General features: G+C 40.6%; 1 pseudogene; it reads left to right on the forward strand.

Moving 5' to 3' along the window:
* Window positions 1-13,782: 13,782 nt before the first annotated feature.
* Window positions 13,783-42,415, forward strand: LOC148039548 (heme oxygenase 1, chloroplastic pseudogene; annotated as a pseudogene).
* The last annotated feature ends 29,674 nt before the right edge of the window (window positions 42,416-72,089 follow it).

Genomic DNA, 72,089 nt, shown 5'->3' on the forward strand with positions numbered 1-72,089 from the left:
CCAAACTAAGTTTCTGTCCGTAGACTAGTATGTAGGCCTCGAGATCCAATCTTGAGTCATGTTAGCCTCTTATGCAGGGCCCGAAAGGAAAGGGATTTATGGCCAGAGTCCCCTCTGGCACCCAAGCATCCTCTTGCTCCAAGTAGCGCTCAACGGAGAGACATCTCACGGTGGGTTTGGTCCAGTTGCCCGGCGCGGTCAATAACCCCCTTGGTTAGGGTCAGGCAGGCAGTCGGGGGTAACTGAAGCTGTCTCTCCCTTCAGGCCTTCAACCTGAAGTATAGATATCTTCGCACTTATTGCGCAAGTGTCGCATCGAACTACGAGACAATTGAGTCACGAAACAATCTGTTTCAGGTTACTAGGTTGACATCGTTAGACCTAGGATTTTCAAGTTTCATCTTGTAAGATTCTTAGGGATAAACCCTAGCTCACTTTCCAATTTCATTTCACTGTTCCCTACATTTAGCGAATGTGGGCAAGTATTTAAGGTATAGGAGTTTCAGTTTTAGCGATACGTAATGATTAGGTCACGTGTTAATTTCTTAGTGAATTTCTTAGAATCCAACTCTTTCTAAAGGAGTACTCCGCGGTTTAGGTGTTTTAGGTTCATACCAATTTGGTTAACCCTAGAAAATAAATACACGATCATTTTCACATGACTCGTTGTCTATGCCTAAAATAAATTTTCAACCTTAACTTATCGATTAAGGCCAGCCATAGGTTATGTTAATTCCAACTAATCTTCCTATAACTTTGCAAACAAAATTCATGCTAAACAAGAAACATTTTCCTTGATAATTTATGCAGTTGACAAACGATAATTTCCTAGATTTATGCATTGTAAGAATCATTTCATGCTTTGTACTTTCCATGATGATTCATTGCGAAGAGGATATGGGTTAAGAGTGCGATATACAATTTATGTATCTAGGCTTAAACGAAGTATACTATTTTAATGGACAATAATCTAGTTTATAAATCATTTCAATGCATAAAGCTATTTGCTAGAAATGCATTTATGCTTTCTTTAATTTGCATGTTTCATTTAAAAGTATTGATGACTAAGTTCCTTTGTCGTGAGCATTTAAGACAAAAGATATATCCTATTTTTAACAATTAACCTTGCGCGATTGAATTACAACAATACCAAATAAAAATTAGGAAGGAAAACTTGGGCCTGGGGTGAGATATCCATGTGGATGCTGGGAGATGACCCTTCTGTGGCTGCGCCTTGGGACTTTTTTAGGAGGCATCGCAATTGTAGTCTTTCGAACGTGGAAGTAGCTTTACAACTCCTCTTTGGAATTCCACAGTCGCTCCCTTACACCGTTCGTCGAAAGTAGTTCTAGAATGATCTCTCCTTGAAGTAGGGATTTCGAAAGAAGGGGTGTTTCAAAATCTTTTGTAGATAAGACCCACTAAAGCCATGGGAGGGGCTTAATGGCCTTAGAATGACTCACACAAACGGAGAATAAGTAAAGTGTGGAATCCCTTACAAGGGTTTTTGAGTGGGAAAGGGAGGTGTTAAAAGCCCTCAACACTCTCTTCTCTTTTACGAGTGGGGAAAAAGAACAAAGCTCCAAGGGTATTTTGCATGGGTTTCAAGAGCACAAAGGTAGGGCTTAAGGGGGTTTTTACGATAGGGGGTTTCAATATGCTACAAGGGAAGGGAGATAAGGAAATTGAAAAAAAAACTGAGGAGATAAGACCTTAAAGGTCAAAACCCTTTTATGGGGGGGAAAACCCTAAGGGGGAAACTCCAAGGGAAATAGTAACCTTAAAGGTTATAAGTAAGGGTCTAAGGACCCTCACGCAAGTTTGAAGGAAAGGGCTTCAAGAGGCCACGGGAAGGGGTTTCAAGATGCCTCAAGAGAAGGGAGGCTAGAAGAAAATTTTAAACGCGGGGGCCAAAGGAAAGGTTTCCAACATCCATGGGAAGGGGGCTAAGGCATTAAAACACAGGGGAAAAGGGTTATAAAGCCTAAGGGAAAGGCTTAAGGGATAAAACACGGGGGGTGGGAAGGGGGAAGCTTCAACGACGACGTTGTCGATGAATGAAGGTGGCAGATGGCCTGGTTGTGGCGGCATATCCTCATTTAGCAGCTTCGCGGCCGTCCTCTCCTCTCTCAAGGCCTTCCCCTCTCACACTCATAATGGTGTCATGGTGGCTTTTCTTCCTTTGTCCTCTGTGTTTCTCACGGCAACAGCCCCCCTTTGTTTAAATAGGGGAGGGGAGGGGGATCCTCCCTCTCCTAACGTGTCGACGGGCATGGGTGTAAGTGTGAGCAAGCTCCAGCAAGGAGCTTGTTGGACATTCTATTCCCCTCCCCCCCTCCAACACGACCGTCGGCTAGGGGGGATAAGGGAATTTTTTTTTCCATTATCCTTAGTAATTTTTGAAAAATTGCTATATCATTATCCTCATTTCCTATAAGAGGTAGTTCACGCGAAGAAAAATTAGAATGTTACATTCTCTCCCCCTTAGAGGAATCGATATGTCCTATTCTCGAGATAAACTGGGGATATTGATGGTTGAGAGTGCCTTCATCTATCCAAGTGGCATCCTCTTCGGGATAATCTTTCCACTAGACGAGGCATTATTTCAAGGTTCTGGATCTCAATTGTCTCTCCCTAACATCTAAGATCCTATCAGGTGTTAGTTCAAGGAATCCTTGACTAGGCATTACAACTTGTTGGTCATCAAGTACATGGTTAGGATTAGGTACATACTTTTTCAATAGGCTGGTGTGGAATACATTATGAACCTTTAGGTTCTCAGGGAGTTGCAGTTTATAAGCATTAGGTCCTAGGCACTTGAGGATCTTGTACAGTCCACAGTACCTTGGACTTAGCTTCTTGCAATCTCTTAAAGATAGGGAACTCTTTTTAGGGCGTACGCGAATGAAGACCATGTCTCCTTCTTCGAAGACTCTATCTTGACGTTTCAAATCTGCGTATGCCTTCTGTCTATCCTAGGCAGCTTGGATGTCTTGTCTTATTGACTTTATTTGGTCATCCATCTCTTCTAACATCTGCCTTGAAGCTTCAACCCTTAAGGTTGGATCTGAGAAGTTTAGGGGACTTCGATAATCATGACCATACAATGCTTAGAAAGGGGTTATCTGAATGCTTTGTTGGTAAGAAGCATTGTAGGCAAATTGAACCAAAGGTAAGTACTGAATCCACCTCTTCGGCTCATGATAGCAGTATACCCTAAGCATATCCTCGATGGCTTGATTTACCCGCTCTGTTTGGCCATCCGTTTGGGGGTGTTAAGCGGTGCTAAAGCAGAGTTGAGTCCCAATGGCTTCAAAGATAGCTCTTTAGAAGTGTGATGTGGAAAGAGAATCACGATAACTAATGATTCTTCTAGGTAACCCATGTAGCTTGAATATTTCCTTGATAAATAGTCTTGCAATGTCTGAGGCTTTATAGTTTGTCTTTACTGGAATAAGGTGTGCAACCTTAGTAAGCATGTCAACCATAACCATGATGGAGTTGTATCCTCCCTGGACTTCGGGTAGACCTATAACAAAGTCCATACTAATAAATTCCTATTTCATTTGGGGGATGTCAAGCGGTTGCAGCTTTTCTGGCATCTTGACATGTTCAGCTTTGATACGTTGATAAGACAAACACTCGGTGACATATTTGAGAACGTCACCTTTAAGCCTCTCCCAATGGTAGCTCTTTCTAATTGCATTGAGAGTCTTGGCATAGCCAGGATGTCCTGAGAAAGGGGAATCATGAGCTTTCCACAATATATTCTGCTTAAGTGATTGACTTGCTGGTACACACAACCTTGGTCTATAGTAGACAAGTCTACTATTGATAGAAAATTCATGATACTTAGCTTGCAACTTTTGGTTCCGATCCTTAATAGAGATCTCCCTTAGCATTGTTTGGTAGACCGGGTCATGGCATGCATATTCTCTAGCTAACTCAAGTATAGGGTTGTTTGGCATAGATACTTTTGTAGCTAGAGATCTGGCTGTTGATGGATTTTGCAAGATTAGAGAATTAAGGAATGCCTTTTGACTGAGTGCATCGGCAACTACATTATCTTTTCCTGGTCGGTACTTGATTTCAAAGTCATACTCCTCCAACACTTCAATCCACCGACGTTGCCTCATGTTGAGCTCATTTTGGGTAAAGATCCATTTGAGACTCTTATGGTCAGTTACTAGAGTAAACTTGTTACCCAACACGTAGTGTCTCCAAAGCTTTAGAGCATGGATGACAGCTAGTAATTCCAGATTATGCGTAGCATAATTCTTTTCATGACTCTTCAATTTCCTTGAAGAGTATGCTACTGGATGACCTTCCTACATAAGTACATAACCCAAGGCAAGTATGCTAGCATCACTTAATACCTTGAACTCTTTATTGAGGTTTGGAAGTTTTAGAATAGGCGATGATACCAAACTTTGCTTCAATCTGTCGAAGCTATTTTGTTCGGGAGTTGACCATGCAATGGCTGTTTGCTTCTTTAGTAAGTTCGTCAGAGGTGCTGCAATCAAAGCATAGTTTTTAATGAAGACCCTATACCATCCTATCAATCCAAGAAAGCTGTGTGTCTCTTTGACAGATGTTGGTAATGGTCATTCTAGCACATCTCTGACCTTGGATGGGTCCACTGAGATTCCTTCTGTTGATACTATAAATCCCAGATATTCAATCTGGTGTTTGAAGAATGCACACTTCTTCATCTTAGCATACAGCTTATGTGCCCTCATTGTCTTAAGGACAATCCGAAGTTGGGGTTCGTGATCTTCTTCATGTTTAGAATAGACTAAAGTGTCATCGAAGAACACAAGCACGAAGTCATCAAGATATGGTCTAAAGATATCCTGCATTAACCTGTTGAAAGTGACAGATGCATTCGTAAGTCCGAATGATATAACTAGGAACTCAAAGTGTCCATATCTTGTATTAAAGGCTGTCTTTGGGATATCTTCTTCCTTGATCCTTATCTGATAGTAACTTGACCTGAGATCAATCTTGGAGAAGATCTTTGCACCTTGAAGACGATCAAGAAGCTCATCTATTCTAGGAATAGGATACTTGTTCTTGATCGTTGATTGATTCAATCCTCGGTAATCAATACATAGTCGAAGTGTCCCATCTTTCTTTTTCCGGAATAGTATTGGAGCTTCCCATGGTGAACTACTAGGCCGGATGTAGCCCTGATCTAGTAATTGGTTGAGTTGTTCTTTCAGCACAATTGCTTTTGGTATGGACATTCTATAAGGTCTCTTTGCATGCAATTCATTCACCCAAATGAGATAGGATTTAGTATTCTTGCATAGTGTACGTTTTGCTTGAGTATGCGAAAGCAGTGGAAAAATATGAGATGCATGCATACCATATAATGTAATAGATTTTCCTTGAAAATTAATATTCATTATGTGTGTGGAATAATCTATATTTGGATTATGCTGGTGTCTCCATGGCATTCCTAAAATAATGTCACTTGACTGTAATGGGACAACTAAGAAATTTCTTCTTTCAATATATGGATCAATTTGATTTTCTAAATCTTGTACTTCTTGTGTGCCATTGTACCTAGTGCCTAAAAATGTAGCTTTTATGCGATAATGCGTAGGTACAGTATGCAATTTTAATTCCTTTACCAATTTTGCTGAAATAAAGTCATGGGTACTACCGTCATCATGTAATATAGTTCTTTCTTTTCCATGCACCATACATTTCATAGTCAACAATGAATGTGGAGTAGGCATACCTGGTATAGTGTCGGAAGTAGTAGTAGGATCATCCTCATCTTCAGTGAAATCCGGCATATCCTCATGCTCGTCTTCGTCCATTGCTCCAAGGTAGTTGATATGTGCTGATGGCTTCTTTGAATGACAATTTGCTGCGAGATGCCATGGCTGGTGACACTTGTAGCATACTATTGGCTTAGCTTTGGTTACATTATTTGCAATGGCTGGAAGTCTGGGTACATTTGGATTTGCTTGTGAAATAGGCTTAGGATTTGGATTGACAGTGGATGGTAATGCAGATGGTTTAGGCCAATTCTTGCGGAAAAATGGTGATGAGAAACGACCTGGATTAAACCTTCTAAAATTGGAATTGAGTTGTTTAGATCCATAATTACCGTTGGCTTGGAATTGCTGTGGTTGTCTGTCTCTTCCGCGTAACTTATCTTCAGTGTCATGAGCTAAGGAGATGGCGTCTTCAAGGGTAGCAGGCTTGAACATGTTCACTTCAGCGTAGTAATGTCCAAGAAGTCCAGACATATACTTCCGCTTATGTGTCGTCTCTGGTACGTCTTTAAGCATGCGTAGCTGTAGGAGTGCATTTCAAAAACGCTCTGTATATTGTGGAATAGGCTCACGATCTCGCTGTTGAAGTAAATCCCATTGCTTGATAGCCTTCTCATGAAATTGCGGTGGAAGGAAATTCTGCATGAACTTCTTCTTGAAATCTTCCCATGTAGCAGGACATTCTATGCTCTTGCGGACTACAGTCCACCAAAGTGATGCTCTGTCTATCAGATGATTAGTAACATACTTGATTTTATCTTTTTCGGGATAAGTTTCCTAATGGAAATAGTCATCAAACTGGCTAATGAAAGATAAAACAGTCTTTCCTTCTCGTATGCCATTGAAAGTGCGAAACTTGAAACTTCGTTTACTTATCTTGGATTCCTTGCGAATGGTTTGTGCTTCAAGAGTAGCGTCGATGGTACGTCGAATCAAATCTTCAGCTTGAGGTTCTTCTTTATCAGTGGACACTCTTTGAAGTTTTGTCAATTGCGCTTGCAATGCTTGCCTAGCCCTTTGCTCTTCTTCCAATTGCAGCATGATTAGATCCAGCTTTTGTTCCATGGTAGGCTCAGGTAAGTCGTCTTCAGTCATAGGATCATCCATATGTGGGGTAGTCATCATGTAAAACTCAACAAACCTTTCTCTCTCAAAATCAGGTTAGCGGGATGAGCGTAGCTCAAATTTGGGGTTACAAGGCTATGTATTTGTGGGTATTTCTTCAATTTTCAGAAATTTTGCAATATTTCTGTTTCCGTTTGCTGAAAGTACTTCAACGAACTTGTAGATAGGTAGAACAGCTTGCTGCGAACAACTTTCCAGTTCAGAGTTTTTGCATACGAACAAGTCTTCTAGGAGTTTTAAGCACTAGTCAGTTCTGATTTAGTCTGACTTGCAAAGTTGCAGATTTAGCAGACTTGCAGAGTTGTTGACTTGTTGAACTTAGGTCGACTTGCAGAACTTGACTTCAGAAGTGCGAGACCTGGAGTTTGCCGACTTGTCTGACCTGTGTAACTTGCAGAAAACCTTAAGCTTTAGTGATTAAGCTTAAGCTTTAATAGCTTAATGGAGGACTTAGTAGGCGGCGAAATTTTTCGGGGGGGGGGGGGGGGGGGAGGGGCGCATTTTTTTGGCCGCGCGGAACATTTCGGAAGGATCTTTTGATACGCCGTGGTGAGATTTGAGAAGTCTTAAGCTTATAAAACTTTATAATTAAGCTTTTGATTAAAAAGATTAGGAATTTTTCTCACTGTTTTCAACGACTAGATGAAGGGGATAAATACGTGGTCCTCCGCCTGCAGAGCCTGGTCCTTCGCGATCCGACAGTGGAAACAGGGGTTCTTGATCGGCAGAAGTCTGCCTGTATCGACGGTTCGCGATGAGATTGACTGTAGAACCCGTTTGTTCCTGGAGCTCCGCCTTCGCCCGAGATTGGTAGCGATTGGAAGCTCTTGATCTCTGCTCCGCTCTGATACCACTGGTGCGCAGATCGGTCGTAGATAGCTCACGTAGTGAATCCCTGAAGGTCCCCAAGAACAATGAACTCTACCTTTTTGCACAAAAAACAATGTAAAAGCATGCACGATAAGAGGCAAGAGACAAATTGGGTTCAATCTCCCCCATGCCTTGTGTGAGCGCTTCACAACGCATGTATTTTATGTATATTTCAATTTTCATGCTCAATAATAGCCCAATTACAAAAATATGACAAGCTTTTAGCTTTTGAGTTTGCTTTCTACAAAAACAGGAAAATAAAGCTAATGGACGGTGCCCATAGAGTCTGGCACGCCCAATCTCAACGTCCAAATAGAAATAACATATCCGGGCGCATAAGCGCATACAAAATAATAATCAATAATCAATGTCTCAATAGACATAACAAAATATAGGCGTGGCGCCTATCAAAATATAGTTCAAAGGTCGAATACTCGCTAGACTCCAATGCTTTCCTCCGCCACTACTGCTATCTCTACACATCAACTGAAGCATTCACAATCGTTAGTAAAATAATACAATTAAATCGACAAAAGTGAATACCTAGCAGTCTTCAGCTACATAAATAAATCAACTGGTTAGAAATAAATCCTAACCTTAATTTATTACGAGTGCGCACTCTAAACTCATAAACGTTTATTAATTTAATATGCATTTTGCGGAATCACCCGCTATGGAATCACCCATGTACACACTGAATTAATGAAACGCCCGAAAAGGACAGGCGTTCCCATCAACTTCTCGCACAAAGAATCCTCTTTGTGTATGAGCCTCGGTCATCTAAGTTTATGGAATCCACCGTAAAACCTCACGGAATCCACCGTGGCACGGAATCCACCATTGAATATGCCTCCTGGCATCATAAGGACATGCCAACTTCATTACGAGAACTTGGCCATTCCCGTGTGATCCAATCACAAGATCATATGACTGCACTTGTTGCGCAAGTGTCGCATCGAACTATGAGACAATGGAGTCACAAAACAATCTGTTTCAGGTTACTAGGCTGGCGTCGTTAGACCTACGATTTCCAAGTTTCATCTTGTAAGATTCTTAGGGACAAACCCTAGCTCACTTTCCAATTTCATTTCACTCTCCCCTACATTTAGTGAATGTGGGCAAGTATTTAAGGTATAGGAGTTTCAGTTTTAGCGATACGTAACGATTAGGTCACGTGTTAATTTCCTAGTGAATTTCTTAGAATTCAACTCTTTCTAAATGAGTACTCTGCAGTTTAGGTGTTTTAGGTTCATACCAATTTGGTTAACCCTAGAAAATAATTACGTGATCATTTCCACATGACTCGTCTATGCGTAAATTAATTTTTCAACCTTAACTTATCGATTAAGGCCAGGCATAGGTTAGGTTAATTCCAACTAATCTTCCTATAACTTTGCAAACAAAATTCATGCTAAACAAGAAACCTTTTCCTTGATAATTTATGCAGTTAACAAACGATAATTTCCTAGATTTATGCATTGTAAGAATCATTCATGCTTTGCACTTTCCATGATGATTCATTGCGAAGAGGATATGGATTAAGAGTGCGATATACAGTTTATACATCTAGGCTTAAACGAAGTATACTATTTTAATGGACAATAATCTAGTTTATAATTCATTTCAATACATAAAGCTATTTGCTAGAAATGCATTTATGCTTTCTTTAATTTGCACGTTTCATTTAAAAGTATTGATGACTAAGTTCCTTTGTCGTGAGCATTTAGGACAAAAGATATATCCTATTTCTAACAATTAACCTTGCATGATTGAATTACAACAGTACCAAATAGAAATTAGGAAGGAAAACCTGAGCTTGGGGTGAGATATCCACGTGGATGCTAGGAGACGAACCTCCCGCGGTTCCCCCCCAGGAAGCTTATCTAGTCCTTTAGAAGCTTCCCCCCCAGGAAGCTTCTAAAGCTTTCGCCAGTGGGAGGGGGAAGCTTCAACGGCGAGGTCGTTGGCGAATGAAGATGGCAGATGGCTTGGTTGTGGCGGCGTATCCTCCTTTAGCAGCTTCGCGACCGTCCTACCCTCTCTCAAGGCCTTCCCCTCTCACACTCAAAACGGTGTCATGGTGGTGTTTTTCTCACGGAAGCAGCCCCCCTTTGTTTAAATAGGGGAGAGGAGGGGGATTCTCCCTCTTCTAACGTGTCGACGGGCATGGGCGTAAGTGTGAGCAAGCTCCAGCAAGGAACTTGTTGGACATTCTATTCCCCTCCCCCCCTCTAGCACGACCGTTGACTGGGGGGGATAAGGGATTTTTTTTTCCCATTATCCTTAGTAATTTTTGAAAAATTGCTATATCATTATCCTCATTTCCTATAAGAGGTAGTTCACGCGAAGAAAAATTAGAACATTACAGTTCTCTTGAAAGCAAAGTGTCGGGTAGGTATCAAAATACAGGCTAATTGTCTAGTGAGTTTCTTATGAGTATTGAATTATTTGTTCACAGGAATTGACAAGGAACCTACTTCAGTGTTTTCCTTGCTTTTCGTCTTATTTTTCATCGATACCAGCTTTTGCCTTGCTATGCTTGTTTCACAAGAACCCGTGTCTTTCCGACCATCGCGCGCATAATGTCTCAACATCTTTGGTAAACTTGATGTGAAAGGTTGGGGTAAGGATTCATGTATGACAGGTTCTAGGGATGCAAATATGCTTTCTACGCGAGATGTGCAACATGTGTTGGATTCTGGTATACAGATGCTTGAGATTGGATATGCAGATTATGAATTTGGGAGGGACTTTCGGATTTATGTTAGAGGCTCGTTGCCGCAGGTAAACAACAATTGGAGAAACAAGAAGAGGAAGCACAAAGGATATGGAAAGAGGAGCAAATAAGGATGCGGATGCAGCTAGAGGATGATGAACTTATAGAATGTTGAGATGTCGAGCTCTACATGAGCTAGCATCCACTATGTACCTTGATGATGTGGCATGGTATTATTTACTAGTGTGTTAGGTGATTGACATGAGGATACACTAGTGATTCAACAACTAGACCACACCCATGTAATCCATTCTTGTTTATGGCACATTTATTATGCCACCTCTTCTTTCCTAGTGAGTTCACACTTAGTGACCATGTGTACAATACATTGCGGTACTTTTCATATTAGTCTTTTATCATGTTGTAGACTAAGTTCCTTTGTATGAAGAAAAAGAAGAAATAAGAAGAAGAAGAAGATTTGAGCCCTATCTCTCTATGTTCTCAAGTCCTTATTGCTTTTATGTGTGTGTTGTTGAGTGCTTTTCCTCTCTTGTCTCTTGTTTATGTTTATGGTATCAGCATAACTCAATTGAAGGTTGAGTTGAAGGCATTGGTGCATGAAAGAAAGTAAGCAAGCAATGAGTAAGCTCTTTCGGCTTGCTCAATTCGCCCTTGGTTATAGTTGCAGGAGGCTTCTGAGGCTACTAGGGCTGCAGTTTTCGTTGTAGTGAAACTTGGTAAGTAGAAATGACGATGTATATATTATAGATAATGCCCTTTTGGACTTGCTAGCTGTGATTTTTGCATCTGAGGTCATTTCAACCTCAATTCTGAACCTATTAAGTAGTCTACACAATAGTTTTTGGGTGTACCGCAGCAGTTTCGGATGTGCCTATCGTTTACAGATGCATATCTTATAGATTTTAAGTTTGTAAGATTTTGGGTGTTTACTGGGTTGCAAACACAAAAGGTATTCGATACAAATTGTAGATTGTAGTTATCATTGTGTAGTCAGTGAAAAAGACTAAGTGTTTAGCTATGCATCTAGTAATAGATTGCTCACAAATTGTAGGTTTTTCAAGGTTTTGCGGCTTTGTCAAAATATGTGACAACTTCAACAAGATTTTTAGCAAGAAGCTTGATAATAACAATTATCCTAACATGGAAGTTCAGGATGATAAATTTATTGAAGGACAAAGGTGTTTGGAATTATATTGAAGGAGACATGGTAGTAGCACCTAAAGTTCTTGCACAAAATGCTAATGCGGAACAATTAAAGGCTAACAAAGTCTAGGAGCAGGCACAAAGCAAAGTCATGTATCGTCTATTAGTATCACAGATAGCATAATGGGCTATTTGCAGGAATCTAAAATTCCTGCTATTGCATGGAAGAATTTGGCAAGGCTATTCAAAGTAGATACAAAGGCTAGAAAGCTGCAGTACAAGAGCTTTAGGTTATCTATGAATGTGAGGGATGATATCCGTGATTTTGCAGACTTGATTTCTATGCTAATACTTGAGGAGAAGAATCTTGGCTTGGATTTCTCCTCTTAAAGCAATAACAAGTATAAACATGTGTTTTACTTCACTAGAAGAGGTAGAGATCATGGAAGAGACAAGGTGGTGTTGTGGTCAAGGTTATGATGTACAACAAAATAGAGGAGGACAGTCCTTAGGAAGGGGGAGTCAAAGAGGGCATGTTACAGACTCTAACAAGCAGTAGAATTTTCCTGATAGCAGAGAGTATTAGCATTGTGAACAGAAAGGTCATATTTTTAAAAATTGCTTAAAAAAGAAGTCTGAAATGAGAAATGGAAAAAAGCAATAAGATAACTATGCATCTAGTAGTAGAAACTATGATGATAGAAGTCAACAATTATTTGTCATGCATCACTTTATGAACACTATGACGGTTGATGGTTCATCGAAGAATGATCTATGGAATGTAGGTTCAAATGCCTCTAGCCAGATGACTTCTCATGGAGAGTGATTTAGAAAGATGCACAGTCTAGAGTCTTCCGGCTATGTGTAGAGACAAGGGATGGTAGAGTTTAGTCCAAAAACATGTTGAAAATATTCATTTGAGTATGCAAGATGGCAAAACAAAGTATTAGTTGATGTGCTATATGTATCAAATATTACAAAAAATTTGATTTTTGTTGGTTAAATGGTAGAGCAAGGATTGCAATGAAGGGACCCACTCCTGTGTCGGCTCTTATACATGGGGCTACTATGGTAGTTGTTGGAATCTTTTTCGTAGTGCAAATGAATAGGTTTTTTGACAATCTATCTTTAAGCTCAAATGTCATTTGTTGGGTGGGTGGAATAACAGTTCTGCCGGGAGCTATTATAGCCATTGCTCATAATGATATTAAAAAATATTTAGCCTATTGTACTATCTTTTAGTTAGGATATATGATGCTTACTGTAGGTATTAGTGCTTATTGACTTGCTTTGTTTTATCTTATAACCCATGCCTATTTAAAAGCTTTACTATTTTTTGGATCTAGTTCAGTAATTCATTTGATGGAAAAACTTGTTGGGTATTCACCCAGTTTGATTCACATCTAATGGTTGTTATATGTAGAAGATCTAAGAAATGATTGAGGTTGATTGCAAAAGAAAAACATGTTGACAGATTGTTTAATCTTGACGTAAGTTTGCTTGAAATGGATGCTATCATGTTTGCACAAGGTTTAGGTATTGTGGCTGATATTGAAATTTGACATAAGAGAATTGATTATGTGAATGAGCAGTGATTGAAAGATATGTTGTCAAAACAGATTGTAGATAGCTTACCCAAGTTTAGGGTTGATAGGGTGTACAAAGAATGTGAAGCATGTCAACTTGGAAAGCAAGGCACACATTTTCACATGAAAAATATGTATGCAAGAAGCTACCTAAATTGAAACATTCTAATGTGGATCTTTCAAAGACTGTAACTTTGAGTGGTTGTAGGTATTATGTTTTCTTCATTGATAGTTATACTTGCTAAGTATGGGTTTACTCACTTTAAAAGCTTTAAGGCTTTGGTTGAGAGGGTTGTATATTAAATGCTTAAGATCGGATGTAGGTTGAGAATCGCTCTCCAATGAGTTTTTTGATTATTTATAAATAAATGGTATACAAAGGTAGTATACATGTAGATATACTCTGCAATAAAATCGAGTTGAGCAAAAAAATAGGTATATTGTAGAGATGACTTGTACATTGATGTAAAAAAAAGACTTGTCTCATTACCATTAGGCTAAAGTAGTTACTACTAATGTCTACATTATGAACATGACACCCATTGCTGATGTACATGGTATCACACCTGAAGAAAAGTTTCCAGGTAAAAAGTTATATCTGTCCCATTTGAAAGCATTTGGATGTATTGCTTATGTGGATATTCATGAGTTGCACAGCAAATTGGATCCCAAAGCAAAAAAATGTGTATCTATTGTATATTCTTTTGAGTAAAAGGAATATAGATATTATAACCTTGTTATGCATAACTTGAAGTTAGCAGGGGTTGATGAAATGAGTAGTTAGTATAGTAATATGTAGAATGCAATTGGGGTTGATGAGCATGAGAGTTTGGTTGTGAAGAAAATAGGTTAGCAATCATAGACATTTAGTGGATCATGAGTCTCCTAGTCACGATTCTATTGATAGACCTTGGAGTGGTAGATTGAGGTCACAAGTTACACCACCAAGTATATCATAGATGTCAAGAAAAGGTAAAGAGAAAGTTGGAGACTATTATGGGAGCACTAGATTGTGCTCGAGAGACTAGACTAGATTCAAGATTTATTATAAGAATTTTGATTACAAGATAATCCCATGTAGAGTCACAATGTACAATGATAACTTAACAAGATATGGAAAATCCCACAACCTAGAACCGTAGGTATAGACAATAAGACTCGATAGGATATGAAGGATCCCACAACCCAGAACTGTAGGTATGGATAATAATGCCGAAATTACAAGATCTTTCTCGACGAGGATAAATAAGATACCTATCATGATCATTATCATCATCTAATATATAACGAGCAGATGCATACCAACTACTCATCTCATAAATAAATAATGTCCTTGCTCACTCTAAACTCACATGTGATAGGGTTATAAGAACAATACCCTTTCTACTCGAAAGAGTATCCAATAAAAATACATTTTTTAGCCTTCAAATCAAGATTCTTTTGCAACTCATCCGAAACATGAGAATATGCAATATAGCTAAACACTTTCAAGTGTGACACATCAGGCTTCTTACCTATAAAGCATTCTTCGAAGGTCATTCCATGAACTGTAGTTGTTGTGGGAGTTCTATTCATAATATAGATAGTAGTATAAACAACTTCAAACCAAAAATGTTTTGGCATATTCTTTTCAGCTATCATCGATGCCCATGCAACTTCTATACTATGCCTATTTTTTCTTAAACAATCCCATTTTGTTGTGGGGTATACCTGTAAGTAAATTGTCTCTTTATTCTATGAGACCTCAAGAAGCCACTAAACTCATTAGAGAGATATTCTCCCCCTCCATTTGACCTCAAGTAATTAACTTTCAAGCATGTTTCTACTTCAATAGTTGCCTTGAAATATTTGAAGTGCTCAAATACATCACTCTTTTCCTTCATAAAGTATATCCATAGCTTCCTTGAACAATCATCAATAAACATAGCAAAGTATTTGTTGCCACTAGGAGATACATTCTACATAGGCCCTAAACATCTGTATGCACAACATCAAGCACATTTTTGCTCACATCTCTATAATGCAAAAAGGGTTATCTTGTATGCTTACCATATTGGCATACTTCACACTTTATGAAATTCTACAACTCTAAAAGCAGGCAACCCTGTAATCAATCCTTTGGACTACATTAATTTTAGCATTTGCACATTTTCATGTCCAATATATTTATGCCATATTTCAATGTCTACAAAACCACTTCTTTTCCTTTAGCATGCATAGTAATGTTCATTACAAGAATTCCAACATCATCCAAAGTGAACATGCAGCCAACTCTACTTTCTTTTGCAATCAACCTACACTTATCATTAAAGTCCTCCACAAAACAATCTTTTTATTAAATCAAACTTGCAACTCTTGCCCTATCATTTGGCCAACAAACACTAAATTTTTTGTGATTGATGATACATGTAATACATCTAATAAACTCTTTACTTAGACATCATGCAAGGACAAGAGAACCTTTCCAATGTGTGAAATTGGGTGGCATAAATCACCACCCGTCTGTACATAACTTAGATTTTCCAAGTCTTGTATCTCTCCCAATGATTCAACATGACTGGTCATATGATTAGATACATCTAAATCAACATATTATACATCATCATGTGTCCCTTTTCTTGTAACAACATTCATCATATACTACATAACAAATATACTGTTGGGACCTGACACGGGCCCGACACTGGCTCTTTAAGCACTAGTCGGGGGCCTTTGACATACACTAGACAACCCCTCACAGCCTCGCGGCCATGAGCGTTTAAAGCGTACACTCTTCCCTAACCTCTAATCTAGATTTTGCGTTTGTAATAGGACACAATCCAACGGCACCCTTCCCTACTCTTGAGAGGGAGGTCCCATAATATATAGGTATAATACCTTGTAGCACACACATAGGGAGGCACCTCTCAGCTAATCGCCGCGGCCCCATTGCAACTCTCCTACATTAAGGGGATTGGTTCCAAGATGCGCTATCTTAACACATAAAACAAATGTAGATTCTCCGCTCTTTCATATCATAGACGATCTAGGAGATTTGATTTTCTTACCAAGCTTACCCCAAGATATCATTCGTCTAACCTACAACAAAAGGGCTTCCTCATGCTCTTAACGTTGGTCAATGTTTGGTATACATGTGTTGTGCATCCAGATTTTGATACCATGCTATGATTAATGCAAATGTCGATGCCTATTGTGCATAAATATTTTTATTCTAAAAATCAGTAGTGGAGTGTAAAATTAGCCCTTTAATGATTTTCAATCTATGCATTGTTGTTGCGTTGCTATAGACTAGCACTGAAGTTAATCATGCTACTAGTCTCTTTAACTTAAGTAATCAATCGTCCTATATGGCATGCGCAAAAAAAAAGATCAGACTTTGCATCATTTTCAGCACGTAAATGCTTCCACAAACCCTCTTTTTCCCCTACCATTTATGTGTTGCATCGTTGCATAGGTGTAGGGTTTTTTTTGTCATTTTCAATCTATAAAGCAATAAAAATACACTGTAACATAAAGAAAAGGGCTGAACTGAGGCTATACTTCGTGCTTTAGTCTTGCCACACATACACACATTAACCATATTTTTCTCGCATTTTTCTATCTCAAAAAACCTAAATTTCTCCATTTTTTACTATTTATTTGCTCAAAAATTATGGAAATTCAGAATTCTCAGCTTCTACTGAGCAAAACTATGTAGCTCCACTTCCATACCAAATTTTATTTAATACAAACTCAAAACACCCAATGAAACCCTAAATTTCACCATTTTTCATGAAAACCGCAATTTGCGGGTTTTGTATGTTTTGCGAGAAATTTATATATCATTAAATTTATTTATTTACATTATGATTTTACAAAATATGTAGCATGAGAAACCAAGAACAAACATTATCAAGCATTTTACTTAAGCATTTTTCATAAAAACGATGAAAATGCATACCTATGCATAAAAACCCTCTGGATTTAGATCGTAAGCCGTGCTCATGAGGCCACTGATGCTTGTCGTTTGCCACTGACGCATTCCCTTGCTCCGATCTACAACCTCTACCACTCGATTAGCATCATTACATCCAAATTCATCATCAAACCCCACCCCCCTTCTCTCTTGAATTCATACACATGAACAAGCATTAAGAGGAGAGAGGAGAGAGAAAGACTAGTTTTCATTTTCTTGCATAGTACATCATTCTTTGATCGGATTTCGGTGATGGAGAGCGAAGATCAAATGCATCTCAAGGCTCTCTCCATGTTTTGTATCTCTCCCGACTAAAAAATGCCAATATCTCCCAAAAAATGGCCGCACGAAAAAATGCACCCCTCCCCTTCATGATGCTTCATTTCTTGTTGATTAGCACTTTGCTAATTAAGCTTTAAGCTTTAAAAAAAAAAAAACTAATTCATGACTTCATGTTCACAGTGCATGTAAGTGGACATTTTGATTTTGAGGGCCCAAAGGAACTCGAAATTGAAATCCGTTTGGCTAGGTGACTTTCTGGCATCGAACTCCATCATCTTGGCCTTCCCCGCGTACTTTTGAGCTCCCGAGAATCCAGCAGTTGCTTTATAACACCAAACCTTGCGGGGATTAAATGGAGGGTCAAACGACCTCCGATCGACGAACCAAGACTTGCGTTGGATTCCTGACGTCGAAATGCATCTGGGAAAACTCTAGCTCAACCATCCGTTGCCATTTCATTTTTCATGAAAATTGGCTCTTTGACATGTCCTACCATATTTCTGCTTCAAAACAAGCTCGAACATTCCAAATCGGCTCAAATTCGACTCCTAAAATGCAACTCCCATTGGCGAACACGGGGTAGGGCGACTTAGCCCGTCGAACCCACGAATGGATATACACAAACGACAATCATAGAGAGTATCAAACTGATACACAAAACACATAATAAAACACATCAGCTCTCACCTTACCCCCCGACTAAAGCATGAAGTCCACAAGGAGTAGGCCTAGCATAACCTGATGAAAGACCACAGCTAGTTGCTAATTCACTACTCCAACATGGCCAGACTGCAAAGAACTATCCAAGAGGTTGCCCTAAATGGTGGTCTGAACTACCTTCCTAACTAAGGACAACTGGATCAGGAGCTCCTCCTAGGTGAGAACTCCTATAGCCTGAGCAATAGATATGTTCTTTTCATCAGATTTGACTTATCATTTGTAGGCGTGTAAAAAGGAGGTAGTTGAGTGTAGTGACCCAAGGAGAATAGCGCATCGGTCTTAGGTCCTGACTTGGCATGCAAGAACCTACCAAATCCTCGCAAGCGACGCTAAATTTTTCTTTTATCTTCCTCTCACTTTTATTTTTGCTCCAACCTTCTAATTCATTCTTTGTCCAGCTAGATGCCACCCAAAGGAAGACAAGGCATCAGCCCCGGGTCATGACTTCTCCCCATGAACCTACCAGGCCTTTGTAAGGTGACGATCAATTGTTTCTAATATATATATATATTCTTTTGATAAGGATTATAACCCCTTTTCACACACCTTTGTATTTTTTATATTTCATATAGATTGAAAATTTTCTTCTTTTGATTTAAGTAAGATTCTCTAATAACCTCACACCTACCAAAACCTCCTAGAATAGCCACTTACCAGGCTAGCAGAACAATGTCACTAGGATTCCTGAGAGCAGAGTTTTGAGCTCGGGATGTGCCTAAAATTTGATAAAAAATCCAGAATTTAGGGAAAAAATATTTAACATCGAAGGCGGTGGCTCCAGCTAGGACGATTTTAAGCACAAAGTGAAATACGACTTTTAAAAGACGCCCGAGCGACACTTGTGGATTTTTGATAATTTTTCACACTGCCGTGTGGGTTTTCAGGAGTTACTAGTTAATGTGGATGTAAAGCCAAACGCACAGAAATTTATATCACTCGAGTCGGAGCCAGGACAGGGAAATGGCCACAAAAGGGGCAAGATATGAAAAGGTGGACATTTGAGAGAGCCAAAAGGGGTGCCCTTTGGGGGAATTTTAACCCCCCTTCAATTTTTGAGTTTGGGGGCCATAAAAAAACGTGGAGAGAGAATGGAGGAAGAAGGCGCCATCTTCACGGCAAAAAATGCACCATGTGGAGATGGAGATCATGATTGCAGCTTGCAAATAACCCACCTAATCGATCATACCCCCGATCTTCTCCCTCTTTGCCGGTCTTATCGCCTGTCTTCGCCCGTGAAATGGTTGTGGGAATGAAGAGAACCAGATCTAGTCTTTCTCTCTCCTCCCTCTCTCTCCCTTAAGAGGCTGTTCTTGTGTGTAAGAGGAAAATGAAGAATGGTGAAAGAAAGCTTGTCCGGATGAGATCGGATTGCTTCCGGATCAATGAAGACATGAAGATTGCTGATTTTGAAGGTGCTGGACATTAAATGAGGGCTGTCCCGTAGTCCCGTAGCAAAATCGAGATCCCGAGACACAAAGCCTAAGCGGTAATTCAAATTTTATGAAGAAAAAATGAGTTTTTATGCTATTTGGTTGATGAAATATTGTTCCCATGGGATGATTATGCATCATGATGTTGTTTGCTATGAGTTTGATCAATTTATTCTCAGAAAATAAAAAAATCATAAGTGATATGGCTGAAACTAATGGTATAAAACCCGTAAAACACGCGTTTAAGGGGTAAAAATGGGTTTTTTTGCAAAATAAAAGAGAAATATGAGACATAACATCAACAAAACCTGGAATTTTGTTGTCAAGGAACCTAAGGGCCACAGCCCATAATCAATATCAGTTTTTAGTCGTTTTTTATTGAAGAAAATAGAGGAAAAATACCAAAAAATTGGTGAAAAATGGATTTTAAATGGGAGAAAATTAAGAAACGATAAAAGGTAAATTCTAAAAAATTACATAAGTATTTGTGCAATGTATAATGAAGGTAGAGCACGAGGTTAGCCTCGGTTTACCCTTATTTCTATGTTTCCGTTCGTGTTTATTACTTTCTCTATAAAGAAATACATATAAAAGAACTCTTACACCTATCAACGAATGCAAAACATTAAACGGTAGGGTGAGGGGGGAGGTTAAGCGTCAAAGTACAATCTTAAACCTGATTTATGTGTTGCATCATGCCTATAGGATGTTGTTTTAAAATAAAGGAAAAGGCAGCATGAGTGTAAGGCTCGGTGTATTTTCTCTTTGCAATACATAAACGTTAGTATGGAAATCATGGAAAGATTGGTTTCGCATGATGCACAATGCTGATTTTCTGTTGTTTGTGCACTAAACCATTCACATTATGAACTATGCATGGTTCATAGTATCGAAGAAAAATCTCTGGACTGCATAGCAATTGTTTTCTTAGGACTTTGACCCACGATTGAGAGTGTGAGGTTATCCCTTGCCGTAGGATAGAGGGTCAGTTTCCTAAGGGACTACTAAGTGAGGACACATGGTATATCTCCTGGATTCGAGAAATGTAAAAGAGAGGAGTTTGTGCTATATGTTTAGCATCGCATCAAGGGGCCAATCCCTGCGATGTAGGAGAGCTGAAGTGGGGCCGCGGTGTTTCTACCGTGAGGTTGCCTCCATATGTGTGTGATCGTGGCGTTGCCAATGTGTAAGGGTTCTCCCTTTGAGGAGTTTAAGGGAAATGTTAGACTATAAACTATAAACGCATGAATTAAGCTTTAGGGCAGTTTGTCCTTTTGTATTAGATTGACGCTCTGTGAGGGTGTTTGTGTGTCATGAGCATGAGGTCCGGCTAGTGCCAGCCCATTTTAGGTCCCATTAGTGGTGCGTCTTCTGGGAGCTGCCTATAAGTGGCGGTTTTCGAATCTAGGGTTTCAAAGGACCCTAAATTATCCATAAAATGGGGTTTGTTCAAGGATGGAAAAACTTGGCTTTCCCTATACAAAACTTACTAATGGACTTAGTTAGTTATGTAGAGCATGAGTCCTCTGCAGAAGATAATTTATGTGATGAAAAGAGTAGCCAATCAGTGGTTATCCCATCCTCTAGTACGATGGCATGGGCCGAGGTTCGCCTTGGTGTGGTCTCTACCCAAGAGAAATCATATTTAACCATCCATCAACCTAGAGGGCATAAAATAAGCATGTTGGAAACTAGGGTAGTTATGGCATTAGCAGGTCATCATGCTGAAGCCATAATGCCATGGGAAAGTGTTGATATACGATGGAATATGCTTGTGATTAAGGCATCCCGTGTAATGGGCCACCATGACGACATAGTAGGCATCACAAGGATGTTAGAAGCCCTAGCTGTCAAGGGGAAACCATTGCTTAAAAGGCATGGTTCCCAAGTTTTAAGAAGTGGTAATGATAAATCTACTCTGGATAAGGACCAAAAGCTCTTATATAAAACCGTTCTGGACTTTCCTTTTAAAGGGAAAGGTATGGAAGACCCTCTAAGAGGGGATCAAAATGACATGTTGAAACTTATAGGACTCCCTAGACCACTCAGTGAGTTAGCAGAAAGGGATGTCAATGAGGATATTAACCCCCCTACACCGGAAAGGGTGGGGATGGAAGAGGTTAAAGATCCTAAGAGGTTGGACCCAGATCATAGTGAATATGAAGATTTTAATGACCCGGTGTTGATCCCAAAAGGAAGGACTAAATGTCCTCCTCTTTATAGGGATCTCCCAGTATTTTATGGGTTGCTAGATGAGGATCCGATGATTCATTTAAGAGAATATGACCTAGCTTGCATTGCAAGTGGGGTCAATGATATACATCAGATGCTCGTATTCCCAAGTACCCTAAAGGGAGAGGCTAGGAAATGGTACCGGAGTCTCCCAAGAGGGTCGATCAAATCATTTGAGGAGTCTTGTGATAGATTTCTAGATGAGTATGGAAAGAAGCTCCGTATGATTCAGGTCTTAGGGCAGCTTATGCAGTTTAGACATGAGTCTTATCCTTCTCTTAAAGAGTATGCTAGAGCCTTTGATAGTACTCTTAGGCTTTGGCCAAGAAGAGCCAGTGCACTACCAGATGATGTGCTATGTGAGCTCTTTCTGAATGGTTTAGAGATTAATACGCAAATACAAGTGGAACTGCGGAATCCTAAGTCGTTAAGGGAAGCAAAAATGCATGCCATTGATTATGAGGGTCATATTCAGAGATGTTGGGAAAACTTTTGGAGTTTTCCCCCTCTCAGTACAAGTGCATCCTAGCTTCCAATCATTTCTGCAAGAAGACAACTCACTTGTTGATACCAAGACAGCCTATGAGGGAAACCTTGGTGGCCAAAATCTCAAAGCACAAAATGGCCATCCTATGAGTAGTAATGACATGCCTCTCAGTGAACAGGTGCCAAGCCATGTAAGTCCTGTTAGGGCTTGCAACACTTCCGTGAGAGGTAGTTGTGATGGCAACATGGATAGAACCAATGGGCCTATGAGTATTGATAAGCATTCTGTGTGTGGTTCTAATTTTGTTGCTAGTAAGGCTCTTGAGAGACCTTTGGTGTCGGAATCCTGTTTCCAGGTGGATGTTGTTCCCTTCAGTGAAAATATGGTTCTTATGGGAAAAAATTTGCAGTATGGACGTAAACAAGCAAAGACATCTTTTGTAAAGAGGATGCAAAATTCTAAAAGTCCACTTGTGCTTCACAAAGGTCATAAGGATGCGAGGCCATTTGGCCATAGGGATAAGTTTGCATTGAGTTCGTTAGACCAGTGCAACAAATTGAGGGAATGCAAGAATATTAAGGGAAATGTGAGATGGGTTTGGAGACCCAAAATCTCCAAAAGTATGGCAGCTGTGTCGGATGCAAGGCCAAGGATCCCATCTGGATATATTCTGTTGAACCCCCAAGAGGATAAGACTGGATATACATATAACAATATACACTGCCTTGGGATACACCCATGTGATGTGCTTAGGCTTGAAACTCTACCTAGTTTGGGTCGTAGCACTGATTTATGTGAAAACCCAAATATGGGAGGTTTGAATGAGTACAAAGCTATGATTCTTTCTCCCAAAGGAGACACTCAGTCGCTTGAACGACCAGTTTATTCAGATTACAATAAATGTGGGACATGCGAGCCCATTGAGGCCGTTCATTCAGCTCATAGTGCCCAAGAAGGGATCGGCCTTATTGATGAGTTATTTGTGGAAAGGCTTAGACTTGTAGCTCTATAAAAAAAAAAAAAACCTAAGATCAAAAAATACAAGATGAAGCTTTTAGCTAACTTACATGAGTAGCATGGGGTTAGTCGACCTATGACATGCTATCCTTGGCACCCTGGGTAGTCTGATAGGGTGTGATGTATATGCCAAGGACATCAGTATTACATGGACTAAAATGATCTATCTAGGTTTAAGCTAGGAAGGCTAGTTGCTTTGGATATTATGTCCAGATTTTGTTAGCCCAAGAGGGTCGCTCAGTTTCTTTAGAGGAAACGCTTTATTTCGTTAGGCCAAGAGGGTCAGTTGTCTGTTTAGTGCAGGTGCGGTTAATGGTTTCTTGTTTTAGTTATGTGCTAGACAGGTTTGAAAATGAGCTTGGAAGGAGCCTTTGTTGCACAGAAGCTTCTCATGGCCCTATCTAGGTGATATCTCTCCTTTTCGAGGACCGTGTTTTTCTGCTATATGTGTTTGTGTACTTGTTGGGGGATTTTTCTTTTCTTGTTGGGGACCGGTGTCCAAGGCATGAAGTTCCCGATTTAGGTTATGTATGTTTGAGGGAGGTTTGAGTAGTCGTTGCCTCCTGTAAAGACATTGCTAGACATCGAGAGACCTGTTTTAGAAAGTAGTTCTAGTGACCCTGTTCTGCTAGCCTACTAGGCAGCCGTTCTAGGAGTTCTTGTTAGTTGTGAGGCAGTTAGAGAAGCCTGCTAGAAGAAAAATAATGATGATAAGGGAAGAGAAACCCTGAATATCTTAAAGATAATAAATATATACAAAGGTGTGTAAAAAGGGGTTCCAACCCCTGTCAAAGTAGAAAAGAAAAGAAAGGAAAATTTATAAGCAGTTGATCATCGCCTAGCGAAGGCCTGGTAGGTTTCTGGGGATGAGTCAGACCCAGGGCCGATGCCTTGTCTTCCTAGGGATGGCATCTTGCTGGAAAAGACGAAAGTCAGGAAGGTTGGAGCAAAAATAAAAGTGAGCGTCAGAAAAGGATTAAGTGTCACCTTGCGAGGGCTTGGTAGGTTCTTGGGTACCGAGACAGGACCTGAGGCCGATGCTCTGTTCTCCTTGGGTCACTACGCTCAGCTCCCTACTTTTTACATGCCCGAGTATGTCACTAAAATAAAACCCTGGAAGAAGAAATGTGCTAAAAGAAAATACTTATTGATCAGGCTATAGGAGTCCTCGCCTAGTAGGAGCTCCTGGTTGTGTTGTCCTTAGTTAGGTAGGTAGTTCAGACCACCACTTAGGGCGACCTCTTTGATAGTTCTTTTTAGTTTGGCCGTGTTGGAACAGTTGGTTAGTGACTAGCTTCGGACCTTTTATCAGATTATGCTAGGCCTACTCCTTGTGGATGTCATGCCATGGTTTTGTCAGGGGGTAGGGTGAGCACTGTGCTATGTTTTAGTATGTATCTATTTTGTATCAGCTTGATGCTTTTGGTTATTTTATGCAGGTCTGTTGTGGGATTCGACGAGCTGAGTCGCCTTATCCTGTGGTTGCCAATGAGAGCGGAGTTTCAAGCTCGGGATGTGCCTAAAATTTGTCAAAAAATCTAGAATTTAAGGAAAAAATATTTAACATCGAAGGCGGCAGCTCCACCTAGGACAATTTTAAAAGGCGTCCGAGTGACACTTGTGGATTTTTGATAAATTTTCAGACTGCCGTGCAGGTTTTTAAGAGTTACCAATCAATGCGGGATGTAAAGCCAAACACGCAAAAATTTACAGCACTCGAATCGGAGCCAAGACGGGGAAATGGCCACAAAAGAGGCAAGATATGAAAATGTGGACATTTGAGAGGGCCAAAAGGGGTGCCCTTTGGGGGAATTTTAACCCCCCTTCCATTTTTGAGTTTGGGGGCCATAAAAAAACGTGGAGAGAGAATGGAGGAAGAATGCGCCATCTTCACGCCGAAAAATGCACAATGTGGAGATGGAGATCATGATTGTAACGTGCAAATAACCCACCTAATCGATCATATCCCCGATCTTCTCCCTCTTTGCCGGTCTTATCGCCTGTCTTCGCCCGTGAAATGGCTGTGGGAATGAAGAGAACTAGATCTAGTCTTTCTCTCTTCTCCCTCTCTCTCCCTTAAGAGGCTGTTCTTGTGTGTAAGAGGAAAATGAAGAATGATGAAAGAAAACTTGTCCGGATGAGACCAGATTGCTTCCGGATCAATGAAGACATGAAGATTGCTGATTCTGAAGGTGTTGGACATTAAGTGAGGGCTGTCTCGCAGTCCCGTAGCAAAACCGAGATCCCGAGACACAAAGTCTAAGCGGTAATTCAATTTTTATGAAGAAAAAATGAGTTTTTATGCTATTTGGTTGATGAAATATTGTTCCCATGGGCTGATTATGCATTGTGATATTGTTTGTTATGATTTTGATCAATTTATGCTCAGAAAATCAGAAAATCATAAGTGATATGGCTGAAACTAATGGTATAAAACCCGTAAAACACACGTTTAAGGGGTAAAAATGGGTTTTTTTACAAAATAAAGGAAAAATATGAGACATAACATCAACAAAACCTGGAATTTTGCTGCCAAGGAACCTAAGGGCCACAACCCATAATCAATCTTAGTTTTTAGTCATTTTTAATTGAATAAAATAGAGGAAAAATACCAAAAAATGGTAAAAAATGGATTTTAAATGTGAGAAAATTAGGAAACAATAAAAGGAAAATTCCAAAAAATTACATAAGTGTTTGTGCAATGTATAATGAAGGTAGAGCATGAGGTTAGCCTTGGTTTATCCTCATTTCTATGTTTCCGTTCATGTTTATTGCTTTCTCTACAAATAAATACACATAAAACGACTCTTACACCTATCAACGAATGCAAAACATTAAATGGTAGGGTGAGAGGGGAGGTTAAGCATCAAAGTACAATCTTAAACCTGATTTATGTGTTGCATCATGCCTATAGGATGTTGTTTTAAAATAAATGAAAAGGCAGCATGAGCGTAAGGCTCAGTGTCTTTTCTCTTTGCATTACATAAATGTTAGTATGGAAATCATGGAAAGATTGGTTTCGCATGATGCACAATGCTGATTTTCTGTTGTTTATGTACTAAACCATTCACATTATGCACTATACATGGTTCATGATATCGAAGAAAAATCTCCTGGACTGCATAGCAATTGTTTTCTTAGGACTTTAACCCACGATTGAGAGTGTAAGGTTATCCCTTGCCGTAGAATAGAGGGTCGGTTTCCTAAGGGACTGCTAAGTGAGGACACATGGTATATCTCCTGGATTCGAGAAATGTAAAATAGAGGAGTTTGTGTTTGTTTGTGTTATATGTTTAGCAGCGCATCAAGGGGCCAATCCCTGCGATGTAGGAGAGCTGCAGTGGCGCCGCGGTGTTTCTACCGTGAGGTTGCCTCCATATGTGTGTGATCGTGGCATTGCTAATGTGTAAGGGTTCTCTCTTTGAGGAGTTTAAGGGAAATGTTGGACTATAAACTATAAACACATGAATTAAGCTTTAGGGCAGTTTATCCTTCAGCATTAGATTGACGCTCCTGGTCCGCAAGGCCGTGAGGGTGTTTGTGTGTCATGAGCATGAGGTCCGGATAGTGCCATAGCTAGTGCCGGCCCATTTTAGGTCCCATGAATTCCCTTCTAAAAGAGGTCTTTAATGCCTCACAATGTTGTTGAAAATAGCAAATGATGCCTGCCCATAAGTGGCTTTCTATGAGAGATATGACAAAGATGTATGCTGTAGCAGTTCTAGGAAGAGATGTCCAAAATCCCATAAGCATAGAGAGGAAGAGTGGTACTATCCAAAAGCTATATATGTATGTACTCGACACTCATTTCAATGATATAGTACTATCATCCATTGTCATTCAAGATTGTGTTTATGAGTCTAAGTTAATCTATCTTGGAACCTAATTCACTTGAGTTACAATTCTTTATATTAATCATGTTTTATATTTATAATCTCCATCTGCCATAGCTAGCATAGCTCTAGATCCGTGTTTCTCAACATGGTATCAGAGCCATGGCTAAGCTAGGTAGCTAGTGGTGTGATTTATTTGTCTTTGCAAGCTCTATCATTTGTCCATTTTTAATTCTCTCATTGTACAAGTTGTTGGGGGTAAAGGCGCCTCTGCCTAGCCGCACGTGTATTACTACACTGACAGTCACCGCCACTGCACAGTGCAGTGACGGGCACCCGTCACCGTTACTTTATTCTTTATTCTTTTAGTGACAGTTTGAATAAAGAAAGGCCCGGTCACACATTGTGACTGTTGGAGTTCCCATTTCTAGTCTCTCACTTTCTTGCTCTTGTTCTCCCACCATAGCTCTCGAGTCCAACCTTTGATCCGTCGCTCCCTTTCAACTTGTATCAGAGCTTTGCTTTCTGAATCTTGAGCTTGGTTCGTGGCATTCTCAACTTCCCATCGACTCCCCACTCACATTGGGTCTCCTTCCTGACAGCCATATCCGACTCCTTCGAGCTCCCGTCACTCCCCGGCTTAGACATGGATTTTTCATACTGAAACACTGTGAAATGATGTACTTTCACTAGTACTTTGTGAGCAGCAGCTTTGGTTCCACTTTCTTTGTCATTTTTCATCGATTTTGGTGATTTTTTGGTCATTTCCTGCAGTAAATAACAAGCAGTTTTGAACCGTTTACAGTCTTCCAGCCTGCATTATGGCGAGTTCGTCCACTGATCATGCTATTTTCAACATCATTAAGCTTGATGGTATGAATTACTCTTATTGGAAGAGCCAAATTTAGTAGGTGTTTGTGCAGAAATCGCAGATCAAACCTTTGAGGTTAAGCCGGCATTCGCCTGCAACTATTGTATTGTCTCTCACAGAACATGTTCACTATAATGTCTTTGAGGAAGAACAAAGTGCATGGCAGTTGTGGGAAAAGATAAAAAATCTCTATGACAAGAAAAGTCCAGCGAGTCAGATGTATTGGCTGAAGCAGCTTATGGATCTGCGCATGAAGGAGAATGTGACTATGTCTGCTCACTTGAGCCAGTTCCATGCTATACTCAAGAACTTGACTTCGCAGGACATCACTTTTGTAGAGGATGTCACTCCTCTTTTCTTGCTTGGTACTCTTAATGAGTCATGGGATGTATTCTGCAGTGCATTATGTGCCTCTACTGCTACCTTGAAATTATCTGATATTGAGAGTGCTCTTCTGCAGGAAGAGGTTAACCGTAAGAATTTGGATGCCTCTCGTGTGTCTCATGCTATGACAGTTAGAGGCAGGAATGATGGATATGGAAAGCATGGCAGTGGTAGTGGCCGTGGACGGGATTCTCAGAAATCTCGGTCCAAGTCTCATGGGAAGTCATGTAGCAAATCCCGTGGTAGGAATACAGATGTTACTCGTCACCATTGTGGAAAAAAGGGCCATATCAGGCCACAATGCCATGAATTGCGCAATGAAAGGCGCAAAGATAAGGGGAAAGACAAAGTGCAGGATAAGTCTTCTGATTGCAGTATAGTACCTGCAAAGTCCAGTGTTAAAATTGAAGAGATCAATGTTATGCAGCCTGAGAATGTTGATGATGATGATTATATCCTAGCAGCTTCTTCTGGTGCTTCGCAGATGACAGAGGTACACTCTATGTATGCACAGTGTTGGCTCTTGGACTCAGGTGCGTCCTTTCATGTGACACCTTGCCGAGAGTGGTTTCATTCATACCATATTGTTTTGGGTTTTGTGCGCTTGGGTGATGACAGCTCTCTTGATATTGTGGGCATTGGTGATGTTAGGCTGCAGTTTCCTTCTGGCAGTAATTTTATTATGCAGGATGTACGTCATGTACCTACTTTGACACGCAGTCTCATGTCAGTTGGATAGCTTGATGACGCAGGATATCATGTATGTTTTGGAGACTCTGCATGGAAGATCACTCGTGGTGGCAGACTTGTGATTGCGAGAGGTGCCAAGGCTGGCAGTCTCTACCCCTTGATTGTGTCAGCTTCTTCCCTTGATCATGTTTTGTCTGTGGGTTCTATCCCACATGTATCTCTTTGGCATGCCCGTTTGGGCCATATGTCTTTGAAGGGAATGAAAATACTTTTTGGTTTGCAGTACTTATTGCCCCTTGATTATGCATGTTTTGATTCATGTGAGCATCTACGCATAAGAATTCTGGTAGGCCATGCATGGGTGAGCCCTTGGCATTGGTACATTCGGATGTCCGTGGGCCCATGCCTTGTCAATCTATGGGTGGTGCAAAGTATTTTGTTACGTTCATAGATGATTTTTCATGGAAAGTTTGGGCTTATCTCATTAAGCTAAAATTCGATGTCTTAGCTGTGTTTCAGAGATGACTTGCGTTGGTTGAGAACCGGTCTGGGTATAGGCTAAAATGCCTAAGGACAGATAATGGGGGTGAGTATGTCTCATGTTCTTTTGAGCAGCTATGTGATGAGAGAGATATTAAGTGTCTGTTGACCGCCACCTACACCCTCCCAGAATGATTTGGCTGAGCAAATGAATAGAACCATCCAGGAGCGTATACGCAGTATGCTTAGCCATGCAGGCCTACCACAGAGCTTTTGGGTTGAGGGAGTTAGTACAGCTGTGCATGTCATAAACAGATCACCCTCTAATGGCTTGGATTTCTAGGCTGCAGAGGACATATGGACTAGAAAACCTCCCTCTTATGCGCATCTCTGTGTCTTTGGATGTGAGGCATTTTGCCATGTGCCCATGGACAAGAGAAGTAAGCTGGATCCCAAGAGTGTCAAATGCATTTTCCTTAGTTATGGGGATGCACGCGAGATGGGTTACCATCTCTGGGATCCGCAGGCGTGGAAAGTCATCCGCAGTCATGATGTAGTCTTTCATGAAGACATAATGCATCAACAGCCTGAGAGAGTTGTTGAGATCCGCTGGGTCATATTTTAGGAGGAGCCGAGAGCTCCCGCATAGCCAGTTGGATAGCCTACAGTTGCAGTAGATGCTCATGGTTAGGGTGTTGGGCAGGCAACAGAGCCTGCTGTGAGACGGTTTACTAGAGACAGACGTCCACCTGATAGATTTCAGCCCTGGATGCATTATGTCTTGGTTATAGATGCAGGAGAGCCTTTCACCTATGATGAGGCTATGCGCAGGGGTGACAGTTACTCCTGGGAGAGGGCTATGCAGTCTGAGATAGACTCTCTGCATAAAAATGACACTTGGGATTTGGTTTCCTCGCCTATGGGCAAGAAGGCTTTGCCATGCAAGTGGGTATACAAGCTAAAAAATACCCCTGGACTGTTGAGATATCGAGCTCCACTCGTGATACGCCAGGGTGACCGTTGTGTATTTATGTCACCGACTTGTCAGTTGCAGATGCGGTTGGTACACCGTCCATGAATAATAGCTACATGATAGCTATCCTTATCTACTCTAGTTCGTGGCTCAGTTAGTATGCCACCTTAGTTAGTTGAGTTTGGTTTGAGACCCATATATAGGGTTCTTCTATTTCTTTGTATGAGAGTTCTTTTGGCTTCCACAACTAAGAAGAAAAAAACAGTTTTCAGCCTCCACCCTTGCGTGTCTTTCCCCATTGTGCAAGCAAGAAAGCTACAAGTGAGACTCCTTCCTTCTCTCCCACATTCTTGACATAGTATCAGAGCCTTGTTCGTGGTAAGGAGCTCAAAAAAGCAAGCCAAGCTCGCGGTGTTCTGGTAAGAGGAGCAGTGTTGCTTTCATTTTCTGTTTTGGGAGCAGATCTCTGCAGGTAGCACAGCCGGAAATTGCAAGAGTGCATTGTCTCAGGTTGAGACGCCCTTCGCGGTGAAGCAAGAGGGCAGTATATGCTGTGGGATAGAGCTTTAGCTCTTGACGACCCTGTTTTTTTTATTTGAGGCCATTTCGGGGCCTGTTTTGGAGGCGGAAGTTTTCTGCACACACTCAGGAAAAAGCCTTGTTTTATGCTGTGCGACCACTGTTCTACAGGTCGGTGAAAAGTTACCACAGATATTGCATTGTATGCTCGTGTGCAGAGACGTTGGGAGTTACAGAATCATCCTTGGTTCCTGTATATGCAAAATCGTCACTAGGAAGTGACTGTGTGGTTAAATACCACTTTCGTCAGTTTTGCAGATTTGCCATTGTGAGGCTGAAGCTGTGTTCTCTGCAGTGACAGAATTTTTTGCAGGATTCTATAATGGCGTCTGGTTCTCTTTCACAGATTGTAACTGAAAAGCTTGACAAGAACAACTTCCAAGCATGGAAGTTTAGAATGATGAATTTCCTTATGGGAAAAGGATATTGGGAATTTGTTGGAGGAAATGAAGAAGAACCAGTTCTTCCTGATGTTCCCAATCAACAGCAAATGCAGTCATTCAAAGCATGGCATGAGAGAGCCATGAAAGTTATGTACTGGCTGTCTATCAATATTTCAGACTCTATGATTGTGCATATTCAGGATGCAAGTACGCCAAAGGAGGCATGTGATACTTTGTCAAAAATGTATAGCACAAATACTCAAGCCAAGAAAATGCAGCTCAAGCAAGAGTTGCATAATGTGCAAAGAGAAAATATGAGCATCAACGACTACCACATGAAGGTGAAGAAGATTGCAGATGCACTTGCTTCCATTGGGTCGCCAGTGGAAGATGATGATTTAGTTTCTGTGACCTTGAATGGTCTAGGAAAGGATTATGCACAGTTTCGGACATCCATTTCAGTTCGTGAAAGATTTCCTGATTTTGAGGAGTTGATTGCTCTTCTAATTTCTGAGGAGCAGAGAAATGGTGGTGCATCTTCTTCAGGAGGAACTTCAAAAGAAGCTGTCTTCTACTCAAATGCTGGAAGAGGTAGAGGTAGAGGTAGAGGAGGCCGATTTGGAGGCCGTGGCAGAAATCAGAATATGCAGCAAACTCAAGAAAACCAGTCCTATGGAGGAGGACGTGGTAACTCTAGAGGCAGGGGGAGCCAAAGAGGTCGTGGTGGATGGCAAAGAGGCCAAAATGCAAACAGTAATGTTGAATGCTATTACTGTGGTAAAATGGGTCATATGGCTAAAGACTGCTATAAAAAGCAGAATGACATCATGAATGGAAAACTGCAACAAGGGAACTATGCATCTTCTAGTAGATAGGGTGATGACAGAAATGAGCATTTGTTTATGGTGCAGCACATGAACAATTCTGTGACAAGTGCAGAAGAAAGCAATGATGTATGGTATGTTGACTCAGGTGCATCAAACCACATGACAGGTCATGCAGAATGGATGGAGGATGCAAGGAAAATGGAAAAACTAGGATTTGTGGAGACTGGTGATGACACTGCACATCCTATTGTGCAGATTGGAAAAATTCCTTTGTCTATGCAGGATGGGAAAAAGAAATACCTGTTCGATGTATTTCATGTCCCGAATATCACCAAGAATCTAGTTTTTGTTGGTCAAATGGTTGAACAGGGCTTGCAGGTCAGATTTAATCCTCATGGATGCTTTGTTGAGGATATGAAAAATAAAGGTCGCTTGATAGCAAAAGGAAAGAAGAAGGGCAGAATGTTTACGTTGGATGCAGACATGTCTGAATTGAGTGTAGCAATGTTTGCACATGGGATCGGTGTAGTTGCAGATATTGATATCTGGCATAAACGCATTGGTCATGTTAATGTACAACGACTTAAATCAATGCAGGCCCAAAATATTGTTGCAGGATTGCCTAAATTCAAGGTTGCAGAAATGCATAAGGTATGTGAAGCCTGTCAGTTTGGAAAACAGGCAAGGAAACCATTTCCTAGACATGTTCAAGAGAGTAAGAAGCCATTGGAATTAATCCACTCTGATGTGTGGACTACTAAAGCTGCGTCTCTTGGAGGCTGTCATTATTTTGTCAGTTTTATTGATGACTATAGCAGAAAAGTTTGGGTGTATTTTATGAAAAAGAAAAGTGATATTTTTGGGCATTTCAAAACTCTTAAAGCTATGGCTGAAAAAGAAACAGGTCTGCAGATAAAATGCCTAAGGTCAGATGGAGGGGGAGAGTACCTCTCAAATGAGTTTGCAAGGTTCCTGCAGGAGCATGGCATAAAGTAGCAATATTCATGCAGTCATACCCCACAACAAAATGGAATTGCAGAAAGAAAAAACAGGCATATTGGAGAGGTATCTCGTGCCATGCTTAACGAAAAAGACTTGCCAGATTTTTACTAGGCTGAAGCAGTTGCTACAGCAGTCTACATAATGAACAGGACTCCCACTGCAGCAATACATGGGATGACTCCAGAGGAGAGGTATACTGGTAGGAAACCAGATATTTCTCATTTGAAATTTTTTGGTTTCATTGCCTATGTACATGTGCCAGATGAGTTCAGATCCAAGTTGGATCCAAAAGCTGAGAAGTGCATCTTTATTGGTTACTCTCTGCAGCAAAAAGGGTATAGAAGCTATAACCCTTCTACTCGTAAGTTTACAGTGAGTAGAGATGTTGTTTTTGATGAGATGAGTAGTTGGTATAAACCAGTAAATGTGATTGATGATGTAGATACACAAAATGGTAATGCTGCACAGAATTCACAGCAGTAGTCACAAAATATTAGTGGACCTGGAGCATCCTCTAGCAGTGGTTCACATTCTTCGCCATGGACACGCAGATTGAGATCAGGAGAATCTTCTCAAAGCAATGCAGATAGTGGTATGCAGGTATCACGAAAAGGAAAAGAGAAGGTTGATCAGCCCATGTTTGATGTGAATACAGGTTACTCTTATGTGGATGGTGAATCCAGTGGCTCAGAACAGAGCATTGATGATGAGTTGGGTATCCCCGCTATTGTTACACCTAGAGTAAGGAAGACCAGGGATGTTTTGAGAGCACCTGAAAGTGAGCCTACTTTGCGTAGGTCTACCAGAGCTAGGTATCCTGTGGATAGGGTGAAATATGATGGATTTACAGCCATTCACTATGCATATATGGTCAAAGTGATACATGAACCAGAACCCACTTCTTTTGAGCAAGCCATGGGAAAAGAAAAATGGAAGAAAGCCATGGATGAAGAAATGGATGCCTTGGATGCAAATGCTACATGGGAATTGGTACCTTTGCCTAAAGGTAAGAATGCAATTGGCTGTAAGTGGGTCTATAAGGTGAAGCACAATGTAGATGGTTCTGTGAACAGATACAAGGCAAGATTAGTAGTCAAGGGGTATGCACAAACATATGGCATTGACTATGAAGAAACATTCAGTCCGGTTGCAAGGATGGCAACCGTAAGAGCAGTCATTGCTATGGCTGCATCAAAGGGATGGTCTTTACATCAGATGGATGTAAAGAATGCCTTCTTGCATGGTGATTTGCAAGAAGAGGTCTATATGGAGGAGCCACCAGGTTATGTGCATGCTGTTCATCCTGAGTTTGTTTGCAGGTTGAAGAAAGCCTTGTATGGCTTGAAGCAAGCACCTAGAGCATGGTCTGACAAGATAGGACAATATCTTGTCACTATTGGCTTTCAGATTTCCAAGGCAGATTTCTCACTTTATGTGAGAAAAACAGAGAAAGGTATTATGCTACTTGTCATTTATGTTGATGATTTGATTATGACAGGTGACAGTGATGAAGATATCCTTCATGTGAAAATGCTATTGAAGCAGAAGTTTGAGATGAAGGATTTGGGAGAGCTGCGTTATTTCTTGGGCATTGAGGTGATTAGATCACCAAGTGGGATACAGCTTTTGCAGAGGCAGTATGGATTGGACATGCTGTCCAAATATGGGATGACAGACTGTAAGCCTATTTCAGTTCCTTTGGAGCAGAATGTGAAGCTGAGCACAGATGCATGTGAGCTTCTGGAAGACCCTACTATGTACAGACGCATAGTAGGAAGTTTGATTTATATGACTATTACCAGGCCAGATTTGAGCTATGCTGTTGGATTGGTAAGTCAGTTTATGCAGGCTCCAAGGAAACTGCATTTGGATGCGGCTAGACGCATACTCAGGTATGTGAAGTCCACATTGCAGTATGGACTATTTTATGAGACTGGGGTTCAGATACAGTTGCATGGATACACTGATGCTGATTGGGCTGGTAGCATTTCTGATAGATGATCTACCAGTGGATATGTGTTCTCTTTTGGGAGTGCTGCAGTCACTTGGAGCAGCAAGAAACAACCTACAGTTGCCTTGTCGAGCACAGAGGCTGAGTACAGGGGTGCAGCAATGGCTGCATGTGAGGTAGCTTGGTTGCATAAACTACTTTATGATATGCATCAGTCTACAGATGGGCCAGTTGTCATTTATTGTGACAACATGAGTAGTATACACTTGGCAAATAACCAGTCTATCATGCTAGAACAAAGCACATTGAGGTGCATTATCACTATGTGCGGGAGAGGGTTTTACTAGGTCTTATTGATCTAGTTTATGTCAGTACAGAGGATCAGGTAGCTGACATATTTACGAAGGCATTGGGCGCAGAGAAGCTGCGCAAGTTCAGAGACCTGCTTGGTGTGCAGGAATTGGGATTGAGCTCGAGGGGGAGTATTGAGATATCGAGCTCCACTCGTGATACGCCAGGGTGACCATTGTGTATTTATGTCACCGACTTGTCAGTTGCAGATGCGGTTGGTACACCTTCCATGAATAATATCTACATGATAGCTATCCTTATCTACTCTAGTTCGTGGCTCAGTTAGTATGCCACCTTAGTTAGTTGAGTTTGGTTTGAGACCCATATATAGGGTTCTTCTATTTCTTTGTATGAGAGTTCTTTTGGCTTTCACAACTAAGAAGAGAAAAACAGTTTTCAGCCTCCACCCTTGCGTGTCTTCCCCCATTGTGCAAGCAAGAAAGCTACAAGTGAGACTCCTTCCTTCTCTCCCACATTCTTGACATGGACACCCCAAGCCGGCATACAAGGCTAGATTGGTAGCAAAGGGTTTTAAGCAAGAGCATGGTGTGGACTTTGACAAGGTTTTTTCTCTTGTGGTTAAGATGACCACCCTGCGCTTAGTCTTGGCTTTGGTTGCTCAGCTTGACTTGGATTTATACCAGGTGGATGTCAAGACGGCTTTCTTACATGGGGACTTGCATGATGAGATTTATATGGAGCAGCCTAAGGGCTTTGCAGAACCTGGAAGGAAACACCTAGTGTGCAAATTGAAGAAAAGTCTTTATGGCTTGAAACATGCACCTAGGGAGTGGCATCGTAAGTTTGATGCCTTTATGCAGTCACAGGGCTATAGCCAGAGTGCTATGGATCCGTGTCTTTACAGAAGAAAGCTCGTGATGGTTCTTTATTGATTTTGATACTCTATGTGGATGATATACTGATAGCAGGGAAAGCTCATGATGAGCTAGATGCTCTTAAGGCTCAGCTCAAGAAGAGCTTTGAGATGAAAGATCTGGGATAGGCTGCTCACATACTTGGTATGCGCATTAGATATGACAGGCATCAGGGACTCCTCTACTTGTCATAGAGGGAGTACATTCATAAAGTCCTTAAGCGCTTCCACATGCAAGACGTAAAGCCTATTGGCTGTCCATCGCCTTCTTATGTGAAGGTATCAGAGGCTGATTGTCCGCAGACAGATGAGCAGAGGGTCGTGATGGCCAAGATTCCCTATGCATCTGCAGTGGGCAGTCTTATGTATGCCATGATAGCCACTCGTCTAGATATTGCCTTTGCAGTTGGTGTTGTGGCACGCTATATGGCTACACCTGGTAAGAAGCATTCGGATGCCGTGAAGGGTATCATGAGGTACCTGAAGGGCATTGCAAATATGTGCATATGCTATGGCAGCCAGGATACAGGAGTCGTGGGGTACACTGACTCTGATTATGTAGGACATGCAGATAGTAGGAAGTCCAGTTCCGGCTATGTATTCACCTATGTTGAAGGTGCTATTTCTTGGATGTCCAAGGTGTAGAAATGCAGGGCCCTTTCTACTACAGAGGCCGAGTATGTTGTAGCCATTGAGGCTTGCAAGGAGGCCATTTGGTTGGGTCGTTTAGTTGCTAACCTTGGTATTGATGCTATCCCTACACTGCATTCGGATTCTATGAGTGCTATTCAGTTAGCCAAGAATCCGGTCTTCCATGCAAAGAAGAAACACATTGAGGTGAGGTATCACTTCATACGTGGGGTCGTTGAGGACAAGTCTGTTGATCTTGCAGATCTGCTCACGAAAATCCTGCAGATCTGCTCACGAAAAGCCTCTCTACAGAGCGCTTTGCCTTCCTCAGGAGGTTGATGGGCGTGGGATGAGACGACATCTTTCCTCATCATGTTGTACATGTGTATATGTTGTACTGTCTTTTTTTTCTTTTTCTTTTCACTCCTCACTGGGGCAGATTCGCCTTTAAGTGGGAGGTTGTTGGGGGTAAAGGCGCCTCTGCCTAGCCGCTTGTGTATTACTACACTGACAGTCACCACCACTGCACACTGGAGGTGGCGGGCACTCGTCATCGTCACTTTATTATTTATTCTTTTAGTGACAGTTTGAATAAAGGAAGGCCTGGTCACACATTGTGACTGTTGGAGTTTCCATTTCTAGTCTCTCCCTTTCTTGCTCTTGTTCTCCCGCCATAGCTCTTGAGTCCAACCTTCGATCCGTCGCTCGCTTTCACAAGTCCACTTCCATTCCAATCTCTCAAGCCTTCTTAACCTATGCCTTTGGAGCTTTGTCTCTTTAAGGCCTCTCTTAATCTGAGATTGATGTTGTGAGATGGTTTTTTGAATCTCTCTCTCTCTCTCTAGGGTTGCAGTTCTTGCACAATTTGAAGCTATGCAGGGGACACTCGCTCGAAGGAGCCTATTTGGTCTAACATCGTTTGCTTCTCCTTCCAGCCCGATGTGCTATCGAAGACATCCTCCTTGAGTCTTAGGCCTCCCAAATGCTAGATCCCCATGAATAGGAGTCGACTGCATGGAGGGGGGTTTGTAGAGGGGTCTAGCATGGGGAAAAGTTGAAAATGGAAGATTCAAGCTAGATCAGAAGCCACAAACCAAGACAACAGCAAACCTATTGGTCCTCTACAACCCAAGTCACCCAATGGTCAGTTTCTCATAGAGATATTGCAAAGCCATCCCCATCTTTTCTATGTAGTTATCGAACAACAACTACAGAGTCTGGCAGAAGCAAGAGAGGTTGCCTGTGGTTAGAAAAAGGCTTCCATAGTGGGAACCGAGTTTTCTTATTGCTCGGGTAAAACGACTTCTTGGTGTTTTCGGTTGCGGTGGAGGAAGTGGCAACTTTTGTGGCATGTAGAAGAGCCAATCCTGTACTCCGCCCAAAGGCTGTAGTGCTTGACATGAGTAGGGAACGACCATGGCTTCACAGAGAAGATGAGTTTCATGGTCATGAAGCTCCACAGCGCGATCGGTCCGTAGAAGGAGAGAAAGAAGCAAAAAATGATGACAAGCCCCTGGCCAAATGGGAACCCTCTGTCGAAGGCTACATCAAATTCCTTATTGATAAAAAGGTTGTATATGATATGACGAAAAGAATCGTGAATAAATCTGTGCATCAAATCTATGCAGAATTTAGAAACATTGATCTGGAAAGGTCTGCACAACTTTGAAAAGTCCTAGAATGGTTTGAAAGGCAAGGCTATGATATTCTTGACCCTGGTGAAGTTGGGCTGTCTTATTCAGCTTATCTGGATGAACTTGCTGAAAAGGATCCTCCTACTTTTATTTCTCACTTCTACAATGTGTAGTTTGCACATTCAGCAAGGGGACTAAAGATAGGAAAGCATGTTTTTGATAAGATACTTGGAGGTGTTGAACTGGAACTCTATAAGTATGATGGTCATCTCAAGGAAATATTGGCTGGTGTAAAGGAGAAACTGAACAAAGTAGTTGAGGGCTAGACAAGAGAACAAAAAAACCATTGTCTTGAAGAGACAAAAAAGTCTTTCAAGAATTCAACCTAACTCCTACAATTAAAGAATGTGATACCAAGCCATGTATTCCAACAATTCCCGAAACCATCCAAAGAAAAATGTATCCATCTTATATACCCAAAGAAATGTAAGGATCTCACAAGGCCAAATGGAACTCCAAAATCCATGTATCCCAGGAACTATGTAATGGTTCAACAAGTCATGTCAAGTCACAAGAATGTACCTATTTGCAACCATCTCAAACTCATTGAGAAAAAGAACCTCACAAATAATACTAGAGCACAAGATAATGAAGAATAAGTCAAGATGAAGAGCATGAAGAAAAGACCAATAAGATCAAGGGCATCACCAAAGGATGCTAAAGAAGAAAAAGAAAATTGAAGAAGATAAAGAAATTTCTGCTGCTGAGACAACAAAGAATTTTCCTTAGTGGATCATGTTGTTTCCCATAGTGGATGTAACAAACCCTACCAAAAATGTAAAGTTTCAAACCTTAACTTAACTAGGTTGCCAAAGAGCTAGTCTCTTGGTCCATGTTTGCATGCAAGGGGGGCAAAAGCTAGCAAGGGTAGGAACTCATCATTTGAGGAAGGGGGGTGTTGAGAATAGCAAATGATGCTTGGCCATAAGTGGCTTTGTATGAGAGATATTACAAATATGTATGCTCTAGCAGCTCTTGGAAGAGATGTCCAAAATCCCATAAGCACAGAGAGGAAGAGTGGTATGAAAGGTGATAAGGATCGAAGCTTGCTTGGATGTGAGCTATGGCGGAGAGCAAGAGCAAGAAGAGAGAGAGACACAAATGGGGACTCCAACATTTACAATGTGTGACTGGGCCTTCCTTTATTCAAATTGTCACTAAAAGAATAAAGAATAAAGCGACGCTGATGGGCGCCTGCCACCTGCAGTGTGCAATGGTGGGTACTGTCAGTGTAGTAATACACAGGCGGCTTGGCAGCAACACCTTTACTCCCAACAACCTCCCACTTAAAGGCGAATCTGCCCTAGTGAGGAGGGAAAAGAAAAAGAAAAGACAGTACAATGTATACATGAACAACGGGATGAGGAAAAATGTCATCTCATCCAAAGCCCATCAATTTCTTGAGGAAGGTAAAGTGCTCAGTATAGTGAGGCTTTTCTGAGCAGATCTGTATGATTTTTGTCGGTGGAGATCTTGATAAGGTCAACAGACTTGTCCTCCATGACCCCATGTATCAAGTGATACCTCACCTCAATGTGTTTTGTCTTCGCATGGAAGACCGGATTCTTGGCTAGCTAAATAGCACTCATAGAATTTGAATGTAGCGTAGGGATAGTATCAATCCCAAGGTCATGAACCAAATGGCCCAACCATATGGCCTCCTTGCAAGCCTCAGTGGTTGCAACAAACTCAACCTCAGTGGTAGAGAGAGCCATACATTTCTGAGCCCTGGATATCCAATAAACATCACCTCTAGCATAGTAAAGACATAGCTCGAAGTGGACTTCCTACTATCTGCATGTCCTACATAATCGGAGTTTGTGTAGCCTACAACTCCTATATCTTGGCTGCCATAGCAAATACACATATCTCCTATGCCCTTCAAGTATCTCATGATATCCTTTACAACATCCCAATGCTTTTTGCCAGGTGTAGCCATGTAGCATGCCACAACACCAACTGTAAAGGCAATATTTGGACGAGTGGCTATCATGGCATACATCAAACTGCCCATGGATGATGCATAAGGGATCTTGGCTATCTCGACCCTCTGCTCATCCATCAGTGGACAACGGCCTGTGAAACCTTCACATAAGAAGGTAATGGATAGCCAATAGGCTTTACGTCCTGCATGCAAAAACACTCAAGGACTTTATGAATGTACGCCCTATGTGAGAGGTAGAGTAGTCCCTGATGCCTGCCACACTTAATGCACATACCAAGAATGTGAGAGGCCTGTCCCAAATCCTTCATCTCAAAGCTCTTCTTTAGTTGAGATTTAAGAGCATCTAGCTTATCATAAGCTTTCCCTGCTATCAATATATCATCCACATAAAGTACCAAAATAAGCAAGGAGCCATCACGGCTTTCTTCATGTAAAGACACATATCCATAGCACTCCTGCTGTAACCCTATGATTGCATAAAGGCATCAAAATTATGATACCACTCCCTAGGTGCATGGTTTAAGCCATAAAGACTTTTCTTCAACTTGCACACTAGATGCTCCCGGCCAGGTTCTACAAAGCCCTTAGGTTGCTCCATGTATATCTCATCATGCAAATCCCCATGCAAGAATGCAGTCTTGACATCCATGTGATACATGTCCAAGTCAAGCTGCATGACCAAGGCCAAAATCAAGTATAGGGTGGTCATCTTGACCTCATGAGAAAAGACTTCATCAAAATAAACTCCATATTCCTGTTTAAAACCCTTAGCAACAAGTCTTGCCTTATAATCTGGTTTGGGATTTCCAGGGGTACTTTCAGCTTGTACATGTTGAGATTTAGCAATCACACTCACTAACAGCCTCTTTGTATGGAGCTTCAGGGCCAAGGACATGTAGGCTTACCTATCCCATATGCACAGTGGTGTCTACTGCAGTTTCCTACTTTCCTATAAAGCATTGTACTTGCTTCCTTTTCTTAATGCAATGATAGTACTCTTTTCTTATCAGTAAAGTGTGAGTGTCATTGTCCACACACACAAGATTGTGTTTATGAGTCCAAGTCTCAATCTTGGAACCTAATTCACTTGTGTAACAAACAATGTCTTTGTCTCCTCCATCATGAGTTTATTCTTCTCCTTCCATCCACCATAACTCACTGCCATGTCCTAGATCGCGTTCATTCCGACATGGTATCAGAGCCCAGTCAGGCATGGCATTGCTTCTCCAGCCTCTCTTGATTCCTCTCAACCTCCATCTAGTTCAGTGTTAGTGTATGAATTTTTTTTCAACTTCATCTTCAGCCAAGCTTGTGGCAGCCATAGCCAAAGAGCACATAGCTCTGATTGAGGACCTAGATCTGCATCTACAGGCCATATCTCAAATCGATTTCTTTTGCAAAAGCGTTCTATACTCGAAGGCATTTCATTGTGGCACATCAGCCCTCAACATCAGGCGCATTAGAGAGCAGCATTACGAAAATTTGTTGTGGCTCTCAAATCTGCGCTTCTTCCTGTTCGTACTGTCTGCGCCATCAACACGTGACAAATTCCAGGCTGCAACCATGGGGCTTTGAAAGGCTATCACATAAGCTTCCTATACATGTAAAAAGTTTGGGAAATGATCAACTACAGCTGCTGTAATCTCTAAAAACTAGGGCCCTGTCTAAAACCCTAAATTGTCAGCCATAGCCAATTTCATCAAAGCTAAAAAATCTCATCATTTTCTCTCTCTTGCCACTCTGATCTACTGTCCCAGCACCAAATCAAGGAGGGGAAGGACCTGAGAAGATTGAAGAAGGATCGATGACCCCGAGCAAGGAAGATTCAAGCTCAACATCAAGTCTCTACATAGTGTGTTTTCACACTACCATTACTTGTGTCTCTTGACACATTGTAATATGCTCTTTCACTTGTAAAATCTGAGAATCTTGGAGTTGATTTGCTGCTGCTCCAGCCATCCAACATGGGAAAAGACTCTCCAAATGCTCGGTTCAAGGGAGTCGGGTTTCGGGTTTCGGGACTCTCCAAACCTGTGATGACAAGGCACAAGCCATCATTAAGCTGGAATTGGATGATAGCTACATCCATCATGTGGATGCCTGTGACACGTCCCATGACACTTGGGACAAATTGGATACCTTATTTGGTGCACAGTCAAAGTCGTCTAAGTATGATCTATTGATTGAATTTTTCCGACTTGATATGAAGCCTCATACATCCCTGGAATCCCATCTAAATTACATGGAAAGTCTCCTGACCCAGCTTGCAAGGATAAAGCTAAAAATGGATGAAGATGTTTGTATTGGTGTCTTGTTAAAAAGTCTGCCTCCTGCCTATGATAATGTATCAACCACTCTAACCAATATGCCTGATCCTCAACTTGTTGGTATTAAAGCCTCTCTGCTAGAAGAAGTAAAGAAACTTAAAAGCAAAGAAGAGCCTAGCACTGCAAAGGATGAACAAATGTTATATGTAAACAACAGATACAAAGGTAAAAAGGAACCGCTCTTTTGTGACTTCTGCAAAAGGACCGGAGATACTGAAAAGTTCTGTCATGCTAGGAAGAGGTCCCAAAAGGCCTATCTTGTAGCTGTGAAAGAAGAAGAAGACCATGGACCAAAAGATGAAGATGAAGACCACCAGGATTAGAAGGACAAGCCTCATCAGTCCTTCTACTCTCATTACTCTGATAGACTGTTTTAAAAGCCTTGTATTTCCTAGCCCTAATGCTTCTTGCCATAAGCTTTGTAAACTCCTCATGTAACTTGGCACTATAGTCCCTGTACACTTTGTGAGGCCCCTGTTACAACCTCTGGATGTCCATCATGTTTTGGTGCCCACACTTAGCCTTTTCTGTGACAGCCTCTAGTGTCTACCATGTTTGTGGTGTGCCCACATTTTGCAGGTGGTTCTCATTACAACCTCTACACACTTTGTGCCTTTCTAGTTATGATTGAGGTGGGGTGTTGAGATTCAACAATCACACTCACTAACAACCTCTTTGTATGGAGCTTCAGGGCCAAGGACATGCAGGCTTACCTATCCCATATGCACAGTGGTGCCTACTGCAGTTTCCTACTTTCCTATAAAGCATTGTACTTGCTTCATTTTCTTAATGCAATGATAGTACTCTTTTCTTATCAGTAAAGTGTGAGTGTCATTGTCCACACACACAAGATTGTGTTTATGAGTCCAAGTCTCAATCTTGGAACCTAATTCACTTGTGTAAAAAACAGTGTCTTTGTCTCCTCCATCACGAGTTTATTCTTCTCCTTCCATCCACCATAACTCACTGCCATGTCCTAGATTCCGTTCATTTCGACAGTACACCCATTTGCATGGCAAAGCCTTCTTACCCTGAGGCAATGCAACCAAATCCCAAGTCATATTCTTATGCAAGGAGTCTATCTCAGACTGCATAGCCCTCTCCCAAGAGTGACTGTCACCCCTACACATAGCCTCATCATAGGTGAGAGGCTCTCCTACATTTGTAACCAAGACATAATGCATCGAGGGCTCAAATCTATCAGGTGGATATTTATCTCTAGTAGACCGCTCTACGACTGGTCCAACACCCTGGCCATGTATATCAATTGCTGCTGCTACTGCAGGCTATCCAACTGGCTGTGCAGGAGCACGTAGATTCTTGTAGAAGATAACCATGCATATCTCTACCACCCTCTCAGACTGCCTATGCATCTTGTCTTCATGAAAGAATATATCATGGCTGCGGATGACTTTCCGCGCTTTCAGATCCTAGAGGTGGTAACCCATCTTGCCTGCATCCCCATAGCTAAGGAAAATGATACTCTTAGGATCCAACTTAATACGCTTGTCTTTGGGCACATGGTAGAATGTCTCACATCCAAAGTCACATAGATGTGCATAAGACGGAGGTTTCCCAGTCCATAGCTCCTTTGCAACCTGGAAATCCAAACCACTAGAAGGTGATCTATTTATGACATGCACAGCTGTACTAACTGCCTCAGCCCAAAAGCTCTATGGTAAGTCTGCATGGCTAAGCATACTGCGTACACGCTCCTAGATGGTTATATTCATCTGCTCAGCCAAACCATTCTGGGGTGGGGTATAGGACGCAGTCAATTGATGTTTAATACCCCTCTCGTCACATAGTTGCTCAAAAGCACATGACACATATTCTCCCCCATTGTTAGTCCTAAGGCATTTCGCCTATGCCCAGTCTGGTTCTCAACCAATGCAAGCCATCTCTAAAACAAAACCAAGACTTCAAACTTAAGCTTAATGGGGTAAGCCCAGACTTTACGTGAAAAATCGTCAATGAACGTCACAAAATACTTTGCACCACCCATAGACTGACAGGGCATGGGTCCACAGGCATCCAAATGTACCAATGCCAGGGGCTCACTCATGCGTGCCCTACCAAACTTCTCATGCATATTCCTAGTCTGTCTACCATAAAGACAATGCTCACATGAATCAAAACATGTGTAGTCAAGGGGCGGTAAGTACTACAAATCAGAAAGCATTTTCATTCCCTTCAAGGACATATGGCCCAAACGGGCATGCCAAAGAGATACATGTGGGATGGAACCCACTGACAAAACATGGTCAACAGAGGTCCCATCAACTACAAGAGGATAGAGGCTGCTAGCTTTGGCACCTCTAACAAGTACAAGTTTTCCATGGGTGATCTTCCAGGCAAAATCCCCAAATGAAACATGAAACCCAACATCATCAAGTTGCCTTGCAGACATAAGATTGCGTGTAAGCACAAGTACATGACGTACATCTTGTAACAAAAAAGTAATGCCAATAGAAAAATGTAGTCATACATCCCCAATGCCAACAATAGCAAGTGACCTGTCATCACCTAAGCAAACTGAACTAGAGACAGTGCGGTAGGAGTGGAACCACTCACGGCATGGTGTAACATGAAATGAAGCACGAGAATCCAAAAGCCCACACTGCGTATACATAGAGTGAACATCGGTCAAAGATGTAGCATCACAAGAACTAGCTATAAGTATGTACTCCCCATCGGAGTCATCAGTCTACACGACATTTATCTCCTCGATTTTCACACTGGATTTTGCAGGCATAATGCTGTGATCAGAGGACTTTTCTTGTACTTTGTTTTTCCCCTTCTCAATGCACAACTCATGACAATGTGGGTGTATATGACCCTTCTTACCGCAATGATGACATGTCACATTAGCATTTCTCCCACAAGACTTGCTGCGCAACTTACCACGCGACTTAGACCTAGACTTCTGCGAGTCTCTGCCATGGCCATTCCCACGGTTATTCTTGCCATTACCACCTTTGCCTCTAATAGTCAAAGCATGCAACACATGAGAGGCATCCAAGTACTTACAATTAATATCTTCCTGCAGAAGAGCACTCTCTACATCAGGCAAGTTTAAAATAGTAGCAGGAGCACATAAGGCAGTGCGGAATACATTCCATGACTCACTTAAAGTCCAAAGAAAAAACAATGGAGTAACCTCATCATTAAAGGTAATATCCTGCGAAGTCAAGTTCTTGAGAATAGCATGGAACTGGCTCAAATGAGCAAACATTATCATATTCTCCTTCATGCACAGGTCTATAAGCTGCTTCAGCCAATACATCTGACTTGCTAGATTTTTCTTGTTAGAGAGGTTTTTAATTTTATCCCAAAGCTGCCAAGCACTCTGTGCTTCCTCAACCACATTATAATGCACCTGTTCAGTGAGAGACAAGATGAGGGTGGACTTGCATAACTCATCAAGCTCATCCCATTCGTCATTAGTCATAGTTTCAGGTTGCTCGCCATGCATCCTTAGTGGCTTTATCTATGATTTCTGCACTAATACCTGCCAAACTTGGCTCTTCCAATAGGCATAATTCATACCATCAAGCTTAATAATGTTGAATATAGCATTGTCAGTGGAAGAAGAACCCATAATGTAGACAGTTCAAAACTGCTTGTTGTTTTCTACTGTAAACAACCAAAATACCACCAAAACCAAGGCAAAATGACCATGAGCTGATAGCTAATGATGCTGCCCACCAAGTACCATCAAAAGTACATAAAATCAAGATGATTCAGCATGAAAATTCCACATCAATCCATACATAACTACTTGCTATAATAAATTACAGCCAAGTACAATGAGAGCAAACTGTAGGCAAAATCAATGCACCAAGTCAACCATAGACTGTCAAAGCATAACCAGCATCAAGCCGGCATAAATCATCATATGACTGTCATATGGACATTGAAAAAACACCCAATCATATCAAACGAATCTGTCAGTAAGTCGGCACACCCCTGTGTAATAGGGCAAAGTATACACAACACTGGCAAGACCTCACACAAAGAGGTGTATGCTCAGGGAGTGCGAAGCCCAAATTAGCCTAAGTACACTAACTATTACACAAGTGAATTACGTTCCAAGATTGAGACTTGGACTCATAAACACAATCTTGTGTATAAGACTGAAAATGACATAGAGACTTATTGAAGGACAAAAGTACTATGACATTGCATTAGAAAAGAGAGCAAGTACAATGCTTTATAGGAAATTGGATGGTAGCACTTCTCCTACTGTGCATATGGGATTCTAGTCTTGATCCCTCATTGCTCCTTACAAAGAGTCTGAAGTAGGTGTCATTGCTAACGTCTCAACAAATAGTACCCAAGAAGAATGGAAAGCTACGAATATGTGCGGACCTCCAAAAGATGAACTCCAAGACTAAGAAGGATTGTTTTCTTATTCCTTTCATAGACCAACTGTTGGACACAGTGGCTAGACATGAACTCTATTCCCTCTTGGATGGATTTAGTGGATACAACCCAGTCAAGATCGTAGAAGAAGATTAATCCAAAACAACCTTCACAATAGAATGGGGAACCTATTCTTATAGAGTGAAGCTAGGATCTGTAACACTCCTACTATCTTTCAATGAGTGATAATGGCTGCATTTCAAAATCATCTGCATGATTTCATATTGAGGTATACCTAGATGACTTTTGTGTCTATGGCCTAATCTGTGAGATTTGGGGACAGCTGGAGTAGTGCTTTGAAAGATGTTGAGAGTATGGGATTTCTCTCAACCTTGACAAACGCGTCTTCGGAGTCTCTTTAGGAGTTCTTTTGGGCCACATTTTCTCTCCATAAGGGATAGCAATAGATCCTACCAAGATCGAGAAGATTGTAACTTTAATAGTTCCAACCAATCTTAAACAATTAAGGGGATTCCTTGGCCACATGGGTTATTATGGAGTTCATTGGACACTTTGCAACAAAGGTAAGCCCCTTGCATAAGCTCAAGAGGAAAGATGTAGAGTTTATGTGGATCACTGATTGTGATAAAGTGTTCAACACCCTGAAATAGTGTCTGATTGAAGCACCTATCTTGCAGCCTCTTGATTAGATGGAGTTTCATGTGCATACTAATGTGTTAGTCAAAGGCCTAGGCACAATCTTATGCCAAAAAGGCTTCTCAAAGTTATATCAACCTATCTATTACACAAGTCAAAAAGTAACTGATCAAGAAAGAAGCTATAGTGTGATAGAGCTCAAATACTTGGCAATGGTGTTTGCCTTGGAAAAATTTCAACACTTTACCTACTATCTACGCATTTCAAATTCTATGTGGACCATAAGGCCCTGTCCTTCCTAATGAAAAAAGAAAACGTGAAGGGAAGAATGATGAAATGGCTCCTTCTATTTCAAGAGTTTGACTTTGAAGTGGTTACTAAGCCTGATCACTCCATGTCCTAGCTGATCATTTGTTGTGAATCCCTCAGTGCAACAATGAGAAGCAACGTGATCGTGGCCTCCCTAATACATCCCTTTTTCTAGTTAAAGTCGTAACCCCATGGTATGCTGATGTAACCAACCTCTTGGTTGGCTACTCAACAATATCCCCCTAGTATCTCTAGCCATGTGAAGAAGAATCTTTTGTTGGAATCATCACTTGATGATATCTGGAAACTTCTCAAAAGGAATGCCAAATCTTCCATGAATGGTCATTCTCTCTGTTTTTGCTCTTCACTTTGTTCCCAAACAATTTTCCACGAAGATGCACGTCTCTATTGCTTCAACAGGAAGATGAAATAATCCACCACACAGAGCTTGCATCATGATGGTAATATGTTTCCGCCATTGTGGGATGAACTTCTTGTGGAATGTGGCTTTGGTAATGAGAATCTCCAACTCTTCAGACCCTTCTTCTTGTCAATTTCTAAACCGAGTGTGTGACATGGGTTTCAATCTTTCTCTTCGAGTGACGTGAGTTATGGAGCAAGCGGCTGATCTATCATTCCAACATGAGTGACTATCGAGATTCACTGATGAATACTTCGCCGTCGGCAACTTAACTAGTTTTTCATCAAAACAATACTACCTCCCTAGGTGCTGCTACATGGTCCATATGACCAAGCGTGTGAGGTGAACCATGGTACCTTTTGTGGATGACTTTGACTCCCTAGTGTGTATGCAACGACGATCTCCATCAAAACAAACTAAATGGTCCAAGTGTTTTCTAATCCTACCTCTTGCGTTTATTTTTTGTGCATGTCATATTTTAAGTGTGGGGATATATGGTATGGGTCATGGTCAAGTGTTAGGCCCCTGTTGATTAGTCATCTTAATCTATTCATGTCTTAAGTGTGGGGATGCATCCTTGTGCATCTTGGTTGCATAACTTTACAAATATCCTATTGATTGATTCTTACACAATCTCTAGTTTTCATTTCATCCTGGTGGGATCCCTTCCTCACCCATTCACCTTCTTATACCCTGTTGCCACGTTCATCTCTAATCCTTTTGGCAGTTTTATCATTTTGTTGATATTCCATGTGAATGCATTCTATGTTTACCAAAATTAAAATATAATCCTATAGCTTTTCTCATCCCTTTCAATTGGTCATTTTTCTTTTTTACAACCCTTTGTTCTAAGCCATGATTCATAAGCTATTAAGTTTTGAATATTTTTTTACAAATTAGGTGTATTTCCATGCGAACGTATCTTTCTTGCTTCAAAACAATGACATAATATGATAGCCCCAACCTATACATTCTCCTTTACATTTTTTATTTTTAATGCTTGTCATTTTGATGCACGGTTTGCCTGATATTAATTATTGAGTGTTTTTGAGAATTCTCGTGTGTGCTTTTTATTTATTTTTCCATGTGAACCTTCCCTATTTGCCTTGGAATTGAAGTTTGATTAGATAGCCTTGTTTGACTTGCTCCCTTTGCATAAATTTTCTTTTTCTCCATCATGTTCTGGCCCACTGATTTGTGTTATTAAATTTTCCATGTGTCTTTGCATTTGTTTTTACTATTTTTTACCATGTGAATGCACATTTCTTGCACCAAAATCGTGTTCTAATTTGATAGCCCCATTAGCCACCATTCTGTTGAGATGACAAGCTCAACACATGTGGACATTGATGATGGACCGCCTGGTTAGATGGGTCCACATGTCTACACTTAGCATGTCGATGATCATTATGACTCTCACATGGCCACTGACTCATTACTTATTATATTCAGATTGTTACACCTATTTACAGCTAGCATAGTTATAGCGCCAGTCGACTAGTGTAGTCGGTTATGCATTGTTTGACTTAGTAGGCCACTTTCCTTTTATCTTGTATCTTATCTATACTTTGTGTACATTGTAAAGTGTGTGGAAGAAGAAGAAGAAATCAGCAAGAAAACGTTTTGGCCTCCATCTCTCTTCTTGTCTCTTGAGTGAGCTTCTCCTTGTGCATTCTGTGTGTGTTCGGCGCAGCATCTTGAGCAATCCCCTCCACCATGCGATTCTTGACATGGTATCAGAGCCGCACCACTGAGAGAGGCTGATTTCGAAGGTTGAAGCAAAGGGGAAGAAGCAAGGTTCGAGCAAGCAAGCCACGGGTAAGAAGCTCTCCCATCCTTCCACTCTTTCTCTTGGATAGTGCCTGTGGAGGCACCGGAAGCAGGGCAGAGCAAAAATCTCAGATTGCAGTGAGATTTGGTGTGAGCGAAGAGCACTGTATATTCTGCAGATAACTACAGGTCGAGGATTGCAGAAGATTTGCTTGCTGTTTGGTACTATTCTTGTGATAATGGCAGAGAACAGTGGAAGCCCCATCATTGAGAAGCTTGACAAGAACAACTACCCTTCATGGAAGTTTCGTGTCACGAACTTTCTTATTGGAAAAGGCCTCTACGAGTTCGTTTCAGGTGAAGAAAAGGAGCCGGAGGTGAGTGATCCTCCAACTGCAGAAGAGATAAAGGCACGAAAGGAATGGAATGCAAAAGACAAGAAGGTCATGTATTGGTTGTCTGCAGTAATTGACAATAATATGTTGGGACACATTAGAAATGCAGAGAATGCATATGCAGCTTGGACCATACTTGAAAGTATGTTTTCTGTAAATACAAAGGCACGAAAGATTCAACTTAAGCAAGAGTTGAATACATTGAAGAAAGGGAAGATGCCTATCAATGAGTATGCATTGAAGGTAAGGAGCATTGCAGATGCATTGGCAGCGATTGATGCAATGCCCGATGATGATGATTTGGTGTCGTCTACCTTGGGTGGACTTAACAATGAAAAGGCTTGGAAGTCTTTTGTAACTTCCGTATATGTCAGAAAGCTATTTCCAGATTTTGATGAGTTGGTCTCTCTAATGATCACTGAAGAAATCAACATGCAGAGTGAGACATCTGAAAGAAGTGGTGAACAGGTCCAGGGTTTCTACTCTAGTTCAGGAAGGGGACGTGGTAGGCTCTCTTCAAGAGGCTGTGGTACAGGACGTGGTAGTGATAACCAGCAAAATAGATTGAATCAACAATTTGGCAATATGCAGGTTTCAGGAGGTCGTGGTAACTTTAGAGGCAGGGGGAGCTTTAGAGGAAGAGGTGGATGGCAGAACAGAGGTTCTAACAACTCTGGTATCGTGTGCCACTACTGTGGCAAAACACGTCATATTGCAGGCCAATGTTATGCCAAGAAAGATGATATTCGGAGTGGTAAGTTGCAGCAAGGAAACTATGCATCGTCTTCACGACAGAATGAAGACAAAAATGAACGTTTGTTTGTTATGCAGCATATGCTGAATGCTGTTACATGAAAGGAAACACATGAAGATGTTTGGTATGTCAATTCAGGTGCATCCAATCATATGACCAGCCATGCAGAATGGTTTGGAGAGATGCAGGATTTGCAGAATGCAGGTTATGTGCAGACGGGTGATGACTCATGCCACCCAATTTCACACATTGGAAAAGTTTCCTTGTCCTTGCATGATGGTAAGACAAAGAGTCATTCAGATGTATTACATGTGCCATCTATTACAAAGAATTTGGTGTCAGTCGGTCAAATGGTAGAGCAAGGGCTGCAAGTCAGATTTAATGCAAAGGGCTGCTTTGTAGAAGACTTCAATGACAAGTGCAGGTTGGTAGCAAAGGGAAGTAGAGTTGGACGTATGTTCACTCTAGATGCCGGAATCCCTACTATGAATGCTGCTATGTATGCCAAAGGAAAAGGTGTTGTTGCAGACATTGAAATTTGGCACAAACGCATTGGACATGCAAATGTACAAAGGCTGAAACTAATGAAGTCCAAAGGGTTGGTTACAGGTTTGCCTACATTTAGAATTGCAGAATTTCAGAAGGTATGTGAAGCATGTCAGTTTGGTAAGCAGGAAAGGCAACCTTTTTCACATGATAGAGATGTAAGCAGAAATATTCTTGATGTTGTACATACAGACATTTGGGGGCCTACATAAAATGTATCTCTTGGAGGCAGTTCATACTTTATCACATTCATTGATGATTGTTCTAGAAAGCTGTGGGTATATTTTATGAAGGAAAAGAGTGAAGCGTTTGAGCACTTTAGAACTTTCAAGGCTGCAGTTGAAAGAGAAACAGGCTTGAAAGTAAAGTGCCTGAGGTCAGATGGAGGGGGAGAATACCTCTCAAATGAGTTCAGTGATTTTCTGAAGTCTCATGGGATAAAGAGACAGTTCACATGCAGGTATACCCCACAGCAAAATGGGGTTGCAGAAAGGAAAATCAGGCATATTGCAGAAGTTGCACGCGCCTTGATGGCTGAAAAGAATATGCCTAAGCATTTTTGGTCTGAGGCTGTTCATACTGCTGTTTATATTATGAACAGAACTCCCACAGCTGTAGTTCATGGTATGACCCCCGACGAATGTTTTACAGGTAAGAAGCCTGATGTTTCACACTTGAAAGTATTTGGCTGCATTGCGTATGTTCATGTGCCAGATGAGTTGCGGAAGAAACTGGACCCAAAGGCTGAAAAGTGTGTCTTTATTGGATACTCTTTAGAGCAGAAAGGGTATCGCTATTACAACCCTGTCACATGTAAGTTCAGAGTGAGCAGGGATGTCATCTTTGATGAAATGAGCAGCTGGTATGCATCTAGTGGTGATGCATTGGATGTTGATGATGATCATGACACTCATGTGCAGGCTGAAAAGCAAGAATCACGGACTCTTAGTGGACTAGAGACATCATCTAATAGTCCTTGGTCTGGGAGACTAAGGAGTACCTCTACATCTTCAGGTGCATCTAGTAGCACTACAAGTAAAGACAAAGGAAAGAATAAAGTGTCAGAAGGCATTGATGTAGTACTTGATGGAGACTCCAGTGGCTCAGAGAGCTTAAATGATGAGCTTGGCATTCCTTCAGTGAGAACTCCAGGTGTGCAGAGAGCACAGGCTGATGCAAAGACTCCATTGAGTGATCCAGTGGTACGCAGGTCTAGTAGGGTGAGATACCCTGTTAAAAGATTTGGTTTTGAAGGTTATGCAGCTCACCATTATGCTTATATGGTGAAACTAGTTGAGGATGTTGAGCCTACATGTTTTGAGGAGGCTGTTGGTCATGCTCATTGGGATGTAGCAATGGATGAGGAGATGGCTGCATTAGACGCTAATAAGACTTGGGATCTAGTATCATTGCCGAAGGGAAATAAAGCTATTGGATGTAAGTGGGTTTATAAGATTAAGCACAATGCAGATGGTTCTATTAGCAGGTACAAAGCTAGGCTGGTTGCAAAAGGCTATGCCCAGACATATGGCATAGATTATGATGAAACCTTCAGTCCAGTTGCTAGGATGGCAACTGTCAGATGTGTGATTGCTTTGGCAGCAGCCAAAGGTTGGAGGTTGCAACAAATGGATGTAAAGAATGCCTTCTTGCATGGTGATTTGCAGGAAGAAGTGTATATGGATCAGCCAGTAGGTTATGAAGATTTAGAGCATCCCACGTATGTGTGCAGATTGAAGAAGGCACTCTATGGGCTCAAGCAAGCACCTAGAGCATGGTCTAACAAGATTAGAGAGTATCTTGTCAATATTGGTTTTTATGTTTCTGATGATGATCACTCACTTTATGTGAGAAAAGGAGATGCAGGTTTGGTCATCATAGTCATCTATGTGGATGACTTGATTATTACAGGTGATAGTGATAGTGGGATTGCTGAAGTCAAGGGTTGTTTGAAGATGAAGTTTGAGATGAAGGATCTAGGTGAGCTAAGATACTTCCTTGGCATTGAGGTGGTCAGATGTGATGATAGTATATGGCTGTCCCAAAGACAGTATGGCTTGGATATGTTGTCCAAGTATGGTATGACAGCATGCAAACCACTTTCAGTCCCGTTGGAGCAGAATGTAAAGCTGAGTGCTGATGTTGGGGATGAGATAGAAGACCCTACTATGTTCAGGAGGATAGTGGGGAGTTTGATTTACATGACTATTACAAGGCCAGACTTGAGCTATGCTGTTGGTCTTGTGAGTCAATTTATGCAAGTACCTAGAAAACAACACTTGGATGCAGTGAGACGCATATTGAGATATGTCAAGTCCATATTACATTATGGACTTTTCTATGAGGCAGGTACAGACGTACATGTGTTTGGATACACAGATGCAGATTGGGCTGGTAGTATGTCGGATAGAAGATCTACCAGCGGATACATGTTCTCTCTTGGTAGTGTAGCAGTTGCTTGGAGCAGCAAAAAGCAATCTACAGTTGCTTTGTCGAGTACAGAGGCTGAGTATAGAGGTGCTGCTGTTGCAGCATGTGAGGTAGTATGGCTGCAAAAGTTATTGGCTGATTTGGATGTGCAGGTGGAAGGTCCAGTTGTCATTTATTGTGACAACATGAGTAGTATACAGTTGGCTAGGAATCCTGTGTTCCATGCCAGGACAAAACATATTGAGATACACTACCATTTTGTGAGAGAGAAGGTACTAGCAGGTGAGATTGACTTGGTGTATGTCAGCACACAGGATCCGATAGCTGACATCTTCACGAAGGCATTGGGTATAGAGAAGCTTCAAAAGTTTCGAAGCTTACTTGGAGTTGCAGAGATGCAGTTGAGCTTGAGGGGGAGTGTTGAGATGACAAGCTCAACACATGTGGACATTGATGATGGACCGCCTGGTTAGATGGGTCCACACGTCTACACTTAGCACGTCGGTGGTCATTATGACTCTCACATGGCCACTGACTCATTACTTATTATATTCAGATTGTTACACCTATTTACAGCTGGCATAGTTATAGCGCCAGTCGACTAGTGTAGTCGGTTATGCATTGTTTGACTTAGTAGGCCACTTTCCTTTTATCTTGTATCTTATCTATACTTTGTGTACATTGTAAAGTGTGTGGAAGAAGAAGAAGAAATCAGCAAGAAAACGTTTTGGCCTCCATCTCTCTTCTTGTCTCTTGAGTGAGCTTCTCCTTGTGCATTCTGTGTGTGTTCGGCGCAGCATCTTGAGCAATCCCCTCCACCACGCGATTCTTGACACATTCCTCAAACATTTTTCTTTTTTTTTTTGCCCCTTGTTTTGACTTATGGATTGCTTGGAATTAATTTTTGTTCACATTTATGGTTGTGTTTTCACTATTTTTTCCATATGAATGGGTCTTGTTTTTATCTAAACTATGTTATGACATGATAGGCCTATTTGACTCTTCATTACATATGATTTTTCTTGTTTCCTCATTTTGTTCTAATAGCCGAATTTTGTGAAATTAATTTTTGTATGATTTTTCGTGGTTGAATTTTCTTTCTCGTCATGAACCCCCCTCTTTATTGCCAAATGCGCAAGATGCATTGTCCATGCCATTTCCCCAGTTGCCCTGCCCAATTTTGCTTTTTATGGTATCTTCATTCAATGCTTGGATCTCTTTGAATTAATTTCCCGTTTCAATTTTACATTTTCACTCCTTGTGTGTTACGTAAATGATTGGTTTTTGCCTCCATACGCGTGCACGACTTTCATCGTGCATCATTTACTTGCCCAGATTCTCACCCGTCCCCCGACATTCACGTTAATGCAAAACTTTTTACCCTTGCCCGTGTTTGTGCATGGGACAGGGGGCACGCTTCACACCTCTTTTTTGACGTTAAAAAAACTAATAATAAACATAAAAAAGTAAAGTAAAATAAAAAAAGTCCCCCTTCCCTATCGTCTCCTCGTCCCTCCCCTCCTTATCTCTCTCTCTCTCTCCCCTGCATATCCTCCTCTCTCGTCCCTTCTACCTCCATCTCCCCTCCTCCCCTCCTTCCTCCTCTCCCTCCCTCCCTCCCTCCCTCCCTCCCTCCCTCCCTCCCTCCCTTATTTCCTCCCTCTACCTAGCTCCTCCTTTCCCTTCTCCTTGTTGACGCTGCCCCGTCCCTTGTCGACACATCGCCCCATCCTCCATGCCACCACCGCCACAGCCAGATCCTGGTCGCCATAGTGCTGCACCCACCACCAGGCCCCTCTCTCCCCCCACATGTGCTCCCCACTCCCCAACCCATCCCCGCTCACCCACACCCTTCCCCTCCCCTCAACCAAGCCCCGTTTGCCCAAAGTACTCCAACCCCCTCCCCTCTCACTTATCCACCTCATTATCCCCTCCCATCCCCCAAATCCACCCCCGCCCAGCACCCCCCCCCCCCCCCCCCCCGCCCCGCGCGCCTGCACCCCACACACACACACACACACACACACACACACACACACACACAAACCTTCATCCTATTCCCCCCCCAAACCCTTAATCCAACCCCCCACATTAGCCCCCTCAAAACTTTACCCCCCCACTTGTTTATTTCTACACTCCCCCCACTTATTATTCTTCTCCACTATGCGAACGCCTTCTCCATTGTGTGATGCTAGCATGTCAGAACTAGCAAAAATATTTTAAAAAATCTAGAAAAATTTCATTATTAAATTTTTGACTTTGTCTTTTTGATTGAACACACTTACACACATACACACACAGACACAATTTTTTTTAAAAAAAAGAAACCAAAGCAAACACATCCAAATAAAATTAAACAAAAATCTAGAAATGAAAAAAAAACAAAATAATACAAGCAAAATACATGTGGTGTTGTGGTATTTTTGCATATGCCAAATTTTTTTCAACTAGCCAAAGTGTATTTTGGATTCAAACGTAATCGTACTCCTTTCTCTTTCTATTAATTGATTTTTATGTGCATTTAGAGTCATTTGCATTCACACCCCCTTCGGGTCTCTTGTTCCTCTCCTCTTTTTCTTTTTGCACAAAAACACCACAATTAATTATTAAAAGGAACAAGTTGACCACATTTTCCATATGCATTTGCGCTGGACATACATTTTGATTAATTAAAATGAACCAACCATTCACGTAGCATGTACTTTTGTGCCTAAACGCACATTTTAAATTTATAATAAAATGAACCCATCGTCATAAGTGCATACACTACAAAAAAAGGTGCTACATACACATTACTTTGTAAAAAATGGACTTTCATTTAGAGACGCTAAGTCGGGACATAGTCCAAGGACGTTAATAATCACAGTAAAAGTTAATAAGTTTTTAAATGGATAAATAAACCATCATTTTTTATTAAGGTTTATCGTCTAATAAAAGTTCACTCCTTATTAATTAATTTGTAAAATGAAAATTCAATTAATGTTTTCCTTTCCCCTCACATTGCACAATTCCCTTTTTCAATGAAGTGCTACGTGGGGTGGGTGACGTGGTTGTCAATGTTTCCTTATTAATCATCTTAGTTAGTTGACGTTTGCTTATCAGTCGGTTGTGATTTGGTTTAGTCTAGTTTTTCATTGGTCATTTGATTAAAGTCAGGGGTATGGTGTGATTTGATTATATTTTATTTGGATTGCTTGATATATAGGGATACTGGGTGCCTGTTTGTATGCATAGCATGAAGTTGTTGGTCGTATAAGTGCATAGGTCATGCCAAATTTTTTCTAGGATGTGGATTGCTTGAGGTGGTCAGTCAGTCCATCAAGTTCATGTGAGTTTTTTGTTGTCGATATCTTATATGTTGTTATTTTGCTATTTTGCAAGCATTCCTTATGATTGTATGTGTGCGAGTGGTGTGTAAACCATGTGAATGGCGCCTCATACTCCTCCCCTAGTCTAGTATGTTCCCTTGATGTCGCATGATTATTTACTATTGTTGGATTCATACCTTATTATTAAGATTGTGTTATCCAAATTTGTGACACTTCCACTACCACTTGTCCCAGATGACTTTGACATGTGTGATCAGTTCTTAACCTCTTACAACAAGAGGTCTCGACGTGTTCAGGGTATGATTATCCACATGATGCCTAAGAGCCTAGGCAAAGCTCTTTCTTTACCATACCATGGGGAACCTTTTCCTATTGCCTGTCAACTATTCTCCAATGAGGATATTTTGAAGTTGTTATAGAAGTAGACACATGATGTCTTGGATCCTAAGCAGATTATCACTAGTTCAGGAGTTAGTGTGTGTCCATGATTTCCAATCCTTTCTGGAAGCAATTGTGCTAGTTCCTTCAAGGCAAGTTTATGCCTACCAAGGCCCCTTCTAATTATCTTTTAATGGAGTTATTTATAGCTTCTCTCATGGTGTTGAAAGGTATCACCATTGATTGGAGTTCATATATCCTAGCTAAAATGGATCAACATTTTATTAGAGCCACGAGGGGTAATGTGACTAACGTCACATTTGGTTCTTGCCTTTATGTTCTCCTGACATATACTGCCCTTGCGAAGAAAATTCCCACACTACCAGTTGATCCTCTAGAGGTTCCTCCTCTTACTAAAGATGATGATGTTATCATTGAGGATACTGATTCTCACCCTCTCCTATGGTCATTCATCAGAGGAAGGGTCTTAAGTGAGTGGTTGAATTAGTACTTGTTTCCACTCCTCCAGTTTCAATTCCTATTCAATCTTGCAATTAGATGCATGCTTTCCTTACAATGCCAAATCTTTTCAAAGCATATAGAGATGGTACTCTGGATATTTCCATTCCCTCTATGCAACCTCTGGTGACAGGAGATGCAATTCTCTTTTCTATTGAACTCTTAGTTACTACTTGTATCCAGTAACTCTATTCTTCTTTTTATAAAGAGGTTTAGCAGTCCAAGGAGGAGTTGAATAAAGCTAATACTGCACTAGCTGAAAGGGAGCAACGGATCGAAGGTTGGACTCAAGAGCTATGGTGGGAGAACAAGAGCAAGAAAGGGAGAGACTAGAAATGGAAACTCCAACAGTCATAATGTGTGACCGGGACTTCCTTTATTCAAACTGTCACTAAAAGAATAAAGAATAAAGTGATGGTGATGGGCGCCCGCCACCTGCAGTGTGCAGTTGGCCATGACTGTCAGTGTAGTAATACACGGGCGGCTAGGCAAATGCGCCTTTACCCCAACAACCTCCCACTTAAAGGAGAATCTGCCCCAGTGAGGAGTGAAAAGAAAAAGAAAAAAAAGATAGTACAACATATATACATGTACAACAGGATGAGGAAAGACGTCATCTCATCCCATGCCCATTAACCTCCTGAGGAAGGCAAAGCGCTCTGTAGAGAGGCTTTTCGTGAGCAGATCTGCAGGATTCTGGTAAGTCGACATCTTGACAAGATCAACAAACTTGTCCTCAATGACCCCACGTATGAAGTGATACCTCACCTCAATGTGTTTCGTCTTCGCGTGGAAGATCGGATTCTTGGCTAACTGAATAGCACTCATAGAATCTGAATGCAGTGTAGGGATAGCATCAATACCAAGGTTAGAAACTAAACAACCCAATCAAATGGCCTTCTTGCAAGCCTCAATGGCTACAACATACTTGGCCTCTGTAGTAGATCAAATACCGCTGATGTAATGCCCTGAAGGTGCCCAACAATGCCAGGAAGGTGCTCGGGAAGCCGGGGAGTGACGGGAGCTCGAAGGAGTAGGATATGGTTGCCAAGAAGGAGACCCAATGCGAGTGGGGAGTCGATGGGAAGCTGAGAATGCCACGAACCAAGCTCAAGAGTCAGAAAGCAAAGCTCTGATATCAGTTGAAATGGAGTGACAGATCGAAGGTTGGACTCGAGAGCTATGGCAAGAGAACAAGAGCAAGAAAGGGAGAGACTAGAAATGGGAATTCCAATAGTCACAATGTGTGACCAAGCCTTCCTTTATTCAAACTGTCACTAAAAGAATAAAGAATAAAGTGAGGTGGCAGGCGCCTGCCACCTACAGTGTGCAGTGGCGGTGACTGTCAGTGTAGTAATACACGGGCGGCTAGGTAGAGGCGCCTTTACCCCCAACACTAGCCTTTTCCTAGGAAAACTTGTTTGACCTCTATATACAGATGGAGCAATAGACTAAGGTCATTGATACTTAGAAAGAGGAGATCTCTACTTTACATGCTTAGTTGGTAGAGACTAATCCCACATTGTTACTATGACTAAGGAGAGAGATAGGTTGTTAAAGGAGGCTCGAGAGCTAAAAGCTTTGATAGTAGTCCAAAAGGAAGAGCTTAAATCAACCAACATTATCCTAGACGAGAGCGATACTTAGATTCAACAGCTTAAGGAAAAATTGGCTCAATCCCGTTCTACTTCACAGAGTCCTTATGTGCAGCCAGTCTTTGTCTCATGTAGATTTGGTTTTCCTTCAAAGAAATGCCACATTATGCCCTTTATTCCAAGCCAAGGTGGAAAGGCTTTGGTTCAAGAATGGACTTGTTATGGACTTCATTTGAGAAGATCTAGGATTTTTTTCCTTTAGATCACTCCTTTTTTTGCATTATCAACAACATAAGTTGGCATTTTATATTAAGCTTTCCACGATGGATTTTCCTCTTCTAGAGGATGATTGGAGTTGAGCTTGGTCCTTTGATTTGTTGATTGAAGTGGTCATAATGGTTTTTGAGGATTTTGTGACTACAAGTACCATGCTTATGTCTTACATGTACTTGTGAGGAGACTTGTTGATCCCAAATGATGAAGACTTTGCTTGGTATGTAGGGGATGTAGTGTTACAAGCTATTTTGTATATTAGACATTTGAAGTTGTAGATAGATGTTCCAGACATATTCCTCCAAAGTGGTGATTGTCCTGAGACTTCTTTGCATACAATGATTGATTTTGTGAGTTTGAATTAATGTCAAAACAAAGCTAAGCTTTTTTTCACGTGCAAAACACTAACCAACTGAGGGTGGACCTCTTAGCCCACCTTTCCAAGCAACCTCCTTTTGATTCCTCCTTCTTTGATGCCTATCATTGCATATCTATCTTAGGTCCATTAGTGCCTTATTTAACTTATTATCAGCATATGGCCCATAGATATGAAAAATATATTTCACTTTATCTATCTAATACATAGGTTATTTTACCCCTTCTTTTTCAACCCCAAGGTGCTCCTCGGATCCCTATTTTCACTCGTTGTTCTCCTGGTGCGTAGATCGGATGCTGTACGCTCGCGTAATGAATGCCGAAAAGTCCCCAAGAACAATAGAACTCTACTTTTTGCACAAATTACAATGTAAAAAGCATGAATGACAAGAGCAAGAGACCAATTGGGTGCAATCTCCCCCCATGCCTTGTGTGAGCGCTCCACAAAGCATGTATTTTATGTATTATTCATCTTCAAGCTCAAATAATAGCCCAAATTACAAAATAGTAAGCTTTTAGCTTTTGAGTTTGCTTTAACACAAAATAGGAATAAAGCTAGTGGACGGTGCCCAAAGAGTCTGGCACGCCCAATACAATGTCCAAATAGAAATAAAATAATCGTGCGTCCATGCGCATACAAAATAATAATAAATATCCGATACCTTAATAAATAGGCGTGACAAAATATAGGCGTGGCGCCTATCAAAATATAATCCATAAATCGAATACTCGCTATCCTCCAATGCTTTCCTCCGCCACTGCTGCTATCTCTACATATCAACTGAAGCATTCACAATCGTTAGTAAAATAATACAATTAAACCGACAGAAGTGAATACCTAGCAGTCTTCAGCTACATAAATCAATCAACTGGTTAGAAATAAATCCTAACCTTAATTTATTATAAGTGCGCACTCTAAACTCATAAACGTTTATTAATTTAATATGCATTTTGCGAAATCACCCGCTATGGAATTACCCATGTACACACTAAATTAATGAAATGCCCGAAAAGGACATGCGTCCCCATCAACTTCTCGCACAAAGAATCCACTTTGTGTATGAGTCCCGGACATCAAAGTTTACGGAATCCACCGTAAAACCTCATGGAATCCACTGTGGCACGGAATCCACCGTGAAATATGCCTCCTGGCATCATACCCCCGGGATGGGATAGCAATTGACCTCAATTGCTATTAGCTCAATGTGGAGCTAACAGAGTGGGGAAAGCATTTAAGTCTCTAGCGTGCATCCATTGTGCTTCCTCTACAGGATGGTTCTTAAATTTAACTAGATATCTAGAATATATTCGGCCAGTTCTAGTGGTCATAAAGTCAGTGTCTATGATAGCTTCAGGTTCAAGTATTTCAGTCTCTTCCTCTAGCAAAGGTGGGTTTTCATAAATAGGGTGTACAGGTAATTGGCCTCTAAAAGGTCTTAATAAACTAATGTGAAATGTGTTGTGAATTTTCCAGTGAGGTGGTAATTCTAACTTGAATGCATTGTCATTAATTTTATGAATGATCCTAAATGGTCCATAGAATCTAGAGGCTAATTTGACAACTGGGTGTCTATCTACACTTTGTAGTCTACGTTTTTCTATTCTCAACCAAACATAGTCATCAACTTTGAAATTCATTGCTTGTCTTTTCTTATTGGCTTGTTTGGTATATGATTGCTAGGCTTTAGCAATCATGTCTTTAACCTCATCAAAAATAGTATTATGCATACTAGCAATATCATCAGCACTCTGAATTCTATTTGACAAAGATGCAACAGTGTAGATAATCTATATCCATAAATCACTTCAAACGGTGCTTTCTTTGTAGATGTGTGTGGTGTATTGTTATATGCAAACTGTAATAAATGCAAATGTGTGTCCCATGTCTGAGGTTTAGAAATAGTATATGCACATAGGAGATCTAGAATAGTGATGTTAGTTGCTTCTGTTTGTCCATTAGTTTCAGGATGAAATGCAGATGAGAAATCAATCTTTGTGCCTAGGTTAGCAAATAGAGAAATCCAAAAGTTGTTACAGAATCTAGAATCACAATCTGAAATAATAACTTTTGGCAATCCATGGTTAGTGAAAACAGTTTTCAAAAACAATTGTGCTGCTTGTGATGCTGTTAAAGTTTTCTTACATGGTATGGAATATGCTTGTTTACTAAATCTATCTACTACTGTCCAAATCATATCATGGTTAGATTTAGTATTAGGTAAAGCAGTAATAAAATCCATAGAAATTTGTTCCCATGGTTTAGATGGAATAGACAAAGGCATAAGTAATCCATACTGTTTACCATGATGTCTCTTAACTCTTTGACAAATCAAACATTCAGACACAAAGTTAGATACATCAGTGTCCATATGCGGCCAATAAAAATCTTCAGTCAGTGTACGTAAAAATCTTCAGTCAGTGTACGTAAAGTTGATATTGAATGATAGGATGAAAACTCTGGATAAAAGATGCCCATTTGATATGTCGGTCAGATATTTGGGGTTGACTAAGTAAATGTCTAATACTTTGCTGATCGGTCTTAATCATAAATTCTGAACCTATTAAATAGTGTTTCCACTATCTTAATGCTTGTACAACAGCTAATAGTTCTTTGTCATATGTGGAATATTTCAGTTCAGAGGGTTTCAGCTTACAACTAGAATAGGCTATAGGATGATTATCCTACATAAGTACAGCTCCTATTCCTGATCCACTAGCATCAGTCACTACTAGAAAGAATGGTCTATTAAAATCAGGCAACTGTAGGACAGGGGCATGGGTAAATGCATGTTTCAATAAGTCAAAGGATTTCTGTTTATTTTCGGACCAATGATAGACAATTCCTTTCTTCAGAAGTTTAGTCAGTGGTAAAGAAAGTAATGAAAAATTACGCACAAACTTCCTATAGAAACTAGCAAGACCAAGCAATGAGCGTAACTCATGCACGTTTTTAGGTACAGGCCAATTCAATATTGCATCTATTTTCTTAGGATCAACTTTAATTCCATCAGATGATACAATATGACCTAAATACTCAATTTCTGTTTTAAAGAATTCACTCTTTTCAAGATTTGCATACAGTTGATTATCTTTTAATAACTGGAAAACCAATGACAAATGCTCATAATGTTCTTTCTCATTTTGACTAAACACCAAAATATCATCAAAGAAGACAATTACACAATACTGATATTTAAAAAAATATACGATTCATCATTCTACTAAATGTAGCAGGTGCATTAGTCAATCCAAATGGCATCACTAAAAATTCGTAATGACCAAACTGTGTTCGAAATGCAGTCTTGAATATGTTTGACATATCTAGTCTCACCTGATGATAACCAGAATTAAGGTCTATTTTACTAAATATAGTAGATCCTTGTAGTTTGTCCATAAGGTCATCAACTCTAGGAATGGGATACCTATTCTTTACAGTGATCTTATTTAAAGCTCGATAGTCAATGCACATACGATAAGTATTATTCTTTTTCTTGACTAATAGAACAGGTGCATCGAATGGAGAACTACTAGGTCTAATCAATCCTCTATTTAGTAATTCCTCAACTTGACTCTGAATTTCTTTTTGCTCTATCTGGTTATGCCTATATGGTGCTTTGCAAGGTGGTTGTGTACCAGGAATCAAATCTATCTTATGGTCTTCTGGACGTGAAGGAGGTAAACCAGGTGGTAGGTCTTCGGCAAAACAGTCCTTAAAATTTGCAAGAAATTCTTTATGCCTAGGATGCATATGATTCCCTTTTACTTGCAATTCATTCACCCAAATGAGATAAGATTTACTACTCTTGCGTAATGCACGTTTAGCTTGAGTATGCGAAAGCAGTGGAAAAACATTAGATGCATGCATACCATACAATGTAATAGGTTTTCCTTGAAAAGTAATATTCATTGAATGTGTGAAATAATCTATATCTGGGTTATGCTGGTGATGCCAAGGCATACCTAAAATAATGTCACTCGACTGTAATGGAACAACTAGAAAATTTCTTCTTTCAATGTATTGACCAATTTGAATCTCTAAGTCATGCACTTCCTGTGTACCATTATAGCTAGTGCCTAAGAATGCTGCTTTGATGCGATAATGCGTAGGTACAATCTATAACTTCAATTCCTTTACTAACTTTGCTGAAATAAAATCATGAGTACTACCGTCACCATGCAAAATAATCTTTTCCTTTCCATGCACCAAACATTTCATAGTCAATAAAGAATGTGAAGTTGGCATACCTGGTAAAGTATCCGAAGGAGTAGTAGTGTCGTCCTCATCTTCTGTGAAATCGTGCATATCTTCATGTTCGTCATCGTCCATTGCTCCAAGGTAGTTGATATGGGCAGGTGGCTTCTTCGAATGGCAATTTGCTGCTAAATGTCCAGGATGGTGGCATTTATACCATACTATTGGCTTGGCTTTAGTTACATTGTTTGCAATGGCAGGAAGTCTAGGGACATTAGGATTTGACTGTGGAATAGGCTTAGGGTTTTGATTGATATTGGATGGTAATGCAGGTGGTTTTGCCCAATTTTTACGGAAAGATGATGAAGAGAAATGACCTGGATTAAATATTTTAAAATTGGAATTGAATTGCTTAGATCCATAGTTACCATTGGCTTGGAATTGATGTGGGCATCTGTCTCTACCTCGCAGCTTGTCTTCAGTGTCGTGAGCTAGTGAAATGGCATCTTCAAGAGTAGCAGGCTTGAACATGTTAACTTCAGCGTAGTAATGCCCAAGAAGTCCAGACATATACTTGCGCTTGTGTGTCACTTCAGGTACGTCTTCAAGCATGCGTAGCTGGAGTAGTGCATTCCAAAAATGCTATGTGTACTGAGGAATAGGCTCACGATCCCGTTGCTGAAGAAGATCCCATTGCTTTATGGCTTTCTCATGAAATTGTGGAGGAAGGAAATTTTGCATGAACTTCTTCTTGAAATTATCCCAGGTAGTGGGACAATCTATACTCTTGCGTACCACTGTCCACCAAAGAGATGCTCTATCCACTAAATGATTAGTGACACACTTGATTTTATCTTTTTTTGCATAGGTTTCCTCATGGAAATAGTCGTCAAACTGACTAATGACTGCAAGAACAATTTTTCCCTCTCGTATGCCATTGAAAGTACGGAATTTGAAACTTCTTTTACTTATCTTTGATTCCTTGCGGATGGTTTGAGCTTTGAGAGTTGCATAGATGGTACGTCGAATAAGATCTTCAGATTGAGGTTCTTCTTTGTCGGTAGATGCTCTTTGTAAATTTACCAGTTGAACTTGTAATGCTTGCCTAGCCCTTTGTTCTTTATCCAATTGCATCATAATTAAGTCCAGCTTTTGCTCCATTGTAGGTTCAGGTAGGTCGCCTTCAGCCATAAGATCATCCATATGTGGTTTCGTCATCCTGAAAAACTCAAAAGACCTTTCTCACTCAAAATCAAGTTAGCGGGATGAGCGTAGCTCAAGTTCGGGAATACAAGGCTTATATATTTTTGGGCGTGGCTTTCACAATCTTTGAAAATTCTGAGTTTTATCCTTCGTCATATGCTGAAAATGCTTCAGCAAACCTGTGTATGGGTAGAGTACTTTCCAATGAACAAATTTGCAGTTCGGAGTTTCTGCGCAGGAACAAGTCTTCTATGAGTTTTGGACAGAAGTCAGTTTTGACTCCAGTTGGCTTGTCTGACTTGCAGAGTTACAAACTAATGTGACTTGCAGAGTTTGTTGACTTGTAGAACTTAGTCGATTTATCGAACTAGCAGAACTTGACTTGAAGGAACTTTGAAGACTTGAATGATTGATTGGCTTTAGAGGACTTATGGGAGTAAGAGGCTTAATGCTTCTGAGCAATCGTCAATTTTAAGGACAAGAGTATGTTCTCAGCGCAATTTTCGGCGCTCAGTTCAGCCCAACGTCCTTCATCACTTTATTTTGAAGCTTAAGTAAAGCTTCCAATTAACTAAGCTTTGAAACTTTGAAGATTTAAGCTTTTAAGCTTGGTAAGAAATATGCTTATCTCTGCGTAACCACGACTTGATGAAGAAGATGTAGGAGTGGTCCTCCGCCTCTGCAGACCGGTCCTTCGTGATCCGATGATGGAAACAGGGGTTCTTGATCGTCAGAAATCTGCTTGTATCGACCGTTCGCGACGAGATTGACCGTAGAGCCCAATCGTTCCAGGAGCTCTGCCTTCGCACGAGATGGGTAGCAATTGGAAGCTCTTGATCTCAGCTTCGCTTTGATACCACTGGTGCGCAGATCGGATGCTGTACGCTCGTGTAGTGAATGCCGGAAGGTCCCCAAGAACAATAGAACTCTACTTTTTGTACAAATTACAAGGTAAAAAGCATGAACGACAAGACCAAGAGACCAATTGGGTGCAATCTCTCCCCATGCCTTGTGTGAGCGCTCCACAAAGCATGTATTTTATGTATTATTCATCTTCAAGCTCAAATAATAGCCCAAATTACAAAATAGCAAGCTTTTAGCTTTTGAGTTTGCTTTAACACAAAATAGGAATAAAGCTAGTGGGCGGTGCCCAAAGAGTCTAGCACGCCCAATACAATGTCCAAATAGAAATAACATAATCGTGTGCCCATGCGCATACAAAATAATAATAAATATCCGACACCTTAATAAATAGGCGTGACAAAATATAGGCATGGCGCCTATCAAAATATAATCCATAAATCGAATACTCGCTATCCTCCAATGCTTTCCTCCACCACTGCTGCTATCTCTACACATCAACTGAAGCATTCACAATCGTTAGTAAAATAATACAATTAAACCGACAGAAGTAAATACCTAGCAATCATCAGCTACATAAATAAATCAACTGGTTAGAAATAAATCCTAACCTTAATTTATTACGAGTGTGCACTCTAAACTCATAAACGTTTATTAATTTAATATGCATTTTGCGGAATCACCCGCTATGGAATCACCCATGTACACACTAAATTAATGAAACGCCCGAAAAGGACAGGCGTCCCCATCAACTTCTCGCACAAAGAATCCACTTTGTGTATGAGCCCCGGACATCAAAGTTTACGGAATCCATCGTAAAACCTCACGGAATCCACCGTGGCATGGAATCCACCGTGAAATATGCCTCCTGGCATCATCTCCCCTCCTCCTTCCTGTCCTTCCCCATCCACAACTATTCTTTTCACTTTTCCAACATACTTGTTAATACCCTTTTTAATTGATTCCCCTAAATTTTCAGCTAATCCCTCTTTAGCTCATTCTTCATTTTATGATTTTTCTTACCCATCCCTTCATCATCTCTTACTTGTTCCTCTTCCCTCTCCTATCACTTTTATCCCTCATTCTCCTCATGTGGTTAGTGGTTATACACACTTGATCAGAAGATTCCTAGATGATGGGGATGGAGTCTGGTAGATTCTCTTATAGGACTTCAAATAAATTGGTTGTTGATTCCAGGGGAATGGAGCTTTTCAAAATTATTTGTATTTTTCTCAACAATATTCTCAATCTTTAGATCCTTTAATGAGACAGACTACTCAGTTTGCTTGGTATCTTGTGTATATTCACACTGACATTCGCATAATAATCAAAAGTCAATCCCAAAATTGTGCATGAATATGAATGCAAATATTGATCCCCAACAGCTAGATATATTGTACTTTCATGCCCTTTGCTTGGCTAGTAGATATCTTGTATTGGTGGAGAGGATGTGTTGCATGTACTTTTTCCAAAATCCTCCCAAGACTTTTCGAGACCAATCTTTATCCATGGATCATTTTTGTAATCACCAAGCTTTTAAGTGGGATCATATTCATTGATACTTATGGATGTATTTTTTATGATTCATAATGATATCTCTCTTTTGGAGGTGCCATTTAGATGGTTATTTGTGCTCTATGTGTGTGTGTGTGTGTGATGGTTATTTTTCTCTTTGATGGGGTCGTGGTGGTGATTGGATATTCAACTTGTTCAAGAAGCTATATTTTTGGAGATTCGTGATGATGATGGATGGATAGCTCAAGTTGAACAACCTCTTATATCCTTTACAAGTTTGTCATGCTTTATGGTTTCTAAGTTGTGTTAATGGATAAAAGTGTTTTCCTTTCATTGCATTCTTTATTAGATGCAGATTATGAGTTGGGGTCGTGTTTGGATGGTGTTTCCTAAAGATGTTGTGGAAGATCAAGCTGAGCTATTATTTTGAACTTCTATTCTCTTTTTTCTAAGGTCATGAGGACCCTCCCTAATTAATATGTTGATAGTTAAAATGACTTGATTTTTTGGGCGAAATTTGTTGTTTTTGTGGAATAAATGGTTGATTTTTGATTGATTTAGTATATTGATTAGTTGTTTTGGAAGTGTTTGAGAGAGTTTTGGATAAGGTTGATTAGGTTTGAGAAGCTCCTGATGTTTTCAATATCAGACGTACCTCTTGAGGGGTATCCATGACCAAAGTGGGGTTATGATTTTTATTTTTGATTATTCTAATGTAACATTGAGAGAGAGCATGAGAGAGAGAGAGAGTGTGTGTGAGAGATAGCCAATTTTTCATGCCAAGCAATGTATCTATGAGTGAGAGAACATGAAAGAGACTACGAATACTATGAAACTATTGAAGATGAATACTATGTGACGATTTTTCATTCAAAGTGGATAATTTCCTTGTGTTCTCATGGGAGAATGGTTATATGATGATGCGTGAATATTTGAGAAGATTGGTGTTGTTTTTCCTATTGTGGTTGATTAAAATATAAAGAACATGCTTGTTGATGATACAATATAGATTTTCTCAATAGATTCCCCGTTTTCTTGGTGTTCCTCTTGGGGCTAACCTGTGTATGTAAAATCAAGGAAAGTAGCCCTAAATTGGTATTGCCTTGCAAAATGACATACTCTCCGTAAAATTTAAAGGTGATTGAATGAATGCGATAATCAATGTATAGGTTATAGAGATAGAAAAAAGTCATACTTAATATAATATGAAAAGACTATAAATGAGCCGCAAGAAAATTACATTCTTCTCTATAAGAATCCATAGTTATTTTGAGACCTTTTGCTTCATGAGTTCCATTATATCTTATTTCCTTAGAAGATAATTTTACTTTACACAATGATGGAGTGATTTGCAAATGCAGTCTTCTAAATCAATATCTTAGAGATAAAATCATGTGTCCTATGATCATCATACAAAATAACTACATAAAATCTTCAACAATGCTTTGCATCTTAGTAAAGCATGAGAAGAAACCTACATACCTTGCTTACCTTTAGTTGTTACTTCTTGTTGTAGAGAAATTGTGGTCTAGTCTAGAGCATGGCCTAGCATTTCTTCTATATTGTGCAATTGAGTAGTATTATTGTTGTTGGTATTCTTATTGTTGATGTTGTTGTTGTTAGGCAGTCTAATCTAGTAGTTTATGGGAAGATGCTAGGATGACCACAACACTAACATGTCCGTTTAAACTCCTTATGTTGTACATCAAGATTTGTATTTTGAAAATTTACATTGGGTGCTCCAGGTTGTTTGTCCATAGTACTTCTAGATGTGGAATTGGGCAGACAAGGAGGTGGAGCGGCATTTGAAAAAAAAGGAAGGAAAGGCTTTCATGATTTGCAATTATTGTTATGAAAACCATTTTGAGCATATTGTTGAGTGCAAAGGATATATGCAATAGCTGGAAATTCTTTTCACCATCGTATGCATCTTTATATTTTCATTAAAGTATGTGTTTACAACTTCTTCTAGCATTGGCAATGTGTTTACTAGTTTATTATCCACCCTATTGCTATGGAGGAATAGTAGTTGAAAGGATATCTCATTGCGTGTCGGGAAGAGAATTCAATGCTCCACATGAAAATAGGACTTAAGAGGGGTGGTATAGGAGCTTTAGTGGGAAAGGGGGTTTAATTAATACCCCTTCCCCTTTATTAAAAAAAAAAACAAACAGTGTTCTGGCCAAATAAACCAAGCTTGGATAAGCTAGTAAGCTTATATTAAGCTTTAAATTAATGGGCTTTAAAGCTTAATTGGAAACATGTTGCATGCTGGTAGTTCTAGAGTACCATTTGTTGTTACATTCGGCAATACAATTTTTTGGGACTTGCTGCCTATCATTTTGGGATGTTTACTAACATCAGTAATATGCAAATTGGTCTCAAGCTAAGAGAGACATAATTGAGTGGTTTTGGAGCTAATAGGGTAGTAGCAACCAAGCTGTAATTACAGCCTTGACAATCTCTTTCCCTTGAGGAAAACTACCTTGAAGATAGTCAAAGCTGTAATTGCAGCTTTGATATTTCTTTCCCTTGAGGAAAACTACCTTGAAGAGGAGAAACCACTTCATAGTGGTTTAGTAATAAAAAATTGTGTGATTGATGAAGAAGGATGTCAAGAGTAAGGTTGCGTGGGAATCATGGGTAAATCCTAGTCATACTAGCCGGGGTATAAAAGGTGTAAGAGACCCAATTTAGGGAATCCATAAAGGAGAATTGCCTCTTCACCTTCTCCCATGCTTCCATGGCTTCCTCCTATTCATCCTCTCTCTTTCTACCTTTCTCTCTTCTTCTCCCTTTCCTTTTTCTCAATCCATATCTCTTTTCAAAATAGGAAAGCTTAATTACTCAAGCAACATGAATAGGTACATCAAGGAGTACTACAATTGGTTGTGGCAACTTTCTTGAAGACAAATAGGAGCTATGACAAGCTTTAGAGATCTTTTTGGAGATAACAGTGCCAATTTAGTACATTGTTACTCAATTCCATGCATTTTAGAGATCCTAGGTAAAATTTGGGATTCTATAGAGCTAGA

The sequence above is a fragment of the Lygodium microphyllum genome, chromosome 2 (genome assembly GCF_053477565.2).
Source record: "Lygodium microphyllum isolate KBCC chromosome 2, Lygodium_microphyllum_v1.1.10, whole genome shotgun sequence".
Lineage (NCBI taxonomy): Eukaryota > Viridiplantae > Streptophyta > Polypodiopsida > Schizaeales > Lygodiaceae > Lygodium > Lygodium microphyllum.